Source organism: Triplophysa dalaica, chromosome 10 (genome assembly GCF_015846415.1).
Source record: "Triplophysa dalaica isolate WHDGS20190420 chromosome 10, ASM1584641v1, whole genome shotgun sequence".
Lineage (NCBI taxonomy): Eukaryota > Metazoa > Chordata > Actinopteri > Cypriniformes > Nemacheilidae > Triplophysa > Triplophysa dalaica.
Genome location: NC_079551.1, coordinates 22,301,216 through 22,362,163, shown reverse-complemented (window position 1 = coordinate 22,362,163; position 60,948 = coordinate 22,301,216). Strand labels below are relative to the sequence as shown.

General features: G+C 36.4%; 4 protein-coding genes across 5 annotated transcripts; 2 read left to right on the top strand and 2 right to left on the bottom strand.

The window, feature by feature from the left end:
• The first annotated feature begins 2,836 nt into the window (after positions 1-2,836).
• On the top strand, positions 2,837-5,730 carry LOC130430097 (UDP-GlcNAc:betaGal beta-1,3-N-acetylglucosaminyltransferase 7-like). Its single transcript, XM_056759048.1, has 2 exons — positions 2,837-3,009; positions 3,665-5,730. Coding segments are annotated over exons 1-2 (1,242 nt in total). The 5' UTR covers positions 2,837-3,007; the 3' UTR covers positions 4,905-5,730.
• Positions 5,731-14,390: 8,660 nt separating this feature from the next.
• Positions 14,391-18,611, top strand: LOC130430298 (UDP-GlcNAc:betaGal beta-1,3-N-acetylglucosaminyltransferase 7-like). Of its 2 annotated transcripts, none has more exons than XM_056759345.1 (2): positions 14,391-14,456; positions 15,342-18,611. In XM_056759345.1, coding segments are annotated over exons 1-2 (1,260 nt in total). In that variant the 5' UTR covers positions 14,391-14,454; the 3' UTR covers positions 16,600-18,611. The 2 variants fall into 2 exon arrangements, with proteins under 2 accessions (XP_056615323.1, XP_056615324.1); XM_056759346.1 differs by having other exon boundaries at positions 14,411-14,456; positions 15,438-18,611.
• An 8,183-nt stretch (positions 18,612-26,794) lies between these two features.
• On the bottom strand, positions 26,795-34,960 carry ncl (nucleolin). The gene is given in 18 exon segments (XM_056758796.1): positions 26,795-27,452; positions 27,537-27,832; positions 28,130-28,256; positions 28,335-28,498; positions 29,266-29,392; positions 29,473-29,609; positions 29,701-29,827; positions 29,936-30,072; positions 30,208-30,331; positions 30,510-30,596; positions 31,609-31,734; positions 31,923-32,033; positions 32,945-33,024; positions 33,026-33,068; positions 33,164-33,292; positions 33,370-33,505; positions 33,613-33,708; positions 34,802-34,960. Coding segments are annotated over 18 exon segments (2,124 nt in total). The 5' UTR covers positions 34,820-34,960; the 3' UTR covers positions 26,795-27,393.
• Positions 34,961-45,896: 10,936 nt separating this feature from the next.
• Positions 45,897-55,980, bottom strand: LOC130429942 (nucleolin-like). Its single transcript, XM_056758797.1, has 14 exons — positions 55,852-55,980; positions 52,930-53,016; positions 52,747-52,849; positions 50,884-50,958; positions 50,597-50,680; positions 50,382-50,505; positions 50,116-50,243; positions 49,503-49,629; positions 48,820-48,962; positions 48,572-48,698; positions 47,882-48,024; positions 47,669-47,795; positions 47,310-47,518; positions 45,897-47,042 (listed from the first exon to the last, which is right to left on the bottom strand). Exons 1-14 carry the CDS (start codon positions 55,867-55,869, stop codon positions 47,017-47,019), a joined length of 1,521 nt encoding a protein of 506 aa, XP_056614775.1. The 5' UTR covers positions 55,870-55,980; the 3' UTR covers positions 45,897-47,016.
• Between the last annotated feature and the right edge of the window lie 4,968 nt (positions 55,981-60,948).

The following is a 60,948-nucleotide window of genomic DNA, read 5'->3' as shown; positions in this document are numbered from 1 at the left end:
TTCGTTTGTGGAGCACAGGCAGCTAAAATCACATGGGCTCAGATTTCTTGCAGCGCTACACAACTATCACAGACAACATTTCAGTGTGTGGTGTGTAAAACCAAGCAACAAACTAACACAGGTTTTTCTATGGCAACTATGCAATTTTAAAAAGTAAAATCATAAATACTGAATTGGTTTTATGTTTCATATGCACTACAGTTGAAACATTTTGGGTTCCTTGACTGAAATGTTTTTCATGAAGGTGTACGGCTGAATGTTTAAATTGAAATAATTAGTTTAAATTCACATATTCTAGCTTTTTTAGTTTCAAAGCATTTTGGGGTGACACCTCAAGAAACTGTTTGATAAACGAGAGGAAATCATTTCTGCAAATTTTAATCAAATGGATATTGAAGATGTTAAAATATAGTTTCACGACATATCTCACGTTACATATTAATGGTTTTGGTAAGTTTGCAATTTTTCTTAAATATGTGGAAAAAAATAATAATGAATATGTGAACCTAACCTTTTGAAAATGTTGGCTCTAGTATGACATCGTCTGTTATCAGTACAGCACACCACCTTCTCCTGATAAACACGGCTGATGGAGTGCTCGCGAGCCTGTTGGCATTGAGAGCCTCCCCAGGCCACACAAGGCCCAGTCTCTTAAATCTCTGTGTTCTAATACTTCAAAAAATACACGTACGCATTTCATAAAATGTATTTTTCATGTGCAAATCATTAATTTTGCATTTTATGGTCTTCCCTTGCTGACACTACCTGACATTATTTCTTTTCATGAAATATATATTTTTACTGTCTGATTCTTTGAGTACCACCACCATACCAAGTAACTCTAGGACCACCTGTGTCTCATATCATGTGCAGCCGGTTTCCTTCTATTGTCCTTTGACATTATACTGTATGTCACTGGTGAGCTTACTGGTGAGGTAAATAATCGTTTTTGTTACTAAGAAATGGCCCAACATGCATATTTTAATTAATTTAAACATCTTAACATATACATATATATATATATAATATAGATATGTGTGTGTGTGTAATTTAAACTCAAAGACAATACAATTAATACTTATTGGCGACCAGGTCAATGTTATGTTTGTCTCCGTAGTCAATGCGAGATGGCCTTTCCTGGTAAGATATTCTTCTGACCCTGTTAACTTACATTATATATTATATAGCATATAAGCATTTCAGTTTAGCTGCACACGTATTCAAGTTTTTTATAAAAAATCAATAATTGAGCACTCCCGCTTCCGACTTGTGTGTGTGGAGTTTGCATGTTCTCCCCAAGCCTCGGGGGTTTCCTCCAGGTACTCCGGTTTCCTCCCCTGGTCAAAAGACATGCATGGTAGGTTGATTGGCATCTCTGGAAAAATTGTCCGTAGGGTGTGAGTGTGTGAGTGCGTGAGTGAATGAGTGAGTGTGTGTGCCCTGCGATGGGTTGGCACTCCATCAGGGTGTATCCTGCCTTGATGCCCGATGACTCCTGAGATAGGCGCAGGCTCCCCGTGACCCGAGGTAGTTCGGATAAGCGGTAGAAAATGGATGGATGGAATAATTGAGCACCAACACCCACAAACATGTTCAGTTGTTCAAGTTGTTACAGAGATGATCCAATTATCTCTTGTACATACAATATACCTCTTTGATATTTTCCGTTGGATATTTTAACGTAATGATCTGGATTAAAATGTATGTGCACCTCATGTGGGTTTTATCACGTTTGTGATTGTTAGTGCTCAATTACTCGTGTATCTTGTTTTCTTAATAGTAGTTTTTGGCCGGCTAATTAGGCCTATTATTTTGTGATACTATTGATCTCATTTGTAATAATACTTGGAAATAATTAAAAAATATTAAATGATCATGCAGTTGTTCTGTCCTGGTATTTCCAAACGTTTTAGAAAAATAAATCTCTATGAACTTGTATGAATTATACAGAACTGATTAGTAAATTAGTTGATTAGTAAAACTGCATACTCCCCTTACTGGAAAAATAAGGAACAGCAGCAGCGTAAAACTGATTGGGACGCAAATGGCATTCTCCAGGTCAGCATGACACCCCATGTAGTAAATTAATGCTGCACGCCGTCTTCGATTTATACCGGATATCCGGGGGCGGAGACCGGCATGCAAATTTCATTCGCCAAATTTCATTGGCCTTTTCTGTAGTAGTCAGAGTTGATTAGTTCTCAAGGGCGAACCCCATCTGTCGGCTCGACACAACGTCGAAAGACCGACAGAAAGGGAACTGTCAAAAATTCTCGGGTTAACGCTAACATTTCATTTTAGGGCTATAAAATACATTTTCGACAATTTTTGCTCTCTTACTCTTAAACTTCAAGAGGAATTCGCAAGACATACCAGAGCGCTTCTGAGTGAAAACTGCACGGTTTTTATTATATATGGGACACCTAATCTTTTTGTTGACATAGTTCATAAATCCTGATTTAAGTGTAGTTTTACTACTCTTGGAGACGGCTCAACTCTATAGCTGTGCTCACTATAACGTTTAATAAATAAGATCGTATCACAGTGTGCAGATTAACAGTATTTACACTATAGCAGTTAAACACTAGTATATGATACGAATGACACTTAGTGCATGTAAAATTGTGAAAAGCGCTATAAAACGAAACTCTCCTGGACTAAATGGTTTGAAAAGGCGTAAACCATAAAGCCAAACTTACACAAACATATATGTCCTCTTGCGCGGGATCAGCATCAGCGTTTGATGGGAGAAGTAACCACTCCTCTCATTTGCATACACGTCACACAGGCTTTAAAAGCCTCGCGCAGCAGCCTGATTCATGGGATGTTGGTCTTTCACATCTTCACTTAATTTTCTCTGTCTGCTTTCTGTATTCTTCGCGGCTCTTTTCATGTTTTATTGAGATTATGATCCGGATTTCCTGAGTAAAAACAAAACAATCCATCTGAAGAGAAGCCGACCATTTTAACAGAATTTACATTAAGCAAAACGAAGGAAAGCCTTAAAATGTAAGTAGGCTATTGCTCACGTTTTCTAGTGTTTGTATGCGTTAGGATTTTGGCAAATCTCTTTTTTATTTTCTGAATTAGAATTAACCCTAAAATCATTGTTTCACTATAGCTTTTATTTATATTATATTAAATATACAGTGTTTATATATTTATTGTGTTCTACGTGCATTTGACAAGATGTTCACATAAGTCAAAGTCGTAATAATCGTTTGTGAATACTCGGATTTGACTGGAAACATTATTTGAAACACTTTACAATGAAACGTTATTGTTAACAACACATTAATGCATAGATAATTAATTATTTTAATATTTATTTTAATACATGTTCGTTTCAACATATATTAATACATTTTTAAAAACAAGTTGTACCTGTTAACATTAGTAAATGAATAAACAATTGTGAATGCTAAAAAATACTATACATTTTTAGTCCATGTAATGAACAACAAATACAACAAACAAAAATTTATAAATGCTCAAATATATTGTAAATTTTTACTTCATGTTACAAATCTGATTATTATGCATTTAATATTGTTTACAAATACAACATTATTGTAAAGTGCAACATATTTGATTTCCATTACAGCAATAAATATATAATGTATAAAATCAGCTCATACTTTTTGCTTTCCTCAATAACAACCAGGTTAAGAACTAGCAGAGAACGATGGCGAGTTTACAAGCGCATCAGCTTAATGTTCATCTTGGCAGTAGTGACGCTAGCTGTCGTACAGAAAGGAAACATCAGCTCACTACAGGACTTACAAAAAGACAGAACTGAAAGACAAACGCGTATGGAAATCGTGGCAGAAGTGGATCTGCAGAATAAAAGCTTCCTTCGCATTTCTGCAAACTTCTGGAAGAATCATGCGCAAACAGTGCAGTCTACCACTGAAAATCCTGTCGTCTCGCAGGACCAAAGACCCACGACCTGGGACATCAGCAGCTCCAACTGCAGCACCAACCATAACTTCTCTTCCTCAGAGTGGTTTACGGGGCTTGAATCCAATTTCAAGCAATTTCTGCTCTACAGGCATTGTCGATACTTTCCCATCATAATGAATCATCCAGAGATATGTGGTGAGGACATCGACTTGTTGATGGTCATTAAGTCAGTGATAACACAATATGATCGGAGAGAGGTCATAAGACAAACGTGGGGCAAAGAGCAGGTGATCGAAGGCAAAAGAATCAAGACTCTTTTTCTTCTTGGGACGTCTTCCAATGAAGAAGAGAGAGCGAACCATCAAAAACTTCTAGAATACGAGGATCACATTTATGGGGACATCATTCAATGGGACTTCATGGATAGCTTCTTCAATCTCACCCTAAAGGAGATCCACTTCTTGAAGTGGTTCTCCACCTACTGCGGAAACACCCGCTACATCTTCAAAGGGGATGATGACGTGTTTGTCAATGTTCCCAACATCTTGGAATATCTGGAGACAAACGCAGACTTGAAAGACCTCTTTGTCGGTGATGTTCTCGTCAAAGCCAAGCCCATACGCAAAAAAGAGAACAAGTACTACATCCCTCAAGCCTTGTATAATAAGACCCACTACCCACCGTATGCTGGTGGAGGAGGATTTCTGATGGATGGACCTCTTGCACGTAAACTCTACGGAGCGTGTGAAACTCTAGAGCTCTATCCCATTGATGATGTGTTTCTCGGCATGTGTCTAGAAGTGCTTCAAGTGACCCCTGTTAAACACAATGCTTTCAAAACATTCGGGCTTGTAAAGAATAAATCCAGCAAATTGAATAGGGAGCCATGCTTTTTTAAAGGCATGATAGTGGTACATAAATTGCTCCCACCAGATTTGATAAACATGTGGAAACTGGTCAACAGTGATTTAGTTTGTTCACAGAAAATGGAAATCTTATAGTCCAAGACTTTGAGCCTGGAATATTGTAGGAACCACAATGAAGAATGTGTGAAAGATAAACTTTGAGGTTACTCAAACACAAAGTACTCCTTTTTTGAGGAGATTTCCGGACAGTTATTTAACTTAATTTATGCAGCAAATAGAGTTTGTTTTGCATGATCTATGGATCTTTTTCATGAAATCTTCAGAATTATGTGAAATATTGTTATATGAAAAATTTTTAATGATGCAACAACATAAGTGTTTAATGAATGATTTACACACATCCATTTTGCTTCCATTTCACGAATGGGACTGCGTAAATGCTTGAGAATGCTTAAAATGGAATAGTTTTTTGAACACATTAAGGCTACAAAACCAGAAAAGCATGATGAAGTCATGTTTCAAAAGTATGTGATTGTCCCAAACTGGAGGAAACACACAGACTCTACTCCGACCCTCTATGGATAAATGTGTTTTAAAGTGTATTTATTAAACCATGCTATTGGTAACAGCTCTTCAAGGGCTTATGTAAGTCATTTAGAATTAGATAGTGTGAATTGTGCAAAATAATTTAATTTCCCCATGAGATGTATATGGTTGAGGGTTTATTTTAAAACTGTGAATCGCCTAAACTGCTGGTACATGTAAATGATGAATTAATTTATGAAATTCCTCCTTGAATTGGAGGATGGAGACGGGCTAAGAATATTCAATTGTGTGTTAAAAGGTTATGGAATACACAATTATATGTAATCCAGACAACATGGTGTAATTGTGTAAACTACACAGGAATTGAGGTGAAATAGATGAGTGTTTGTAAATAAATATTTCTATTAAAGGCCAATGTGTTTTTTCCTCAGAATGTATCCAACAATTTTATTATTTATAATAATTTTTACAAACTAAAAAACGACATATTGTGGTACATTGAATATGTTCTCCAAGGAAACTGAAGCCATCTGAAGTCTCAATACAGTCCTAGTAAAGTTCCTTCTTATTAGAGCTGGGTGTTAAAAAGTAATTCTTTAATCATTGATCATAAAAGCATAAAAGCATAGTATCCACGATGACTCATAAAGCATGTGCTCGCTCTAACATGAGAAAAAGGGGGTTTATTTTAAAACTGTGAATCGCCAAACTGCTGGTACACGTAAATGATAAATTCATTTGTGAAATTCCTCCAAACTCAAAAACGACATATTGTTGTACATTGAATATGTTATTCAAGGAAACTGCCATCGGAAGTCTCAATACTGTCCCAGTAAAGTTCCTTTGTTTATAAGGGCTGGGTGTTAAAAAGTAATTCTTTAATCATTGATCATAAAAGCATAAAAGCATAGTATCCACGATGACTCATAAAGCATGTGCTCGCTCTAACATGAGAAAAAGGGGGTTTATTTTAAAACTGTGAATCGCCAAACTGCTGGTACACGTAAATGATGAATTCATTTGTGAAATTCCTCCAAACTCAAAAACGACATATTGTTGTACATTGAATATGTTATTCAAGGAAACTGCCATCGGAAGTCTCAATACTGTACCAGTAAAGTTCCTTTTTTTATTAGAGCTGGGTGTTAAAAAGTAATTCTTTAATGATTGATCGTAAAAGCATAGTAGCCATGATGACTCATAAAGCATGTGCTGCACTAACATGAGAAAATGGTGCGTGTCATGTCTCAAAGTGTTGTCGTTTGACCAACATTTTATATTTGACAAAGCAAATAAACAATTTCAAAGTAATGTACAAGAACAAGATGATTAAAGAGGTCATATGGTGTGAACACGTGTTTTTCTGTGTCTTTGATGTGTTTTAAGTTTCCCGTGCATGTATGAGACATGTAAAATTGCTAAAATTTAAGTGTGGGAACAAAATATGCATTCTATCTAAAAGCGTATCCTTACCCAGACCTACCTAAAAGGCCTTGTGTAACCACATCCCCACAAATTCATGTTAGTTTGTGGTATAAGTTGACTCAGACCGCCCAAATGTATATACAAGTAAGGTGGGCGTACCTGTCAGTACAATTGTTACAAATGCTTTCGAATGGTTCAAGGTTGGTCCTAATATCCCAATTTTTTAAGCCAGTTCTACATGAAATTTTAAGCTGCATTACCTTAATTTCTTTAGTAGGCATTGCTTAAATTTTTGAGTAACCCTATTCCCAGCGAGGGTTTTTGCTTAATTTTTTAGGTTGGTGTGACTCAGAATTTTAAGTTGTTTTTACTTACACATTTGTATTATTTCTGCCAAAAAAGTCTAGTTTACCCTCATGATAAAATGTAAACTCATTAAGATTAATAATTTTATGTTCATAACACCTAACATACAGAAACACTGGACAGCTGTAAAATGTTAAAAAGCTTTATTTTTTCACTGAATGAATTAAAACATGAAACATCAATTCAGAAACTTAAATTTCATTGTACAACAAAAACAAATAAACAATGCTAAACAACAGGGGCCCGTTTCAGAAAGCAGGGTAAGTGCAAACTCAGAGTAAGTCAACCCCAGAAAATTGAATACTCAGGGTTTTTGGTTTCAGAACGCGAGGTATGTCAAACCTGCGACCGCTGGGTAAGTCAAGCCCATTTCAGAAATCAAGGTATCTTATACTCCGAGTGAGTAACCAGAGTAACATACTAACATACTTTTTGTCACGTGCCGTTGCCATGGTGAATCGTGCTATCTTCACTCAATTGATGATGGCTTTTCATCGCCATGCTGCACGCGCATAACCTAGGGTGAACTTACTCACAGTGGATTGAACTAACTCAAATCAACTGGTCTGAAACTGAAAACTCAGAGTAGCGATTCTCTGAGTAAATCAACTCAAGAGTTCAAATTTAAACTCCGTGTTGGTTGAACTTCCTTATTGAAACGGGCCCCAGACATAATGACAACATTATAACAACAGTAACCATCAACATGCATAAGGCTAGTGTTTTTTTAATATTTGTGGTGTTGTATGCATGAGTGTATATGTGCGTTTTATTACAGTGAAGAGTAATGTAATATTATAAAATGTTTGTGTGTGGTCCTGTATGATTGCATGTTAAGTGTGGTGTTGAGCTGAATATGGAGATCTGGAGTATATGGAGATCCCCCCTCTGTTGATAGAGTTCTGTGTGCTCTGCAAGGTTGATTAACTTCACCACTATTGTCCTGAAACAAAACAACATGATGTTAATGTATTATATCAATTAAGAATATTATAAAATATATAAATATACATTCTGATAATTAAAAGAATCAATATGAACTGTATGTACACATAGGTCATGTGTATCATGTGGATTCTGCATAAGTTCTTATCTAGTTCTGGATAAGTTCCTGACTATGAAAATCAGGTCTCCCAAGATTTCTTAAACATTTGTTCCAGAATTGGCTTAACTAAAATATAAAACAAATATATAAAAGTCACAAAATGGAACTTTATCAGAACTTCACAACATTGCCATAGTGTTATGTCACACTAACAAAGTTGATTGTACATACGCTTCTGTGTTTTGTTCACTTACACTGCTCATTTTGCATTATGCGACATGACAAAAGATAATAGAAACCATTAACAGCATGGCGTTTGTACCCTTTCATCTCAACGCTCGCAGGCGGTATAGATAAACAGATAATAGGTCGACAGATGAAAGGTTTGAAACAGATCAAAGACTGCCTCGTGGTCTTTATAACTCACTTAAAAACGTTGACTGTTAATGTGGCGCGTTGTGTCAAATTGAAACTAAAAGCTCAAGGAGCTGGACGGCGAATTCAACTCTCAACGTGTTTTCATGCCTTCATAAAAGTAGGCAATCGTGATTGTTTACCATAAATCTCAATTAAGAAACGTAAATAAGATGTATTCTCACAAAAGTCAAAGAACACTGTGCACGCATGTTTCTGTACATTTGATATCTAGGAGCTTATTTAAAACACAATACGTGCAGCTCCACAATTAAACTTATTTAAAATGAAAACACTAAGAAACATCTATCTTCACACTATTGTTGGGATTTATTTTATACAACAAGTTAAATTTACTCACCTTTATCGTCTGAGGAGATGCTTTTCAGAAAATGGCCGCTATAGTCTTGAAAGCCAGTTAAGTGCTGTGTCACGTGATCTAACCAAGTCTTAAAATGTTTAGTCAAATTGACTAATAACCAGATTCATGCGACTTTACTAAAAATGACTTGCTGTGTTTACTCATTATTTTAAGCAAATCGCAGTCTCAATTAATGTTGTAACATTTACAGCAAGAAATGAAGTAGGGAATGTTCAAAACTAATTTTTTTTAGGAAAATCAGCCTATTTAATTGAGCCATTATTACTATGGCCATGAATATTTTTTTACAGTGCATGTATCCATGTCCTCAGATGAGAATATAACATGATCTTTGTTGATTTTATCAACATGTTCATGTACAAACTTGAGCTAAATTTTGGACTGCTTCTTTTATAGGCTCCTCCCTGAGAGGCTTACAATCATATCTAAAGCCATTCAATTTTGTAAAACAACTTTTCTCATTGCATACACTTCCACAGAGATGTTAGCAATAGAGTGCCTCAAAAGCTTCCTTTGATACCTGTACTTCAGTTTGTAGATCATATACTCCAATTAATGGCACAAACCGCCCTTATCATTTTTCAGTCTTAGAAAGAGACGTACTTTGTGTCATGATTAAATGATGTTTAACATAATCCTCTGACACTACACCGAATTGCTGGTAAAACATACAGTAAGCCAAATAACACCTTCTCATCAGCCATCTCCATCAGAAAGGAATGGATAAGCCGTGTTTCCACAAACAAAGTTTGTGCCATTAGGAGTTATGAGTGTTGCATTTGTTATTATTGCAAAGGTCAAGTTATCTTGTTCAGCAATAGAGATCAATTCAGTCAATGGATATGCTTGCAAATTTCATTGTAATTGCCACGAAGTAGCAGCTTTTGGAAAATATTGACATACTGTACCCAGCATTCAGATGCATTTGCAGTTCTGGCATAGATGTTCGCTAAAGTCATTGACTTCATTCTGAATTTATATCTCTGGCTGATAAACAGAGTTTGGACTAATATTTGGTAGGAAAACCGACATAATGAACAAAATCCCTACCATTTTAATTAGTTTCATATCGTTCAGTGTGATCTTTAAAAATCATCCATTGACCTGGTTTTAATCTAGACTTTGCTTTAAATTGTGTATGACAGTTATGTGATTTATATTTCAAAACCACTGTGTAATATAGTTGCACACAGTTCGTCTATAATCTATATCTAAGGTATTCTTTCAGGATGTTGTACCCATGGGACGTCTTGATTTGAAGTAAAACCTACTGCTAGTATTTTTATTGTCATATGGCAGCAATCTCACGGTGTCTAACTGTGGTCTGTGTAGTTCAAATCGCCTTTGTTCTTGAAATGCAGACACATAACCAAAGTTCACCAATTCTTGATAACGCGTTCTGATCTTGAGGTTGAAGATAAAGCAACGTCCTCTTATCCGGTCTGCTGGTGGATGTTGCCCCGTTGTTTCGTCTGTATGACAAGGCCTGAATCTGTTTGCAAACCGGTTGAAGGCTGCCAACATCTGTAAAAACAAGAAGGAGAGATAGGGAAAAAACTAAAGAGTTCCACATTCTAGGAAACAAATGAGCTTGTCTGTTTGACTATTTTGACTCTCTTGCAAAAATCAAGCAGAGACCATATGGCGACTAAACTGTAGTTTGATATTTAAAAAAGAAATAAGGCAGCTTTTGCACATGATCTTAAGTATAATGTTTTTCAGGTTAATGGTAGCAAAGCTGACAATACAGCAGCTTTATGATATGTGCATGCAGCCAGTGTAACACAGGCAGTTCGATTTCAAATACAAAAATAACAATAATTATTAATGCATCTTCACAATCGACATCATGTAAAGAAATGTAAATCAAATTGCTCATTGGTTTAATCTCACAACAACTTAATCAATAAAGTTGCTAAATATCCACTGTCAAGAATAAAAATAATCATCCCACTCCTCTATAAAGTAGTGGACAAAATGCTGATGTATAAACAGTGCTGTCAGAGTGTAAGCTCACATTCTGCTATAAACTAATGACTTGAAATACAGCAGAAATGCATTTGTTTAGAATTAACTCAATGCGAACCGCAAACTAGGAGACAGTGCAGAGAGATGAGCAGAGGTGTGACATGGGGTCTCTTGGGCTCATTGAAGACCAGTCCTGCAGCTGCATTTTGGATCATTTGCAGAGGTTTTAAGGCTCAAGCTGGGAGTCCGTCCAGAAGAGCATTACACTAATCCAGTCTAGAAATGACATATATGAGACGCTGTGTTGTATGGTCTGTTAGGAACGATGTGATCATCTGCGATTACTCCAAGATTTCTGACTGAAGTTGATTGGGTTATCTTAGAGGAACCAAGTGTTCTGACCGAGTGGCTGGAAGGATAAGGCGTCATGTTTATGGAGATCTCAGATATGTCTCCAATGGAAACAGCCTTGATATTTTTCTGAGGAGAAATAAGTGAGATGCAGGAGACTAAAGCAAACATTTCCATTTGCTCTCCATTTCATCTCACTGATGCCTAAGAGAAACAATGGATATATTAAAGATATCTCATCTGATTTTTTTGTATGAGTAAAGACTGTCTTCCTTTGTGATCTTCCAAAGCTTTTATTAGTATCTTCATGATTACAACATTCTCATATTTGTAACAAAATACCCATAACTAAAAGATTGCATAGAAAATATAATAGAATGGACTAGAATCAAGTTTAGAATTTTTTTATTGTCCTAGTATACCTTTGTTATGGAATTATGTTTGGAAATTAAAGACATAATTCAATGATTCATTGACATTTTTAGTTGACAAAGTGATCCATTTTATCCTGGCATTGGTATTTTTGTTTTCTAGGGGGACTTTTGACCAATAAACTGCTGTGGAGCCAAAACATTATCATTTTAAAACACATTACATATATAGAGTGATTTGACATGACAAACATCAAACAAATGCCCAATTAATTTGATTGAATGATTTCACCATACTCAAATTTGGATACTTCATTGATCTCTAAAAATGTGTGAATGGCATTTTATTAACACATTTACACAAGAGTTCATGTTAAAAAGTATGTTGGCTTAAAATCATTCAATAATAGAATAATAGAATTAAACATACACACTACACCTGGTTGCTTAAAGTTAATGCAAAATGGACAGAGAAAAGTCGAAAGATTTGCTGGAAATATTTGCTACAGGCAGGCAACATCACTTATTAAATCTTTTTCTTTGAAAAATCTGCCATCATCTGGCGTTCTGCTGACAGTACAGGTCCTAAAACTGTACATGAGTGGTTTAGCTTGTGTAAGGCTGGTGCCAAGGTGTCCGCACCAAAAGGGCACCATATCCCGGGAAACACAGAACTTCATCCAATTCAATGAACTCCCCACAGAGTTTGCATCTCCATCTCAGACAGCATACAACAATGAATGATGATTACCAACTCACACCTTTACATCTGTTCTCTTCTCCCCCTCTCATCTCTCTCCAAATGAACTCAGAGCAATTCAAAGCTCACCCATGAACTGGATTTGACAAATACTGTATCTTATATGAACAAAGAATCTTCATATGCATATTTGGTATCATTTGAAATGTCTCAGTGCGATTGGTACAATGGTCTCATTTCCACAGCAGTAGAGCAGATCATATCATAGGTTTGAGGCTTTATGATATTCTGCTCACTGTTGAGGTTGTGTCTTCATGCAAATGCCCATTTGTGGCCTGAACAGATCCAGGACAGAGTCCTTTACAATGTAAATTGTTGTTGTGTGGAGGAAGGGTATTTTGGTCTGGGTATTTAAGGGAAGCTGGCAAAATGTTCTGGGGAATTCTTACTATGATGAACCCCACGGTGCTGTGTGTGTGCCTTCAGACACACAGCACTGTGTTTTTTCTGATCGCATCTTTTTCTACTGTCAGGTATGCGTCTTAGACTCGTAGACTAATCTTTGAGAAATTGATGTTTTGTTTTTGTATTCTCTGAATTGAATTGTAATTGGTAAGAAACATTTACCTGACTAATAAATTGTCATGTTTGAAATTGTTCCGCAGTATTCTGAATTTATAGACACGTTCTTATATTATGTATTCAGTATAAGAATTATATTGTATCCCGTTACATCCTTGTTACCGCAAATCCCCGCTCAGGTTAGTAACGGACTAGAATCCTGTCTAGGTGGCGAAAACACACCAGCTGAGAATTTTAGAGCTTCGGCAAACAACTTGCCATTCGTTTAAGTGTACTTAGATCTTAGAGGCAGTTAATGAGAATTTCCGTTTAGAACAACACAAGGGTTGTCTGACCAATCTAAATAGGGTAAGTCTCAGACTCTGATTACAGTAATAATATTCCAGTTAAGAGTACACGGGAAATATAAAGCTTCCATTAGAGAAGGTAAGATTGGTCTATTTATCACTGTGGAGTGGTGATGACCTCTGGCTGAAAATAATTGTTGCTTGTGATTAGATGTTAATAATCTAAGCAGACCAAAAAGGTAAATTGCAGGGGGCAGCCACCTAAATGTTACTGGTCTCTTACCTCTGGCAATGACCAAGACTGGCGAGTTTGTGACCGTGAGATCCGCGTATAAACGGCCAGCGCGAGACTCTAAGCGACATGAGAATCGGATGAGTGAATATGGTTTAGAGTAAAGCGGGATAATCAAACACTGACCCAAATTGCAGGATTATTATCACACATAATAATCAAATACAAATAATATCATTCAACAAGGTTTCCTTTTTATCTTTTGGAGTCAGATAAATTATGCAATGTTAAAATAAAGTTAACTGTAACAACCCAAAGGGCTGGAAAGACAGAACGCGCGAATGCCTTCGCCATGCCACTTGGACTCAGCCATTGGGCCAGTGGGTGGTTGGTGCTTCTTCTTTTCTCACATTTTCCACCACCTTACACTTGTGCAAGATCAAACCATCTCACCTCTCACTGTCCTGGACCTTTCTGTCGAAATCATTCTCCATAAAATCAAAATTTAGTAGATAATAGAGGCATCCCTTTATTGCTTCTGGAGCCTGCAAAAAATATGAATTGGTTTTATAAATAAGATGTCTTGTTTTACAGTGTGCAGAATTTGCTATACATTGCTTTGTATACTCAAACTATCTGCATGACATATGAATATGTGTAAAGATTTGGCCTTCTGTAATCTCTTGCCTTTTCATAGCCCACAAATAATGTACAGTAGATAATTCACATATAACACTAGTAAATGATAAGAAACAACACTTTATATTTTTCTAACTATAACCCAGGTCATAACAATTACAGTAATGGTGAGAGTTCATTCGGTTGGGGTAAGGGGTGACAGATTGGACAGGCAGTAGCATGAAAATTGTGGTGTAAATAGAGTGTGTTTGTGTGGGTGTGGGTGTGTGGGTGTGTGCGTGTGTGCGTGTGTGTGTGTGTGTAGGTTGCACCTGAATTCAAAGACTCGAGCAGCACACACCTAAAAGACGACCAGACATAACATAAAAAAGGAAATAATGTGAGTAATGTTCCAGTTTTTGTTAATATTTAAGATTAATATTTCTTTTTTTTGTGATTGTGTGAATTATTATTGACACAAAAAAGCATTAATACATTTTATTATAATGATATAATGATTTTATATTATGCGCTTTTTTGCATTAACGAAATGACCAAAACCAATGATGTAGGGATTTGTAATATCTTAATACACTTAATTGAGCTAATACTGCATATTTAAATGACATTTGACATTTTCTGTTGTACTTTTCATAGTCATAGTATAATTTTCTGAACAATCAAATAATTGTCATATTTATTATCAATATTCAATCATTTTAAAATAGATGGAAATGTTATGCTGTCACGACTCTAAATTATACCAGAACTATTATGTAGCCTTGTCTTAAATTAGACTTTTCATAGATCCATTCGATTAAAGTACAGACATAATACAAAAAACATTTTATAAGTATCTTTTGTTTCATTTTAAAAAATAATGTGCGATTACAGATATTGTATATTTATCTAAATTTAAATTAAATATAAAGTTAAACTTTCTTGGGAAAAAGAAAATAACAAACTTAGTCTTAGTTTACAGAAGCCTGGTGTCTATTATATATTATGCAAAGCATTTTGTTTGCATTTCTGCTACACACTGATAGTACATAAGATAAAGTACAAAAGTACTTTGCATAGACAAATGCATCATGCATTTGTTTTTTTGCCTGTAGCCCAATTTGTGGTGTATCACGCCAGCAGTGCAAAGGTCATAAGTTTGCAAATTATACTTTGAATGCAAGCAGCTTTGTATAAAATTATCTCCCAATGGCATAAATGTACATTTGTACCACAAACATGCATTTATTTCTATCAATTGTACACAATTCTCAATTTTAAATAGGATGATCACCAGAGAACAACAGCAAGTTTACAAGCACATGGTTTTCTACAGCCTCATGTTCTTTATCGTAGTAGTGGTGCTTTCTGTCATCTATAGTGCAAACATCAGCTCCATACAGGACTTGGAGAGAATTGAAAGACAAACGCACATGAAGATCTTGGCTGAAGTCGACCTGCAGAATAAGGGCTTCCTTCATAACTTCTGGGGGAATAGCATGCAACCTGTGCTATCTACCACAGAAAATCCGGTCATCAACCAGGACCAAAGACCCACAACCTGGGACATATGCAGCTCCAACTGCAGCCCCAACCATAACTTCTCTTCCTTAGAGTGGTTCAAGCACCTTGAATTCAGTTTCAAGCAATTTTTGCTCTATAGGCATTGTCGATACTTTCCTATCCTGATGAATCATCCAGAGAAATGTGCTGAGGACGTCGACTTGTTGATGGTCATTAAGTCAGTGATAACACAATATGATCGGAGAGAGGTCATAAGACAAACGTGGGGCAAAGAGCAGGTGATTGAAGGCAAAATAATCAAGACTCTTTTTCTTCTTGGGACGTCTTGCAATGAAGAAGAGAGGGCCAACCATCAAAAACTTCTAGAATATGAGGATCACATTTATGGGGACATCATTCAATGGGACTTCATGGATAGCTTCTTCAATCTCACCCTAAAGGAGATCCACTTCTTGAAGTGGTTCTCCACCTACTGCGGAAACACCCGCTACATCTTCAAAGGGGATGATGACGTGTTTGTCAATGTTCCCAACATCTTGGAATATCTGAGGGCGAACGTAGACTTGAAAGGCCTCTTTGTCGGTCATGTTTTCTTCAAAGCCAAGCCCATTCGCAAAAAAGAGAACAAGTACTACATCCCTCAAGCATTGTATAAGAAGACCCACTACCCACCGTATGCTGGTGGAGGAGGATTTCTGATGGATGGACCTCTTGCGCGTAAACTCTATGGAGCGTGTGAAACTCTAGAGCTCTATCCCATTGATGATGTGTTTCTCGGCATGTGTCTAGAAGTGCTTCAAGTGACCCCCATTAAACACAATGCTTTCAAAACGTTCGGGCTTGTTATAAATAAATCCAGCAAATTGAATCGCGAGCCGTGCTTTTTTAAGGCCATGATAGTGGTACATAAATTGCTCCCACCAGATTTGATAAACATGTGGAAACTGGTCAACAGTGATTTAGTTTGTTCACAGAAAATGGACATAGAACAGTTAATTTTGAGGGACAAAAAACGATGAAGAAGAATGCAAAAAAAAATTACTGAATCTAATTTATGTAAAGAAACAAGAAGCTGGGTGCCGAGATCTCTGAACCCACTTCCTATAAAGCAGAGTCCCCCACAGAGTTTGCATTTCATCTTAAGACATCCCCACCTTCACCTCCTGTTCCCTTTCTCCCTCATCTCTCACTTTCAACTCAAAAGCACTCTAAAACTCACACATAAACTGTGCGTAGAAAAAGACGTTTTACCTATGGATGAAACATCAAAAAGTCAAGCTTACTATGGGGAGCTGTATCAAACACTATTGCAATAAACCTCTTAATATAACATTTGCAGGGGACCACGTAAAGTCACAAGGTGGAGGTTACCATACACTATTGTCTCAATTAGTTGGCATCCATTAAATAATTGTAAATTACACTCTATTATTTACCTGGCTGTGTCTTAACAGAATTGAGTTTAATTTTATAGGCTCTGAATGAGCCAAGTGGAATTGATGGATGACAAGCGTGGACTTCAAGGATGTGGCTAAAAAGCGGAATGGAGCTTAATTTATAATTCCCCAAGTGAACAACGTATCTGCTAGAGTCTTAAAAAAGTGGGTACCCATACAATGGTTCAGACACCCATGACCCATTTATATGCAAACAATTGTAAAACGCTATATGTCATGACCGATAGAATATTTTGGTGAAGGAGGGGCACTGGTTTTCAATTCCGTGTTAACAGATCGGGTGGTTTAGTAAATATGAATTTTGAAATAATAATTTTGTTCACCAGCTGTAAGTCTGATGGTAAAATGATTTTATGTATGTAAATGTACTATTTCAATGATTACTACTATACAATGATTTTTATTCATTGAATTGTCCAATGCATAACAATGACAGTAAAATAGGGATTTTAGATATGTGAGTGGCACATTGAGTTGTTCATCTTTTATTTGGCCATTTTATTGGCCATTGGGTGGGTTTTGTTTAAAAATACTCTGTCGACCCTGGTAACCAAGGTTCTTCAAAATAATAAAAGGTTTATATCTGAAGAAAGCTGGTGATGAGAAGGAGAATAAGAGAGACAAGCAGGCATTTACTGATTGACATTAATTCATTTGTATTAGTTGCATCTTACGATTCATTTTACTCTAATACAGTGTCTTTTTCCACAAAGCCATTGTACCAGTAGCTTATAATGGTTGTGGAGACATCGATATATATCACATTTCATCACTGACCCTGGAAGCAATAGCACCTCGACAAACAGATTGTAAAAATGAAACTGTAAAACCCCAGTCCGACCCTAAATGCAGGTTTATAATTTCAGGCTAGAAATTAAGCAACAACAAAACAAAAATCTTTCACCCAGACAATGCTTTGAACAACATTGCATGATGCTCAAGTCAACACCATACATTTAGCAGTCAGGTGTGTGTAATCTTTTGGACTGGGTGGCCAGCTTGATTTGGTAAACTTTTAAATAACTGATTTTATCATTTAGTAATAGTCTCCTAACGCTACGAAATATATGTTTGCTATACACACAAAATAATAGTAATTGACTCCAAAATAGCATTTCAGGAGGTTTACACCCACCTGACTTTAAATGTATTGTGTGGACTTCTTGAGCATTAGAGAATGTTTGTATCTTTTGTAATAGTTGATGAGTGTATGAGTCTGTTAATTGTAAGCGCTCCCAGCACGTGGTCTGAAAGAGTTGTCCCCATTTTCCTAATGAGTATGGGTGTGTTTTGGGCAAACGTGCAGTAAACCAATCAGAGAATCATCCCCCATTCCCTTTAGGAGACAGTTGCACTCGCACCATGGCGGATTCGTTATTTACATGACGGAATTTGCAAGAGCAAAGGCCGGACGCTTCTCGAGAGAGGAAACGCAACTGATCATACACCAGGTTAAAGTGCACAAGCAGACCATCTACAGGACATTTAGTTTTATCTTTATACCCAATAATTATGTGTTCCGTTTCCTCGCTAGAGAAGCATTCGGTATTTGCTTTTGCATTTTTTTACAGTGTACTTTGAAAATGCTTGCATATGTATTTACCCTTTTGGTACTTTTGTCCTTGTTGGCCCGCTCAGTGTCCAGTTGCTGAAGTTCTTCCACACTGTCACAGCTGTAGCAGCCAGTAACTGTCTCTGCATGGCCAGGATTTCTTGCTGATTTTTAACAATCTCTAGCAACTTTTGCAAGACTTCAGTGCAATAGTCTGTAAACCAATGTTGAACATTATTCCTTGAATATGCATTATTTAATCTGGGGGTGGTCAATGATTGCCATAGAATAAAACGTCAACTAGTAAGTTAAAATCAATTAAATTCACGTTAGTGGAGTGAACTTGCACAGGTCTGTAGGTTTTTACCTGTCGGTGTCACCTCAAATGAATTTTAAACCTATAAAATTAATGAAAATAAATTGTAACCGTTTTGTCAATGAATGGATGACTAAATAAATGAATTACTGTTTTAAAGTAAAAAATGATATTCCTGTTCTGATGGACATGTGTAGAAATCTGAAATGTTAAATGTAAATAAAAAGCTAGATTTTTTTGACTTGACAGCAAAACATAAGAAAGTGCTGGCATTAATTGTTTAGGAAACATCGTAGTGAGAATCAGGTGTATGTAAACTTTTGAACTGGCTTCGTTTTGTAAAATTAATTTTATTATGTGATGTTGACAATATGTAAACAGCTGTTATGAAAAATAACTTAAAAAAATAACTGGTTGTCATGTTCCACGGTGCGTAAATGGTGTTCAAAACTTTAAAACGGTATTAAAGAAATCGGCTATGTCATCTTCATTGCAATTTGCAAAAGCAAGCAAATCTCTAAAAAACATTTAGGCCATTATCGCTCTAAGATTCATGTTGATCTAAAGGAAGAAGATTTCCGTTTAAACTGTAAAATTCACGCACATCCACATATGTAATCACTATGCATGCAAACTAAAGCCTGGTTTATGGGGTCAAATGCAGCACTAATGACGAAATACAGCCACAGTCAGATGCAAAAAGCATTTGTAACTGATCAAAGCAGTCCAGATTGGAATACAGACTGGAATTCTTCATTAATGTCATTCCTTTGGAGGAAGGAACATAATTGAGTTGAAAGTACTTTTTCCAGAACTTTAGATATAAAAGGTAAATTCGATATAGGCCTGTAATTCCCCAGTTCTCTAGGGTCGAGTTTGGGTTTTTTGAAAAGGGGCCTTATGACAGCCACCTTAAATGCTTTAGGCACATGTCCTAATGTCAGAGATGAGTTACTAATACTGAGAAGAGGATCTATAATTTCTGGGAGCATTTCTTTCAGTAGTTTTGTAGGTATAGGGCATGTTGTTGCTTTAGTTGATCTAAAGATTTTAGAGAGTTCATCGTGATCTACAGTAGATAATAATTGCAATTTCTCCTTAGGGGCGCTGTAGTTATTTTGTCCAGCGGGTTTCACTTCTGGTTGCATTGTTATAATTTTTTCTCTAATGTCGTGGATTTTACTACTGAAGTAGTTCATACATTCATCACTGTTATGCTGATAATCAGAATCTGAAGTCGCTGACGACTTATTTTTTGTTAATAAAAACCTAGGATTGTGATGGTTTTCTTCTATTAGTGATGAAAAGTTGGCGGAACAAGACGTTTTTATGGCATTCCTGTACTTTCGAGTACTATCAAGGTACTTTAAGGTAAGCATCTAGACTAAAGACTCATCTTTTTAATCTTGCATACACTACACCTCCATAATATTAATCCTCAGAGGATTTAGGCTGCATTATTTAGATCAACCGGAACCAGGAACACATCCAACAACAAATGATGTACTTGTTGCATCAAAGAGTGCAGAACAGTACTCTACTCTCAGCCAGTCTTGTCTCTTTGTTCCAAGATTACCGCAGGATGCAGTTCATGCCCAGAACTGATGGCAGAGCTGAGAATGGGAAGCGGTGACCTGACAAGTGCTAAGAGGATAGAGCTGGATAAAGGACGCGACAACTTTGTTTTTTTCTACAACATTTCAAATGCTATTAGATTGTTAATGATAATCTTTAATTTTTATATTTTTATTAAGCCTTGTTGTGCAAGCACTGATGAGCTTGTGCAGAGGCAGCAGCTTTTGCCAGAGGGGAACTGGAATCCCCTGGTTGGGCCTGGGTTCCCCTGAGGTTTTTTTTCTCGATGGGAGTTTTGGGTTCCTCACCACCGTTTGCATATTGTTTTGCACTATCTGCCTGGCTGCTTTAGAATTCATACTTGTATTAAATGTGTCTCATGTACAGCTGCTTTGTAACAATGAAAATTGTAAAAAGCGCTATATAAATAAAGTTGAGTTGAGTTGAGTTGAGCATTGAACAATAAACTGTATATTGTTGACAAAAAAAGCATTAACAGCTTTTTAAGTTGGTTTTGTGTGTAAGTAATACTATAAGCAAAAAACATATTAGAAAACAAAACCCTGAATAAGATTATCCCAAATGTGTCTGTACTTACAAATTGAGAAACAAAGATGGATCATCAATTTTGATAACAGTATAAAACTTTTTTTGCTCTCATCTGCAAACAATGATAGACGCATAACATTTTGCTTCCGAAACACCTCATCTGTTAATCCTTTAGCCTTATAATCTAGTTTGCCGAATGTGTCCTTGAAGAAAAGACCATTGAATTTTCTGCATCTCAAGATGGTGTGAAAGATGTATGGATACTAATTGCTACTTGCCTCCTGGAGAAAACAGGTAACCACTCTGGTCTCGTATCTAGCGTATAATTATGTATTAACTGTAATGTATTAAAAGTAAATGTTGTGCATTTTACACCCTTATCTACCCTGATGCTATTGTTCATCAGATAACTTAAAAGACTTATGTTACTTCTGTGGGGAACAGAATACTGAAAGTGACTGGGTAAGTATAAACGTTCTTCCGTTTCAAACATTATTTAAAATTTTCTTCTGTATCAAACCAATTTTTTTATTGCAAAAATTGCTCTTAGAGTAATTAATCATTTGTAATGTATGCTTGTTTACATTTTAAAATGGATTTAATTTCCAATATGTTTAGATTTGCTGTGATGTGTGCCCACGGTGGTTCCACACTGTCTGTGTAAAACATCAGTGAAGGTGTCAAGCTTCATCTGCCCAGCTTGTTAGAAGTAACTTTTTAAAAGCAATGTGATATTTTTTTCTACATCTACATAAGTCTAAAATATTTTCAAGACCCTGAGTAATATACAGTAAGTGGTGTTTATTGTCTCAAATATTTAGTTTTTGGAAATGTATTTGTTATTAAATGATTATTGTTACTCTACAAAAGAGACAACAATTGTTCAGATATCAATAAATAGTTAAGATATGATGAGATATATATTGAATCGATCTACCATGTTGTTGTGTGTTTATTTACTTGACCCATGTTTAATCCTTAGTATTGCTTAACACCTTTTGGTGATCGTGGATTTTAGGACAATCTAAGTGCCCACAGTCATGAACAGAGCAAGGGAAAGTGCTTTATTTTAAGATCAAAAACAGGTTTTACTACCATTGACAATACAACCATTTACAATATAGCTATCAAATATATGATTTAAATGCTATAAATCGACAAAATGCCAAATAAATATCAACAATATGTACTGAAAGTAGTTATCACCTGGAGTTGTGTCACCGGTGTTACTGTTTAACAAAAATCTCTTATTTTTAAATAAAAATCACACTGATGACATCACTTGACTTATTTATACAGTGTACTTTAGTCAAGTCATGTTGTCCCCTAACAAACTTGCATTGCTGACACAGTTCCTTGTCACTTGCAAATATAAAACTGGTATATGCAAAATACTGCTTACATCCCCCAGAAATATTCACTGAAACCAGAAACCTGCCATCTACTGGTGTTCTGCTTGTGTTGGAACTTTGGGCAAGGCCGTACATGCATGGGTCATTCTCTGGAAATGTCAATTTTTCTGTTCATATATAGCCTTTTTACAGTAATATTACCTTTGAAATACATTTTAGGGTCCTATATCTTTTTAAATGAAACAATATGTTATTTGAACAATTACATCTTCTTGAGCCATCAATGTGACAATAGTTGTCATTTGTCAACATTTTGTCAAATGTTTGTAAATTATATGGAAATCAGGTTTTTCTACCATTTAATATACAATCATGCATATATAACTATCCAATATATGATTTGAATGACATAAAACAACAAAATGCTGAATAAATATTAAACAATATATGCTGAAAGTAGTTAAAGTTAACACATGGAATAGTGTCACTGGTGTTACTGTTTAACAAAAATCTCTTATTTTGAAATAAAAAATACTCAGATGAAATCACCTTCTCCCTATTTCCTGAATATCTATGAAGAAAGGCTCATGTTAGTCCACTGTCTCATTTTTAGTTATCAGAAATGATCATTTATCACATGATTTAATATGAAGCTTTTAGTTGAACTCACTGTTATGACCCCCTTTATTGTTAGGGAACTGTAAAAACTAGAATACAAATGGATTACACATAATTTAGTGAGTATACAATGATTGACAATAATGTGGTTTGATTGATGCCTTGCAGCAGTTATTTTTGAATAACACTACTGACTACCATTTCCAATGTACGAACAGTCGCAAACAACATCGCTAAGTTGCGTGGTTGGAACTGGAAGGAACTGACGTTACAGGTCAGGAGTTGTGATAATAGCGTAGTTCCTTATAACCTTGATACATGCAAGGTTATATGTTGCATATATGTAGACTTCCATGTATCATGCTTAACACCTTCTTCTTGACGTCTCTGTGAAGGGCAGTTAACAAAGTGCGTAGTGATCGGTCGAATACTGCAAGAGAGTGGGGGAAGTGTAACGCCTCTTACCAAATTCAAACATCATATACTGACAGGGAGTGTTGGGTGTAACTAGTTACTAAGTAATTAGTTACTGTAATTTAATTACTTTTCCCTTGAAAAAGTAAAGTAAGGGATTACTCATATGTTTTCTGTAATTTAATTACAGTTACTTTTGATGTAATTAAACTAAATACTTTGTGAAATATATGCGTGCAATAGTGTAATTGACATCAAAATTCAAAGTCTTACTTTAAAATCTGTGCTTTAATGTATAATTCTCACATTTGTAATACTTTGGTCAGTTAATAATATTATTTATTTAAATGAATTAAATAAGCCGTTTCATGTCTGTCCTTGAATCACTTAACTAATCAAGGTTGATGTAGGATATAGAAAGTAATTAGTAATGAGTAGCTAATTACTTTTTGGACAGAGTAATTTGGACAGTAATATAATTACACTATTGAATATGTAATGAGACATAGTAATTAATTACTTTTTTAGAGTAATTTACCCAACACTGCTGACAGGTGATAAAATGTAATCGGTACTTCCTTATTTCAATTCGAGCCCGAATCTGATACGGAAAATGAAGATGATCAAGCCGATACATCAACTTAAATATTATATTAAATAGTTATACTTATAGTTAAACTATAGCTAAATGGTTTACCTTCTTTACACGACGTTATAAAGACTATAAACAAACAACTATATACATCATACAGAGTTTGTGCGAGATAGAAACAAGCTCGCATTACAGCAGGGAATGGTAACATAATTTTTAGTCTCATCTTTTGGCAGGGCAAACAAAGAGGCTTTCTTTTCGCAACGAAACACTCAGCGTCTCCGCGACATGCCTGCGGTGGTGGACACAATGAGATTTACAAGTACGCCCACTTTACGTGTGTTTAGATTTTGGCGGTATTAGTCAAATCATGTTACGAAGTGACGTACATTCGCCGGAGTGTGGTTACAAGACGCGATTCAGGCAGGTCTGGGTTCGCATTCGCTTTTAGATAGAATGCATATTTTGTTCCGACACTTTAATTTGAGAAATTGTACGTGTCTAATACATGTATGGGCTACTTATAACACACCAAAAGACACATGACATACCAGAACCAGTCACGCTGAAGCATCCAGACGTCTCCAATACTGCGTTATTTTATAAAAGAACCTCCGCTTTAGAAATGTGAACTGCTGCTGGTAATTGCAAAGAATTCGTACAATGTTAACGCTGCGTAAAGTGTTTTAATATATCAAATATCCGTGCTGGCTGGAGTTTAACGTCCTCATACCAGTAGATCTCGCTGTCCAACTTATGTGAAACGAATTTGTTTTTACGGTCTAGGTTAAAAACGTATACCCGTGTAGCCTATGTTAAGTAATTTAAAACTTCTCTTTGACATTATGCCCTTTTAAATGACACAAAAGTATTATAACGACCGTTTAGAAGCTTTCAAGCTAATTTGGTAATCCTAATGAGATTCCTTATTCCGTCTTTTAGTTTGAAAAGTGCGCATGTGAGACCTTTGGGCTCTGTCGCTACCCGATCCGTCCCGGAAACACGATTTGTTCCGCGCATGCGCGAAAGTGCGTCTACTTCCGGCCGAAATAATTTACGGCAAACACGATTTGTTCCGCGCATGCGTGAAACTCCGTCTACTTCTGTTCGAAACAATTTACGGCAGTTTTAATAAAAAAGTTGTTTGTCCATACCGGAAATATTTTTTTAAATAAACTCTGTATAAAAAAGAGCAATTAACACCAAAAGACATCAAACATATTACAAATGATAATGGTTTGGTGAAACGTACGGAGGGATACACAAGGAATCCTGTAAAGAGTGAAAAGTAGTTTTTCTCTAATAATCTTTATGTTTCTTTTTATTATATTTTTTGATTCCAAGAAAATACAATATGACAAAATATTATATGTCAGGAGTGAGAAACTGATTTTTATATATAAAAATACTTCTTTATTTATAGAAAAACTATAAAACTTAAAATGAATATGTTTATTAGTGATTCTCTTAAAACCTTTTTTTGGCAAAATATGTCAAGGTTAATATGTGGCACAAATTGATAACCTAATTAGATTATTGAAATCCTTGGTTGCCCTTGACAAGCAGGATTTTCAGAATTCATCCAATTTATTTTTACATTTGTTCCTTATTTTCTTTAGTCATTCACTAAATCTCAACCTCCCACCCAGCCTCTCTCAGTCACACAATCAAACATCTATTCATTTACTTAACTTGCAGATTAAGGAACAGGGCATTGACCTTACTTTTCTAATATTTTAACAAATGTCTGCATTTAAGAAACACACAGAAAAAGTTATTTATGTATTTATTACATTTATTTACACATTTGGTTATTCCAAACAACAACCCAAACCCCACGCACCCACTCACTCAACCTAACGACGCTCTGAAGGACAGTCAGGAATCTCTCCTTTTAAGAGAAATTTCTGAAGTCGTTCATAAAACACAAACGAATCCATAGCGCTGTAAACCATTTTTGTACTCTCCAACATCGCCACTAACAGACTGTCGTAAAACATCTAAGATAACAGGAAGTGGCGCCAATTAGAACGCATCGAGTCGACTGTCGTGAAAATGGTAATTACCGGAAGTAGACGCACTTTCGCGCATGCGCGGAACAAATCGTGTTTCCGGGACGGATCGGGTAGCGACAGGCTCTACCACCCTGGGCGTAGTAACGTAGGATGAAACCTGAATGTGAATAAACCAGCTTTTATTTTACCATGAAACGGAAGTTGCGATTTACCTTTTCCGTATCATGACGTATATCGGAATGAAATTAGAAAAACGTAGGGCGGAGCTTTATTTTGCTCTTGCCGTTGTGATTGGTTTGTTATAAGTTGGGCTAGAAACGCCCGGCCGTTGGACAGTCAGTATAACTCTTTATTAGTCGCTGACCTCATGTGGTGAAGAGTTGGAGCTTAATTTTTTTTGATTGCCAATTACAAGTGTAAATTTTGAAAAAGATTGGCGTGCACTGACAATTTCTAATTAATGCAACTCTAAAACAGTTACAATTTTCCCATTTGATTTCATGGGGAAAGAGCAAACATATGACATCAATAGTCTAAGTAAACTACAATATTTACAGCAGTAATTTGATCTGAATTTATTTATCAGTAAACATTACTCCACCACCTGTGACATCAACTGGGTTTCTTAACCATCTTAGTTCAATTGGTTGAGCTCAGACAAGAGTACCATGGTAGTAAAGCAACAAGTTTATCAGTTGTTGCATACACACTTTAAAGTATTAATCATGCCAAACAATCATTGAATCTCACAATCATGACAAGCCACATACCAAAGAGTTTAAAAACAGAGTTTAATCAAAATGCTAAGTTCTTTACATTTTGACAAGTTTGACTTGGATAAAAAATAAAACGGCCAACACGCCAAACAAATTTCATAGTATAAATCTGACAATTATTTTTATTGACCGCAATCCTTGTCCACTCAAATCTGTCACTGAGCTCTAGACGTCTAATTTCATAGTCTAAATATTTGGAGTCAACTTAATCCATCGTTACAATATGCTTTGCACATTAAAAAGGTACTGCACATTAATTTCATAAATCAACTAAAAAACAAATTAAATATGTTGAGAAAGACAACCGTAAAGCCATAACAAAAAAAGAAACACAGGTCGCATGTACAACATGTACCTAAACCGGCAGAGCATAATTACAACATTCACCTACTAAATGTCTGAAAGATCCTCTCATAAACAAAGCAGATGAGGATGTACATGAATGCTTGGGACATTTCAGAACTCACAGTTAAAACGGGAAGCAAAGGGGTCAGGGGTCACTGTACAGTTATCCATTACTGATGCTTTCTGGAATGTCCTAGAAACGCTCTGACAAAATAGATTTAAGCAATGAAACAAGTACATTCAATAACAGATTTAATCGTCAAACTTAATCTTCTTTCCCTGTGGCTTGTCACCAAATCCACCTCGTCCACCTGAAAAACATTTTACGATATTAACAAGGTTTTTTAAGAACAATATTATCACATTTGCAGAAACTCATGCTATTCTGAACCTACCTCCTCTTCCTCCTCCTCCTCCTCTTCCCCCCCTGAAGCCACCGCCTCTTCCTCCTCCGCCTCCACGGCCACCAAAACCACCCCTCCCACCGCCTCGGCCACCGAAACCGCCTCTTCCACCGCCTCGGCCACCAAAACCGCCCCTTCCTCCTCCTCCTCTGCCTCCGCCACGGCCTCCCTCGCCCTTAGGCTTGGCATAGTCCAGAGACACTCTATTTCCGTCTATCTCGCCGTCATCCATTGCTTCTTTTGCAGCTTTGCAGTCATCTTCGTTGTCAAAGTCTACAAAACCAAATCTGGAGGAACAACATTTAGTCAGTAAGGTGCAGAGAGACACCAATAAAAGTTTACACCTCTTTTGCCTTTATTGCAACATGAAAGCTGTACCTTAAATACTTCATTGGTTCTGTACTATAGAGTTAAATGAAACATCTCATTTTAAGTAATCTTCTGTCTCACATCAGATAAATTAACACCTTATATAATGTGAGTTTGAATCTACTTCTCGAGCGAATCCGTACACCATCACTAGATAGACAGCGCGGAGCTCATGAGAAGCAAAACAGTTGAAAAAAGTAACTTAAGGCAGATACCCTTTTGATGATCCTGTATCTCGATCTGTGACGATTCTGGCACCGACTGAACCGTCAAATGCACCTTTCAGTGTGTGATCTGTAGTATCTTCTGACAGGCCTCTGACAAAAAGGGTTTTTGTGGGTCCTACAAGCAGACAAGACAGTTAACAAACACGAGCATTCAAACAGCTAATAGACCATTGAGAAAGTTGAATATACGAACCAGAGCTCCCCCGTCCTCCTCCACCACCAGCACCACCACCACCTCTTTCTTCCCTGCTTTGACTGAACTCAAGTCTGACAGTTCTGCCTTCAATCTCTGTGTTGTTGCAATTCTTCATTGCTTCCTTGGCATCCTCCACATCATCAAACTCAACGAATGCAAATCTGAAATAAAAGATGACTTTAGTTTTATCATTGCTTTTATGTATTAGTCACATTTTCCAGTCTCTTTTCCTTGAATTCATACATTTCCCAATATTTGTTTATGTAGGGATTGGAGGCAAAAATTACAACATCCATAAACAAAAAAGGGAGAATGAAAGCCAATGCTAGCAGCTGCTAGTTAAGTTTAAATAAAATTTTGGCCTCAGGTAGGACATTCAACTCCTCACTGTTATGGTAACCATGATCAACAGGTTTAGGAAGCAGATAATACAGTGGCTTTAAGGAGTCAGAAAAATCGTAATCACAAATTCCTTCCACGATAAGGACCAAGCGAAATCATATTGACGAATGGGGCAAATCTGTGACCCGGTAGAAGTCTTGAGTTCACAACGCATGGGCCCTGACTACAAACTTGAGGGACTACAAGTCTTAAAAACTACAGAAATACTAAACTTTGCCAAGTTGTGAACTACTATTGATATAAGGTGGAATGCATGGAGCATTTGAGCAATTTTTTTTAAACTAGTGTATTACTGCCACCTACTGTCCCACAAGAATCAGGCTTATATACACAAATATGTTAAATAGACAAACATTTTCTTGCATAATATTAGTATAAAAAAAAGTTTAATCTAATTTGGACTGAATATTTGATGTAGGTCTAGCAATGAACAGGGTTCAACTTTAAGTCCATTTGGATGAAAGCATTGCCAAATGAATAAATCTAATGTAACAGTAAGAGAGAATTTTACAGTCACCGTACTTACCCCTTCGGCCTGCCATTATTTTGTGGTATTCTGATGCTCACTGCCTTTTCAAAAACACTCTGGAGGGAGTCTTCAGTTGCATTAAATGACAGGTTGTTTACAACAATAACTTTGTTTGAACCCGCAGCTAAAAGAAAGAACAAAAGCAAGCAGTTAGCGTGAATTCTTAAGACATTTGGTCGATGGCAAGACCACCATTTAACCAACCTGGTGCTCTGCCGCCCTGCCCTCTCTTATCTCCTGTGTAATCTAAAATGATGGAGCGTCCTTGAACATCAGACCCTTGTGCCTCCTCAATCATCTTCTCAGCAACAGCTTCCGTTGCAAACTCAATGTAAGCAATTCTGTTCCATCCCAATAAAAAAAAACAAGAGCCATGTTTACACTGCTTGTTTTTTTAAATTCTGATAACACAAAGTTGTGGTCATCTCTTACCCTCGGCTAGAACCGTTGTTATCCATTGGTATTCTGACTTCGATCGCCTGGTCAAAGACCTCCTTCAGTTCATCTTGTGTTATGGAGTATGGAAGATTTTTTACGAACAAGGTACGTGCATCTCTCTCTGATGAAAAAAAAAAAGTTAAAACGCTGATACATCCAAGCTTGAAGTAAAGATGTCATCTCTGGAGATGGTCAGATTCAGGTTCACAGGAATATTTTCATTAAATACCTTTCTTGTGTTCATGTGAGTTTTCTTTACTTCTGGCTCGGTCAAGTTTCAGTGGCAGGCCCATCAACTTCTTGCCATTAAGCTCCAATGCTTTTTGTAGCTCTTCCTCTGATGCAAAGTCAACATATCCAAATTTCCTAGAAATCAAGACTTTCTTTAGTCAAACACATGAACCAGGTTAACAAAAACTTTGATCACTAACGTGACAAATTCCTGCACGGGAGACAGAAAATCGAATTCAACAGCATTTGGGCTATAATAACCAGACTTACTTGGACTGGCCAAGACGCACATCCTGAATTTCAAGGCCTTCCTTTGAAAAGAATTTTGAGATTGCAGACTTAATTTCATCGAAATCTTTCTCCGGGTTCAAGTTGCCAAGATAGAGACTGAAACCTGCAAATTCAACACAAAATTATATTTTGCAAGACCAAGACAGCCAAAATGTTGTTTTGTGTTAAGACAGATTCAGAATTTTGAAAAGGTGACATCACATACATCAGTATTAAGTCCCTTGTTGATCATCATAGTTCAGCGTTTCTATGAATTAACAACAGATGGGTGGAAGTCTTACCTTCTCCATCGCTTTTAGCTTTCTTGGCTGATGGCATATCCTTGTCTTTGTTGTCTGCTTTCCTCTTTGCTGGAGTAACAGGAGCTTCTGGAAAACCAAATTAACAAAATCATTTTTGGGGAAATGGAAGATGTCATCTGAAGTGCAATTATTGGGTCATCAAAATATGAAAATCCTGCCATCTTTTAAACCCTATTCACTCTAAATCTTTCAATTTTCTTAAAAACATTGAAAATGAAAAACCCTTTAAATAAAAAGCCCCTTATGATTTCACTTAATAGAAAAGTGACCAGGATTTGTGATACTTCAGGCATGAATCAATAATGTTCCCATGTTTTACTCACCCTTAAGGCATCCTCAGTGAATGTGCACCTGAAGAATAATGCAGTTGGAGTTATAATATCACCTATCCTTTTACTTCCTAGCGGTAGAATGGGGGCCAATCTTTTGAAGCTCCAAAAAGTCCATCAATCGATCAAAAAACAGCTCAGCGCGGCTCCGTGGTCTTAGCAAAGGTCTTCTGAAGCGAATCAACACTTTTTTTTGAGAAAAATGTCCATATTAGCAACACTATTCACGATAATGTTTAACATCCACTGCAGGCGAACGAGAGGCTTGTCTTTCTGCTAATTGGCAACGGAAGCGCATGCTCCGAGAAGGCGTTTCTATTGGCTGAAACGTCAAAAAGCTGTGTTCGTCACAGGAACTTAGAACACACCCACATCATTTGCCGGAAAAACATGCCTCTCGTTTGGGGATGTTGGACATTATCGTTACAGCATCGCTTCGCTTCAGGAGGCCTTCATTAACGTAGCCATGTCAAGCCATTCTTTGATCAAAGGATGCAGTTTTTGGAGCTTTAAAAAATTGCCCCCCCCCATTCAACCACTTGGAAGTAAAAGGATGTGGCATTAGAACTCCGACTCCATCATTCTTCAAAAAGAAAGTCAAATTCCCTTAGGAATGCGTGTAAAACATGGGGAAGGTTTCAGCCTGAAGTATCACTTTAAATGCAGATGTGATTTTCAGATACATGATGTGCCTATAAATGACTATTGTACTACATTGACATCAATAGCAAGTCATTCTGCAATCGAACCTTCTTCATCATCATCATCGTCGTCATCCTCCTCCTCCTCAGATTCTTCCTTGGCCTTCACCATACCTGCCTTTTTGGCCAGGGCTTTGGGTGCTGGTGTTGTATCCATTTCCTCTTCCTCAGAATCTAAGAAAAACAAACAAGTCAGAAATATGAATGCAAGAATAGACATCAGAACCACTTTAAGCAGTAAGGGTGTCAATATGATTATTTTAAATATATAATTACACTTTTTATAGGGATGCTCTGTGGATTGAAATTGGAAATTATTTGAACTGTGCTACTGGCCAATCTAGTTTTAATCTCACACAAACCTTCATCCTCGTCGTCATCATCATCCGATTCCTCTGCAGCTACAGGAGCTTTGGCAGCAACTTTACCCGGCGTCTTCTTAGGAGGTGGAGCCTCTTCCTCTTCAGACTCGTCTACAAATGCAACACACGGGTCATTCTCACAAAACCATTGAAGCAAAAGTATAAATTTAACATACAAAACAATATTACTTTTTCTGTTGAAATCATAATTAACATCACAAATCCCTATTTGTGGAAAACAATCTGATATTCTACTGAAGGATCTCAAATTAAATCATTGACAGAACATTCTTGAAATTAAATAGGAGGGAAAAAGGTGTCCATGACTGATATTTTCATCCTCTGTGCAGAAAAAGTCCTTTAATGTTAATAAGCTACTTACATAAAATTTGAATTTGTTTGAAGAAACATCTACTAGTACCTTTCAAATGGTTTACAGAACAACAGAATATGTAAAAAAAGTTCTCAAGTTAAAACCTGAATATCATGTCACGATGTGTACAAATGCACATTACTTTTTTTGATCCATAAGGGTTGTTTTCCCCAGTGAATTTTTGTGAATGTACAATTTCCTAATTAAAAAGTAATTAATGTCTACAGCTGTATGAATAAAAACTTTGAGCATCATAGTTTCACTTATCAAAACATGTTATGAGATTGACCATCTTTTAAAAGTTATGGTAGTGAGATTTAAGACCTTTTTCATAAAAAAAAGTTACAACAGTTCATAAGTTTTCCTAATTAATGCATTTAAACATGTCACACCTTGTTAAAATGAATAAAAGGGAAATTTAGGGACATTTTGAAACCAAGAATTTGGGGGAATGACTAAAAAGAGAAATACACACTTATCAGAAATTTTTGGGAATGGTTCAATCGATCCCTGTATTGTGGTTTATTCAATGGCTGAAGCAACAAAACTGTTGAATTTTAATTTCACAAAGCTTTAGAACAATATAAGAGTTAAGTAAAAGGTACACTACAAATGTTTTCACTATTGGAAACACTGAACGATTCCATACCGTCATCATCATCAGACTCTTCAGCAGGTGCAGCCTTCTTTGCAGGAGTCGCTGCCTTTGCTGGTGTCGCTGCTTTTGCGTTTTTTTTTGGGTGGTGGTGCCTCTTCCTCCTCAGATTCATCATCTGAACATACATTGACTACTTAGATATGTACTAGTTTGAATGTCTGCAAAAAATTCCTCAGAACTACAACAAAGATCAATAAACAAGTCGCATACCATCATCATCGTCAGACTCTTCAGCAAGTGCTGCTTTCTTTGCAGGAGTTCCCTTGGCGGGGGTTGCTGCAGCTTTTTTTGCTGCAGCGGGTTTAGCAGGTGTAGCTTTCTTTGGTGGTGGAGTCTCCTCTTCTATCATGAGAAATGTATTCAAGTCACACTGAACAAAGACAGAATTTAAGAAATATGAAAGTAACCCAGCTTACCGGATGATTCATCATCGTCGTCATCATCATCATCATCTTCGTCACTCTCTTGCTTAGCTGGGGCTTTTCCGTTTTTCACTGTGGCTTTTTTTACAGGTGCTGCATTTTTCTTCACTGCAACTTTGGCTGGTGGTGCCTGCAGAGTATATTTGAAATGATTGTTGTGGTTAAATCTTTAGTCATGTTGCATATGAGATTAAACCTTTTTTAAACAGCTCCATAAAAATATTAACAATTCTTCACCTCTTCCTCATCGCTCTCTTCCTCACTGGATTCTTCCTCCACTTCTTTCGGAGGTGGTGGGGCCTTTTTCTTCTGAGGTGCCTCTTTTTTGCCCGCCTGCAAGAATTACACATTCTTTTAGGATAAATCAATCACTTTAGTCAAAATTGTGTATTTAAACAATGGTTTATTGGCATTGTTCAAGGGACTGTAATATATCAATCAGCACTTAACAAAAATTTAGTTGATATACAACCATAGTTTTTTTGCTTAAGGGGTAATCAAAACGTTAAGAAACTACAGTTTTATCATGTAATAACAGTGTATACGTTTTGTATTTTGTGTTAAAAGTACCCTTACTCCAAGTGATTTTAAACCTATAGTGTGTTAAACCCCCTTGATCATTTCCAGTTGATCCTGGATTTTTGGAAAATTGATAATCTCGGAATCGTAAGTATCTGTGTGTTGCTTTTAAACGTTAGGTGGGGTTCCAAATTTTAAATTAAGCAATTCGTTATTCTTTCGTTGTCCCTCAATGCCATTTAAAACGCGAGCCCTAAGTGAAACTCCCCACGTGGACAAACCCACGTGGGCTACACGTGCAAGACGCTCTAGATACGGAAGGGAGCTACAAACTGTTTTGATAGATTTGTATATAACCAAAAAGTTAGTCGGCAAAATCGCATATTTATATTTGATGTCGACATTGTCTTTTGAAATGAATTCGATAAATGTCCGCTCGCGCTCTTCCAGGAATCAAAATGGAGGCGCTTAGCATCGAGCTAATCGGCTAAGCGACACGCGATCCGAAAAAATATTTATAATGCGAAACAAAGACGTCCTGTGCGTCGCGTTAATCTTAATTACTTACGTGAACCGCTTGTACTTTGTAAAGAAGCATGTTAAGAACAATCAGCGTTAAAAATCTTTTGTTATTTTTCACGCGTGTCAGATGAGGCCTGATAACGGAACAGCATGGTTCAGACCAGATTCTCTGCATAACCGATAAAATCGACAACACCCTGAAATCAGTTCATATCGGACCCCTCTAACCGTAGCATTCTCATTAAAACTTCGTTTACGTTATGCGCTCAAATCTGCAGGGATAAACTAATCGTAGGCCTCACTATCGAAGGAAGAAAAACAAACTACCTTTTTACATTTAAATCAACGTCTCAAATTACGTCAGGAATATTCGCAGATAACTTACCTTGGCTAGCTTCACCATGATTAAACGCTATTCTTCCTTTACTAAAGCAGATAAATGAGAGCGTGGCGCAGATAACACTCTTCAGTCACACGTGCTGCTCTGTCCGGACGATAAAGACGAGAGCTCGATTTGCGCTTTTAGTGCAACCAACTAAACCACGCCCACAGAATATTTTGTCCAATCGGGTTGTCTATGCGCACATGTTCGAATCCTTCTTTTGCTGCGTTCAAGACACCTCGTAAGTAAGTTATTTCCCACCACAAACGCGGAAGTAATGTCTGGATGTAGTAACATTAAAAATATTAAGTAACATTAAAAATATTAAGTAACATTAAAATACTATTGTTACTAATAATTAAGTAGAATTAAACATTACAATAAACTGTTAACATTAAAGAGCAACGTTCCACAAATATTTCCGGGTTGAAGTGGGACTTCTGAGACCACGTGAAGGCAGCACATCTGGTTACCACGTGTAGCTGTAACGTTAAGTGTTAAAACCCCGATTCCCCAGTTATGTAAGGAACGTATAGCCCTGTAATACACAGTTTTGCAAAAACAAATTTTCACAATAAATCTATTTATCTTGATGAATACTTCATCTAGCTATTTTGGCAGAAAAGGTTTTTTCAAAACTTCTTCAGAAAACTTTCTCCTGGCCCAGCACACCAAACTGCAATTATTCAAAGCACAAGCTACTAAAATTTACAATGTGCTTAAAGGAATTGGTTCAAAACAGTTTTATAAATGTTTTCAAAGCTCATCACTAGGCTTAGATGCATGGAGACTGGTGACTCAATATTGTTTTGGAATCGAGAGTAATCACAGAAACAGTCTAATGATGATGGTTTTAACAGGTTTGGGGTTCCATCTGCAACTGATGCATCAATTTTGTGAACAATTTTTGTTTTAACTGAAAACTTATTTGAGAATGTGAGAATTTGAGAATACATATGGGTTATTTACAGATAACTTAAGTTATGTACATCACAAGCTAAAAAAATAAAAGCTTTAGCAGAATTGATAGAATCTTGAAGAGACATAAAAGACTAAAAACACAAAATATGACACATGACATAAACATAAAATTTTCAATAATGAGTTTCTGGCATAATCGCTAATAATCTCTTAGGCCCGGATTCACAGACACGGTTTACATTAAACTAGGACTATGCAGTTGAATAAAGATATTTATGTCGCTTTTATAAAAAATGCCTTACAAGAATACATTACTGGTCTGCATCTTGATACAGAACAAATTAACTCATATTTTAAGATATTTCAGGGCAAGTTATATCAGTTAAGACCGGTTAAACATTCATTTTAGTCTGGGACTATGCTTAAGACTTGTGTCTGATAGAAGTGACAAATGATCTATATTGTAATTGTTTGAGGATATGTTTGAATTGTTTACTGAATAATAATTCAGGCTTTAATAATTGAAATTACATTTTACATAAAGCTTACATTTACCCTTAATTCATGGGATCCGGAAAGTTTAACACTGTGATATGTTATTGGTGTCATTTTTTGTGTGTAGTGCAGGTAAATCAGGAGGCCAAATATTGAATTAAGCATTCAAATATTAAAGTCATATAATTTTTTTTTAAGTTTTTCATTTAGGAACTGCATAGACAGGTACAATCTATCTTAAAATTGCCATGAAATAGAAGTTGCGATAGCAAAGAAAAAAAAAAAAAATTCACACTCATTTTCGCCCTTCCCTATTTGAGTCGATTGTTGTAAATTGGGCATTGCTAAGAAAGTGGAGGCAGATTGGAATGCCAGTTTTAAGTCTTTCTGCAATCCAACCGAATATATCTCCCTGTGAATGTCACCAGAGTGAAAACAATCATAGCCACCACATTGAAGGGTTGTTCCAAACCAAAGGGCAAGTAACTAGCCTCCTCTAAGGACCCTTCAGAACCGTTCCTTCAGTATGGGTTTCTGAAGGGCATTTTTTAAGAAAAAAAAAGTTGTTTGGCCTCCAACTATGCTCCTGGAGAGCTGCTGTCCTGAAGATTTAAGCTCCAAACCCAATCGAACAAACCTGAACCATCTTATTAAGCTGTTCATGGTTACTTGATAATTACAGACATACAAGAGGAGGATTGGAGATCTCTGCTCTTTCAACCCTGCTGCTGTGTACCCACCGTCCCGCCAATTTTGTTTCCAAACTTCCTCAGCACACATAACATGGGATTTCAGGCGATCCTGAAGAGCTTGTTCAGCTGGTTTAGGTGTGTTTGATTCGGATTGGAACTAAATTTTGCTGGACAGTGGGTCCCCAGGAGCAGGGTTGAAGACATATGCTCTTTACAGTCCAACACCTTTTCAGGGATGCGGTGTAACGAAATGCATGTAACTTGGTTACGTATTTAAAATACAAAATTTGAGTACTGTATTTCTTTGCGGTTACTTTTGAATTGGTGGTAATCAAATTACAGTTATATCCAAAACGTATTTTAAAAATTAACTTGGATTTTTAATGGTATTTATTTCATTTAAACATTAATATTAACTGTAAAAGGCAATTAATGTAAACAGCAATCTGTGATTCTCTGACAATCTGCAAAAGCATCCTAAACTACAGGTCTGTTCATAAGTTTTATACCCCTTACCAGATATGCAAAATTTGAATCATTTTAACAAAATAAGATGGATAGAACAGATAGAAATTAAGATAGATATAAGATAGAAATTGCATGTTGATTTTATTTTGTACCATCCTGAATAGGCTATTTCAAACAATAGAAGTTTAAATACAATGTACCTGTACTCCACCAGACAAACTGCCTGAGTTTATACTGATTGCCACTTTAAAATATTTACAAACCCTTGAATCTTTGTCGTCTATTAACTGAATGACCATCGACTGTTTCATGTTTTGTGATAGTCGTTTGTGAGTGCCTTGTTTAAGTCATTTTTTAGGTAACTATGACTTATGTCACAATTGTGAGTTTTTGACTCACAATTTTGACTTCTTTTCTTAGAATCGTGACAAATTCACTCACAATTGTGGACTATGATGTCAAATGAGGGAAAACAGTAATACTGCTGGTGTTTATAATAATATGCAGAGGAAAGCCAAGTCCTCTGTTTGGTGATCCCTTTGTTTTATGTAGTATGTCAAAGTATATAGTTTAAGTTATAAAACTTGTGAAATCTAATGAAATACGTTACATATTACTTTTTAAAGTATGTATTTTGTAATATGTAGCGAAATACATTTTAAGAGTGACCTTCCCCTTTTCTGAGTCTTACATCATGAGAATATATGTGGTTGAGAGGGGAAGATGACCTTAATCTTTTTGATCAAAGATAACACGTGCAAAATTATAAAAAAAAAAATGATGTGCATGGATAAATCCCCTATAATGGATACTACAGGACTTTGTCATTTTTTATTTTATTGTGACCCACAAAAAGTCTTGAGATATATTGTACCAGTCTATGTGAGTCCTGAATGAAAAAGTTTGAGAACATTCGTTTTAGACTAATTGAATATTTCCAAATAGACATCTGGAAAAAACATTCATTATTATTCAGAATATATATTTTATTGTCATAAATAAAATACAACTTTGATGCCAAACTAAAAGCAAATACAAAAAATACCAGTTAAATGCAAAATCTGTAAGGAAAAGTATGTTACATGAGTCATATGACTGTAATACAGACAATATTGTGAACAGAGCATCTCCAGACACCTGTAAGCAAATGCAGTTGACAATCCTAAACACTGACTGAGACAATGTTGCCTGTTTGAAATACATTTTACACTAAAGACATGGTTACGGGTGTTCCTCAGTGTGAAGTCTCATGTGGGCTACAAGACTTCTGTTTTGTGGATGACGCTTTTCACAATGAAGACAGGCATATTGGCGCTCCCCTATGAGCTCTCTTGTGTCTCTCAAGATGAAGTGTGAATTCTCATGTGATCCTTGAGTTTTTCTTTACTTGTGAAGCTTTTTGCACACTGAGGGCAAGTGAAAGGCTTTTTTTCAGTGTGGATTCTTCTGTGTTATAAGCTGCCCTTTACTTCTAAACGTCTTTTCACAGTGAGGAATAGAAAAAGATTTGCTGGCTTCTGTTCTAGTCATTTCTGATACCGATGTCTTTTCCAGTTCCATAAAATAAAACAAAATAAGTATCTACCTATGGTGATGGTTGACTTTCTATTGTAACTTTCTATTCTCTATCATTTATAAGATCATAAAATCTTAACTAAACTCTAAAATCATAGAAATTACTAGAGAATCAAGCCATATTACTTATTTACTTTATTTTACTATATTTCTCATCAGGCATTAATGATGAATCAAGAATGGACACCAACCTTTAAGTTCTGCAGTGTTTTCATTTGTATTCTATTTTTAACATAATTATTCCTGTATTTAGGTGTGATGGTTTAACTGAAGATGTGAATTGATGTCTGTGTGGTTTGGAGAAACAAACCTGTCAAGATAAATAAAGTAAAAACAAATGCACAAAAAAAATAATAATTGTGAAACAGTGTTTTTAAATGTCTTTTCATTCTGGCAAAGCAGATAACACTGTATCATAGTTTAAAGAACTATAGGACAGCAATATAAATGATTGAAATGTTTATATGATGATGGAAAATGATCTGTAAAAAAAAACATTTAACGGACTAATTGCAATCGCAAATTTAGTTACATAGACACCAAGTTTTCTTCCCAACAAAAGTATTCCTTATCGTTGTGAAATCACCACAGATATGATAACTGGTGGCCGATTGGTGAACCTTTTCTATGGCATGAGTGTAAGTGGCGGCATCATTCACGAAATGAAAAACAGCAATGTGCCAAAACAATATGTCCATGCCCCAAAATTGACACACCCACAAATATTGAAACCATATCGATAATGTTTTGTTAATAAAATTAAGCTAAACGAATGGCCTCGAACATATTCATAATAACAGTGTCAGTGAAATATAGGTGATGGGTGCTCGAGAACTATAAACTTGTAAGAGATAAAATAAACGCATCTGCTTAGAAAGTCTTAGTTTTGTCTACGTGGTTTTACCACAGAAACACGTGCGTGTCCAAAGTTTGTTAAAATAACTATGCCAGATGATTTTAATACATAATTTAGTTTCTTAAACTCGAATTGCACTTTCCCCCATTCATAATAACACTATCTAATATTAGAACTCTATTTACAGCGCAAAAGACAGAGTTTTTATGTCAATCGGACAACAAAATATTCAAGCACGGTATACCATCAAATTAACATACATGCACCAACCTGAATTAAAGGCGGTTTTGATTATGCGCAGTTTTTCTGACCCCTCTATGACTTGATATCTGCGCAGGTGCTGCTTCTACTCTTATGTACACACGCGCCTTTGGTTGGACTTACAAAAGGGGCGGATATGGGCGGGGGGCAAATTACTTTCCACCACCCTGAACACCGCGCTTTCATTTGCATTTCCAAAAAGACAAATAAATAGCAATGCTGTTATATATATAGAGCACAAAGGTTAGTCGAAAACATAAAAAAGAAAGCTGGCATTTGATTAAATGTTCAAAAATGCCCACAATGGTCTACATTTAATGGTATATTATAAGAATAGCAATTTAACAAAATAAATATAGGCAAATAACAAACAAAAACATTTCCCGTTAATTTAATAATGTGTCATAATGCGGTCTTAGATATGTTTTACAGCTTTTTATATTAGTTGTCGAATACAAAGTAGAAAAACAATACATTGAAATAAATACAGAAACGCCTAAAGTGGCAACTTTCAATAAAAAAAGAATAGAAATAATCTTTGAATATTAACCCTTAAGAAAATATCAACCCATCAACACTTTGAGCACCAACTGATCAGGAGAAAGGTATAGAGAATAAAGTCTTTCATATAAGTTTCTATGTTTTCCAGCACCCACAGTTTTGTGTAGTTTTCAAGAAAATATATACTTGAAACTAATTATATCAAATAAACAATTAATTGAATGCATGTTAAATAAAAAAACAGCAGAGAAAATGTTATGATCATACTTTGTAATGTGTTGATTTAGGATAAATAAATATCAAGTCAAAGGAACTGCGTGGTGAGGCAACACATTGTCCATGGGCATACAATTCATTTTACAATGGTGGGGACAATCAACATATAATTTCTCAAGAGCAATTTTTTAAGGGGACACAAATAAAACAGTGAAAATTTTACTTATCAAGATATGTGAACACAGAAGAAAGAATCAGAATCAGAAAGAGATTTATTGCCAAGTGTGCTTAGACACACAAGGAATTTGTCTTAGTGACAGAAGCTTTCAGTGCACAGATAGGTTAATAAAAAAGTGACAAGGCACTGGTAACAAAATGTGAGAAATAAATATGTGAGAGACAATACACATTGACAAAAAGGACAATATTAGACAAAAGGACAATACAAATTATACTGTGATATAGAAGTTATGCAGGGGAATGTGGATAGCTGAATATTACATCAAAAACATATGTTTAATAAATATGAGTCTAGAGTTGTGTATTGCACGTGTTTTTGTTGCAGAGTAGAACAATTAACTTTTCATGAGGTTGATGGCCCGAGGGAAGAAACTTTTCGTATGTCTGGCTGTTTTGGTGCTCTGTAGCAATGACCAGATGGCAGCAGTTCAAAGAGAAAGTGTGCGGGGTGCAGAGGTGGACGAAGTACACAACTTCCTTACTTGAGTGAAAGTACAGATACTACTGGTCAAACATTACTCCAGTACAAGTAAAAGTTGTAAAGACAGATTCTTACTTGAGTAAAAGCACAGAGGTCTGGCTTCTAAAAGTACTCAAGTATTAAACGTAAATTTCCTTTATATCAGTTGTGCATTGTTTTATTGTTGTATACCTTATGCCTCTGAAGCAACCAATTTAATACACTGTAGCTCACAGTATCATTTGTATTAATGGAGTAGATCACTTCAAACATTTTTTAATACAAACATTTTTTATTCCTACTATGGAAAGTCAATTGGGGCAAATTTTGAAGTGAGCAACTCCTTTAAGAGCTTTATATGTTTAGAACATATATATTTAGTTTAGATATAATCCTGTATGATCATTAAGCCTAACTATGCTCATAAGTCCCATAGGCCTATGTATTCATGAGCAGTGTTTTTATTTTATTTTGTATATTCCCTTTACCAGTTTTAGCGGCAATTTACCAGAAAGTTGTATGGGTCTTGAAAATAGTAAAGTGTAGAAGCCATGTGTTTGTTAGATTTATTACCATTTGTATAACCATAATTTAACTACAAACATAAACTATATCTAGTATAATGAAACTATGGTATTTTTAGTTGCTGTGGTTTTAATAAAGATTATTAATTGGAGAATGGTTCCATAAGGACAATGGTAAATTTTTGGATATTGTGGTTTTACAGCAAATACCATCCCTACTGAAAAAAACACTGGATTTTTTAATTAGAAAGATATTTTTAAATGAACTGCCTCTTTGTAGTGTGTTTTGGGTTTTATTCCAATAGGATTTACCATCCCACCAATATAATCCTTCACATACAAGTGGACAACAATTATCCATAGTATAACCATTACATTTTCTGTTGTATTTTGGGCAGGGTTCTATTGTTTTATTTCAACAGGAATACTTCAACTATAGTTACTTCAGTAAAAACATCATTCATTTCCCAAATTGCTTTAAATTATATAGCATCAGAAGTTAACACACACGCGTGGCTCAATGTGTATGTATTGCTTATTAGCAGTTATGCCTATCATTTTCGATTTCATGACAATGTATCTACAATCTTTGACTGAACGTAACCCACATATGATTAGACCACACTTTAACATGTGCCTTTTTCGTACTTTATAGTTCTATTTGCCTTTTTAGAGCGCTATCAACAGTGTAGCAGCACCTACGTTTACATGAGTTTAGCGGGTAAGACTCCAGATTTGCCAGATTTGCGTTAAAAAAATCTGCCCAATGGCCATTCAAAGCTTGCCGGAAAACTGTGAAATAGTTAACAACATTAAAAGGTCCAGGTAGATCGCAGAACACACAGGTTTCTCCTAAAGTCCACTATCATCTCCACTGTTTTTAAGGTGTTTAGCTTCAGGTTGTTATGACTGCACCAGACAGCCATCTGCTCAAACTCATGTCTGTTAACAGATTCGTCACTGTCCTGGATGAGGCCAATAACTGTAGTGTCATCTGCAAACTTCAGGAGCATGACAGAGGGGTCAGTAGAGGTGCAGTCGTTGGTGTACATTTAATAATTTACCAGACACTTTCAAAGAGACTTACAGAGAGTTCTGGGAGGGAAAAGAGAAGTGGGTAGAGCACACATCCCTGTCCCTATATTACTTATAGCACCAAAGACACGTGACTGGCAAAGACAAAGACACAGCACTGGCGAGGGTGAAACTGGATATCTGTTCTTTTACACGAACAGTAAGGACAGGCCAAAGTGTATTGAGTCCAGGCACTGTGACTATCACCCTGGAAAGGAGGTGCTTGGTCGATTTATCCATCATCCAGTCCAGGCGTATAGGGGAGAGGCCTTAGACCTCCACTGGCTGTAAGCTGACTGACCCAGACTTCTTCTCCTGCATCAAACTACATGTAAACTTAAATGCTATTTTCATGTTTCTGTACATTAAGATGTTATATTTTCATGTACCAAATGCATGTGTTTCGGTCATGTCTTATTTTGTGGTTATTCATCTATTAATCTATCAAACTGTTACTTGTGTAACTGTCACATGTTTGACCGTCTCTTTCTGTTCATGTGGTTTATTTAGGTTGCGTTTATTGTTTTGTTAGATGATTCATTACTCTCTCATGTTTCCACAGTATCTTGTCCACATTTCTTGGTGTTAAATAAGTGTTCATGTGTAGTTCTAACCCTTACGCAAAGAAACTATATTTTCCTATTAATATACGAATGATTAATATTCTAAATGACATAAAGGTATTTAAGAAATTATACAGAATGATATTTTGCATAAATATATTGAGTATAAGGAATTATCGCTTTTCTTATATTGATAAGTGACAATATATTTGCCTTATATTTTTAATATGTAATTTTATATTCAGAAGTACACTTTGTATTATATCGATGTACATGTAAGATGTGGTACTACATTTGAAAAAGATATAATGAACGTATATTTACTCATGCAGTTTATACACCCATATATGGACATATAGGTAATATCTCTTATGTTAAACAGTCTATAAGGAGCCAAAGAGATTACGTGTTTTTGTATGTTAACCTCGATCGAAAGCCTATGCATTTTCCCCCACAGACTTTTGGAAAATCGCTAAAAATAAGGCACTTATGACACTTACACGTTTTGTCAATCAAGATTATCTTCACAAGTTGACACCACATTTGTTACTTTTGAAGCAAAAATACAATCGTCAGAAGAAGTAAAAAGCTAACACAAAATCACTAAACACTAAACCAACATCACAACCACCAAGCCTCCGACAACTCAACAATAGGTGTTCAAATACTCGGAATTTGTGATTTGCATTTAACCAATCCAAGTTCACACACAGCAGTGAGTAACACACCCAGACCAGAGTAGTGAGCATCCATTGCTGCGGGGCATGGGGAATTAAATATAATATTAACATATAATTTTGACAGTAATTGGCCAACCGGTATCCTAACCACAGACTCTACTCTTCAGCACCAAGGTAACCCCACAAATTTACTACGCATAACAGGAACCTTTCTAAATTCCAAAATAATATAACATAAACCAGTAACGGATATCCCCCTTTATTAATATTGAGGAAAAAAAACTAATTAACCCCTCATTAACCCTCTCCTTTAACAGTAGGAAGCAAAGCTTGCTGGGAACTAGAAATCTGCTTTAACTCATTCTGTGGATGTGAAATAGCCTTTGTGGGAACATCTATGTGCAATATATACTCAATAAAGGATTACATTTTAGATTTAAGAGGTATGCGCAGACACACACACAATATCAGTGTATTACACAGAACAGCTTTCACAGCCGATGTTAAAGTCACGGAAGCTTTTATTTGACCGTTGGTTAGAAGCCTGTAGCTGAACTCTTATTACCAGCTGTAGTACTGTAATGAAAGTGAAAGTGATGAAGAGCGCAGCTCAGTCAAATGTTTACAATCTCTGATAACCAAACACTACTCCAGGGGCTCTTCCTCTTCTCTAAGGAAGGCCTCGTCCCTTTTTTGGCATTTTCCGTTGGGCAGGGGTTAATCAAAAACATGACATATAACGTCCACATATGGGCCACATCATTCTTTATTATATGTCTCGGTTTGGTGGAATTATGGCACAGATCTGGTTGAGTTGTGGTTAAGAAGATGTGGACCAGAGAACACTTTGTTAAGTGGGCAACAGGTCAGCTGTTTATTTGGGCCAGATCTGCATCAGAGGGATTTGCTGATTGGGATAGTAAATCGCCACATAACCTTCTTTGACGTTGGTCATATTAGGATTTTAATTCCAAATGGAAAAATAGCACGAAAACGCTTGAAATGAACTAGTTTTCTCTGAAGTAAAAACCTAGTTTTTAAAAAAAATTATATGATGTGCAACACAACTAACTCAGTTTAGATTGAAATAAAAATTGTTTAGTGTTTTGACATTAAAAATTAATGTCAATCGCATATTCCGTGCAAGTTGAAAATATTTGTCAGCTAGCGTCACTCAAGCAAAAATAAAGAACATTTTACTCGTGTAAAAAACAGCGAGTAACGCAATTTTTCGCCTTTGGTGTGAACACAGCATTACACGGTCTCCGTATGACGTGGCACGATGCGACAAAAACGCATAAGAACACATTATAATAAAAAAAATGTCCGCACTGGACGCGGGCGACAACCGCATATTAGAAGAAGCTAGTTACATCCGGAGTAGACACTCTTGTTAGCGGTTAAAATTGAATGTTTGGTTTTTGCATGTAATGTCCAACAATTTATGTAAAATGTATGCATAGATTATTCAACAGAAATGCTAGATAAGCATTTTTTGCTAGTAACTTTTTAATATGATAAGAGCTATCAAAAATGCAGTCTGAGCATCTGAGTCATATAAAGAAGCTGATATTATTTCAAATTATTTTTTATTTGTGTAATAATTAAAACAGTACTTTTAGATCACCTTTTCTTCCCATGTTTCTCTCCGCAAGGACACACAACACAGAATATCAAAAACAGACAACAAAGCTCAGTTACACAGCCATATCTAAAAAAAAATGTATTAAGATCAATGTGTGAAGGAGATTACCGCATTATGCAGTATCATTCCTAGAAACATTGCTTTCGTATGGCTCAGTGGTTAGAGCATGGCGCTAGCAAAGTCAGAGTCGTGGGTTCCTTTTAATACAATGCAATATAAATCGCTTTAGATAAAAGCGTCTGTCAAATGCATAAATATGGATGTATCCAGATCAAATGATGGATCCCAAAGGGGGAGACAACTGCATTCATGTGATCACATTTAAAGAGTATGTTTACAAGATGAATTTTTTTTCTTATCCCGGCATTATTGTTTGGGAGTCCTCATGTATGCCTTCAGACTGAACGCCACCTTTAGAGTTCACACGGAAACGTTAATGCCGTTGTTTCCAAAACTTGCACTTTGAGACGAGTTTTCAAAAGTTTGTTGTGTAAATGAACAGCCAAAACGCACAAGTTTTCAATCTTTTGTTGAAAACGGTCTTGTGTAAACGCCCTACAAGACTGTGTATTCATGATATGATTACAACAGTCTATTAACAATGCCAAACAACAGCAAACTCATCGGCACAGCTCCATAGCCTACTCCTTGCTGAGAAATACATCAGATTTCTTTGATGAACTGTCTAGACCTAACATACCTTAAGGTTATCGATTGTTTTGCATTTTGGAGTGAATGCATTGTTCATCTTTAAGTACATTCAGTTTGAATATAGCTTAGTATGACCAAGGGCAGGAAAAAAACATGAATATAGATGCTTATAAAAGCCTAATTTAAAATGATTGTAAACCTTTTTTTCTTTTTTTTCGAAAGAAGTGAATTGATAGTTTTCAGGAGATGACTTCCTCCGGCGGTTGGATATATGGATGACAGTCACAGATGTTCCAAATATATAAGAACTTGGCACATGAGTTTAACACTTTTTATGATACATTTTCAATCCTAAATATTCAAACAAGGGTTACTAGCAGACGAAGGTAGAATGCATTAGTTCCAAGGTGCACTTCGTCCACCTGAAAAACATTTGATAAAGTTTACAAGTTAGAAACGGGGTTATTAAGAACTAGTACCACACTTCTGCACCATATAGTGTGCATATAAATTATCTGCTGGATTCATAGCACACCGAGGTGACATACAAATTCTGCACAGTTTTGTAAATTTAATCCCACATTACAATATGATCCATTTCACCTTAGATTTTTCATGTGACCAATAGGCTATATCAGATATTGCTGCAATGACTCTATATGATACCGCAGATATCAGTGAACATCTACCTCTTCTTCCTAGTCCTCTCGCTCCCCTGGAGCCACCACCTCTTCCACCTGCACTGCCAACCGAACCACCTTTTCCTTCGCCCCGACTCGCCACTTGCTTGGCATTGGCGTAGTACAGTGTCACTGTTTTTCCATGTATCTCGCAGTCCTCCATTGCTTCTCTGGCAGCCTTGCAGTCTTCTTCACTGTTAAACTCTACAAAACCAAATCTGGAGAAACAGCATGAAGTCAGTAGGGTCCTTCTCTGCTCCGATGTCTTGTGACCAAACATCACGTTTTAAAATGCACCAATTAAAGTGGAGGTCATTAGTGAACACTTGGTTAGCAGTTAGCAAACAGAAAGCACATAATGCAGATACCCTTTTGAGGATCCTGTATCTCGGTCTGTGATGATTCGGGCACTAACAGAACCTTCAAACACATCTTTTAGCGTCTGACCTGTGGTATTTTCTGACAGGCCTTTGACACCCAGGGTTTTTGTGGGTTCTACAAGCAGACACAAGACAGTTAGCAATGGCTAAGACAGAAATAGTAGCATTGAATATATTTAGTCTAATGTTGACCATACAAACCAGAGCTTCCTCGCTCTTTTCCGCTGCTCCTGGTCTCATTCCCACTTTCTAGTTTGATACTTTGGCTCTCAATCCTCATCTTGTGGCAGGTCGTCCGTGTTTGTGTGGCTTCCTTCACACTATTAAACTCCAAAAGTGCATATCTGAAACACAAGACAAAAACTTCAAGTAGTTAAACACAAAATGTGGTTTAACTGTATATATTGTTTCTTTATTGGCCCTTGCGGAAAAACTCCTTGTATCTGCAGCACCCTCTAGTCATCAACAACAACAGCAAATTCTTGTCACCATGTTTTTTTCTTTAAAGCAACAGCTCACCCATATTATAAAATCCATGCCCTAATTTGACCCTCATGCCACTCTAGATATGATTTAGAACTTTGATTCTTCATTCAAACACAATCTGAGCCATTTTAAAGACCCCCTCTAGTTGAGAATGTCATCACTTAAAATCATAATATAATAGAGGACTTCTCACAAAACAGCTGCACAAAGGCTCCACGAATCTCAATTTTGTATCTTATTGATTGTCACGTATTACGTCCAAATGTGACTAAATAACCTAAAAAAGTAAAATTCTTGATTGTTAACAATTTTCGCCACTTTCAAATTGGGTGTTTACTATTCAATGTCTACACAATCTTGTGAATAGCTCTGAAGATCAAATCAAGATTTTTGGACTGGACTCACTTCTGCGCCTGGCCTTTATCCAGTGGTATTCTGATGGCCACAGCCTTCTCAAACACTTGCCGGACAGAGTCTTCAGTCACAATAAATGACATATTGTTAATAAAAACTCTGTTTGATGAACAACCAACTAAAAAGGAGGAAAGGGAAAGCAGGCAGCTAGTGTTAATACTGAGGATGCTGTCAAAACACAATAAACAAGTCTAATAAAAGGTTGAACAAGTGCTACTGTATATGTAAACCCCCACTACCTCCGCCTTTGCCTCTGCCCTCTCGCTCTTGCCCGGTGTAACTGTACTCTACTCTGACATTTCTGCCGTCGATCTCTATATTTTTACAGGTCTTCATTGCGTTCGAGGCATCCTTCACACTCTCAAACTCCACATATCCATACCTGCAACACAAGACAACTTCAATACATGTAAGCAGTATATGGAGACTTTTCTCTTACCATGTGACAAGATGTCTAACTCGAACGAATCATGCAACATGGTGTCAATTTCTAAAATGCCTGTCAAAGATTTATGTTAATTCACTCACTGAGGGCTAAAATGTACACCATTCAAATACCATAAATTGTCTATTTTTCCATCTTGGAGCCATTTTGATGGGAACCCAGGTAAGCTTGAGTATATATAAGCTCTTGTAACACATTATTTACTGGTAAACTTCCAGGAAGAGCAAATCATGATTACAACCTTTTCATTATCCTGTAACCAGTAAACTACAAGAACAAGATGAAGGAAAAGTCTGCTTTGGGTCAGTGATAACATTGAGCCACAGATAAAACATTTAAAACAAGTCTTTCGAACACTTAAGTTTGCTCAAATAACAGTTAAAAAAAAAAAGTTAAAAAAAGATGATCGGAGCATAAATAGATCTAGTAGGAGAGATACTGTAATAGAGTATGGCAGACGCCTCCCCCCGTACTTACCCCAGGGACTTGCCATTTTTCTGTGGCATTCTGAAGCTCACCGCTTTAGTAAACATATGCCGGAGAGTGTCTTCCGTCGCACTAAATGGCAGATTGTTTACAAGAAGTTTGTTTGTCAGATCAGAAGCTAAACGGGAGAAAAAGTCAAGAAAACAGTTAACATTAATGCTGAAGACATGATCCAAAATAAGGTCGATTGCATGAAGAATCTATGCAAGGTTAATTTTTGACAAAGTATGAACATCTCTTTTGGATAGGGCTGGGGGATAGAGCTGAAAAAAAGATCAGCAATAAAATGTTTCATATCATACAATATTGATAATTATTGATGCGTTTTAACAGACCAGTGTTTAATCAAACACTTTTTCTATTGTAACTGATAAAAGTGTACTGTCAATAAATATATTGATCATATTATCTCCTACTCTGCCGAATAAAAAGTGAATAACAATGACACCTGCAATCTTTCATCACAACGTACAAATAACTCTAGATCAGTACTTGACTATCTTTCAACCCACATGGGAGTTCAAGGATGAAACAAGCTTTCATAATTTCTGGAGAGGGTCAGATTCATGTTCGTAGGACAAGTTTGATCAGTTATCGGTCTTGCCTGGCTTGGAGTTTTCTTTCATTCTGGCTCTGTCAAGTTTCACTGGTTGGCCCATTAACTTCTTGCCATTAAGCTCCAATGCTTTCTGTAGGTCTTCCTCGGATGCAAAGTCAACATAGCCAAATTTCCTAGAAAAAACACGACTTGTTTTAGCCATAGACTTAAAACGATGAACCAGGTTAACAAGAAACATTTAAAATCCACATTACTAACCCAAATAAGATGAAAACACCCACAAATTAAACTTACTTAAAAACTGGATTTACCTGGAGGCGGCAAGACGCACATCCTTAATTTCAAGGCCTTCATTTGAGAAGAAATGTGCAATTGCTGATTCAATCTCACCAGAATCTTCGCCTGAATTCACGTTGCCCATGAAGAGAATAAAGCCTAAAAATTCAACCCCAAAAGTTATATTTGCTCGAAAAGGATAGATTCATGTTTTGTGCAAAGACAGATTCAGAATCCACTTCAGTCTCACCCTCATCACTTTTTTCTTTCTTGGCTGGTGGCGTTTCCTTGTCCTTTTTTGTGTCTGCTTTTCTTTTTGCTGGAGTTACAGGAGCTTATGGAAACGAAATGTACACCATGAGAATGTGTTTAGAAATGGAGAAGATCTTTTGAAGTTTCCTCTTAGCCGAAAGTCACTTATACATTTTCTTAAGAACGCATTTCTTGTAATTATGCATATGACTAAAATCCCTGTTCTTCATGGAAGAAAAAAGCCTTTAAGGTAGCAGCAAATCAAAAGCCCTTATACAATCATACCTTTTTCATCTTCCAAACCATCGTCGCCACAGTCATCATCATTCTCAGATGAAGCCCCTTCCTTTTCAGAATCTTCTATAAAAGCGACACACACAGTAATCAAAATATGAATCATTTTCTCTAACAAATGGGTTTTTTCGCTCCATTAACCCACTAATGAAAATATTTTACTAAGAAATTGTTTGTTCAGCTGAAGAATGGAAGAAAGTTATACATCTGGGATGGCATGAGACTGATTCAGTTCAGAGAACTCTCATTTTTGGGTGTACTTTTCATTGAGACTGCAGTGTTTCCTACAGTATTTGTTGAAACAGGATGATGTCATGCGCTAATTAGCATATTATGCACCTTAAGTGTGCTATCGCAGTACAAGGACACATAGCGAGAATTATGGCGGAGTACAAACGAATGCGAACAAGTAAAGTGTGTGAAAGCTTTACCAAATTGAACAAAAAATGCAAGGCGGAACTTGCCTTACACGGCAGCACAACCTGCATGCTGGAGCATTTAAAAAGGAAACATCCCGGAGCAGGAGAAAGGTGACTGTTCTCCATCTAGAGCTAACTAACTAATTTAGCGGTAAATCTTTTTATGAGAGAATGCAATAATAATAACAATGATAACAACAATAATCATATAATTACAGTAATATTATTTGTTTTGCAAAGTTTAAAGCTTTGATCGAGCTTAGGACTCAAGCCTGTTTTGATTATTATAACACTATTAGGTATTACATGAGAGGAAGTGATAGGAGTCTTATTTCTTGCCTTTATTTTTAAATATTTTCTTCTGTTAATTGCTCTTTTTCATTAACTCTTTCACCGACATCGATGATTTATCTCTTCATTTAAAAAAAAAATGGTTCCCCGCCAAAGACGGCAATCAGTGTTTATACTGTTGTACAGCAGGTGGCGCTGTTACACACCTTTGGGAAAAAGTAGAGGAATCCCAGAACCTAGAACGTATATTTCTAATTGGTTTTAAGTGATTGTTCTGAATGTAATCTAGGCGGAATATTTGACAAAGAACGTTAATTATCTCAGTTGTTTAATCAAAGTGATGCATTTTTGAAGAAACCTACCCACATCTACGGAGTGATAAAAAAAGAACAAATGAAGATTGAAGAATACGGTTTCCTTTGTTTAAAAGCAGAGACTCTGTTCTATCATTGGACATATTTTTAGTCCATATCATCTTTACATAAAATGTACTGTGAGCCATTAAAATCTGGTTAAAATGTTAAAAAACGCTAGCGTAGGCTGGCAACTTTAAAAAAAAAAGGCTGCCGCGGAAAGTTTTAAACTGAACTGTTGCATAGAAATGCTGCTTAATGCTTCTGTTGAGAGATTTGTTTACATTTAAAAAAAAAAAAATTGGTCTGTAATGTACCCGATTTACTCATTTTTATTTGTATTTAAAAGTTTGTAGAGCGTATTTGTGTGATTCGCGTTGGATAGAATCAGCAAACTTAAACAGATTAACCAGTTGATTCAAGTTCATTAAAACAAATTTCCTGGCTGAATTGATTTTATTCATTACATAAATTATGTATAACTCAATGTTTTAACAAGTTTCAAAAGCTGAATAATCATTAAAACGTACCAATTATTCATTGAAACAATAGATGATAAGTCGATTAATCGGTCTAATAATCATCAGAGTAATCGATTATCAAAATAATTGTTTGTCGTAGCCCTACAAACCATCATCATAATCATGAAACTTCTTTGCAGGTGCAGGACCCTCAGAGCTAACATACAAAGGTTAGCTGCGATGAAAAATAGAGAATTCCCAAATCACACTGTACACCTCCTAAATTTTAGATTGAGAAAAAGGCAAACAGTTTAGATCATTAAAACTTACCATATGATTCTACAGAATCATCTGCCACACTCGGCTGTTTGCCTTCAGAGGTTTTATTGTTTACTGCTTCGCTGTTCTTTGCTATAGCTTTGGCCAGTGGTGCCTGCATAATAAATGTGGTTCAATTGTCAGAAATTATTTGTATGAAATAAAATGCATATCTGGTTAATTCTTCACGATTACCTTGTTGATGTCCTCCTCCATGGATCCTTCCTTTACTCTTGGAGGTGGTGGGGTCTTTTCTTTCTGGGGTGCCTTTTTTGTGGCCACCTATAATAATTAGATATCATTCAGATGAGTTCAAGTCTTTGCCCATGTTTAATTGATAAACTGTAATGTACCTTTCAGAAAATCCACCAGGGTTTTGCTATAGTAACTATAGTTTTTGTAATTTTACTTGTGGTTAATCAAATTTAAGACTTAATCATGGGCATCAGAAGCACGAAAATGTGGGAGACTCCCCCCCCAGAGGAACCTTGAGTAAAAACGAGGCCAGTTTACCTGCAGCTTCAGTGGTGTAATGAGAAAAACGTCTGACTACTAGTTTTGACGCCATTATGTAGGCAAGATCCAAACCACTTTTTACCGATTTTCACATCACATATAAGACCAAACAGGAATTGATTTTCATCAAAATGAAGAAAATATTTGGAAAATAGGTAACAAATAGGGATGCACCGAATATTCGGCCACCGAATATTTTCGGCCGAAAATGGCCCAAAAGTGCATTTTCGGTTTTCGGCCGAAAGACTTTTATCACCGAAACAATACGGCCGAAATGTTGTGATGACACAAACAGATACCGCTCCTTTGATGCATCTCTAGCGGACGTTATTCCTTTAATCGCAGCACTAAAGCGTCTCCTAAACTGCATGCACCCTCAGGGCTCTAGAGTGCGACCAATATTCCTTTACGTGTGTGAACCAGAGGTCGCGTAATCCCAAAGATTCTTTGTCATTGACAGATTTTTTTTACCAGTGACGCCGTCATTCTGGCAGATTACAATGAGGGCAAATGTAAACACTCGTTTCCCTTCAGCGTGATATGCTCGTGAAGCGATCTGCGTGTCGTTGTCATTTGTACTGACTAGACATGTGATGCGATTTGGGAAAACCCGTCGGATGTCACGCTGGGACGCGGTAAAGACAGTTCACTATCAAGGTAAAGCACATAACATGAAGAATGAAGAAGTATTAATGCACAATTCCCACCAGTCCTGTGTAAACTATGGCATGCAAAGTTTTTTATACAATGTTTTCGTGAGATGACAGAGCCCCCCATATACAGCACCAGGAGTTATGCCCTCTCCACTGCTCACGCGAGCCGGACCGCGATCGCAAAATATACAAGAGATGATCAAAAGTCCAGACACTATGCATATGATAAACAACTTAAAACTTGCTTCACTGCTTATAAGTTGATGTCCGTAATGTTTCCTCGTGTTGTGATAATGGCAGAGCTCTCGTTCTTTAAATGTGCGCTGCACCATTTTCATTACTTTCGTTTTATTGCAACGGTTTTTTACAGTAATTTTATAGACTTCAACACTAGGAAATGTATTTTTTACTAAATTGTTATTAGAGTAAGTCTCTTACCACTGTAAAGTGTTTTTTACTTGTGATACTGGACTGTTGGGCTTTTTATTTTCATAACTTAACTTAAAACACGTTTTTCTCCAAATTCCGTTCCTGAACATCATAGCGCTTCAGACGACAGAATAAGTTGGTTATTCTATTCTTACGTTACTTATTATGAACTTTAGACATCTGCAATTCTTGGTGCATTTGTTGTTGTTAAAGTTCCACAGTTAACATACGGGCTGTGGGAGTCTTTGTTTGGATACACTATTATGTTGAAGGCCTACAGAGAAAATATTGTTGTATCTTAAGCAGTTGCACTTGTTCTGAATAGACTTTCTTGTAGTAGTCCTACAGTGAAAAATGTAAAATGCACTTGACCTAAATGGACTTTGTTTTCATGAGAGAACATTTAATTGTACAACTTTTCAGCAGGCCCAGTAGACCTGTTTTTATTTTATACTGTGCAATGTGCTAAATAAATATTTGCATAATTTGTAATTGATTTATTCTTTGAAACTTTAATATTTATGCAATTGCAATGCCTTGATTTTAGTAAAGTTAGTACACAGTAAGAGCCATAAATGCAAGGGTACTAATAATTGGCCAAATTTCTTTCGGTGTTTCGGTTTTCGGCCTTGGTTTCCTCTTTTTCGGTTTTCGGTTTCGGCCAAGAATTTTCCTTTCGGTGCAACCCTAGTAACAAATGTCAAGTAATCAAGTGTAAGGTAAGTTTTCGGACTAGGCGGGTCTTTATCATCCCAGTTAGTTGGCATCCATTAAATAATTTGTTAATTTGATCATTTAACATTATAACTATTACACCGTTTTTGAGAGCCACCATAGCGCGGTGTCGCAGTGTTGTTTGGGCTCTTCTTTGCTGCTTGAAGCTAAATTTTTCCTTAAAATGTGATCGTGTCAACGCTGGTATGGAGTAAATCTATCCTGCAGATCCTCCTATTGTAAACGTTTTGAGACGTGTCGAAATTGTAAATATAGATGTTAAAAACAAAACTTCACAGACTTAATACTGTCAACAATCAATTAACAACAAACAATATGACGGCTGAAAACCATGTGTTGAGTAGAACTTCCTGGATTGACAAACCCACGTGGTCTTCACATTGCACATTCAAGGACACAAATATTGAGGGAATGCGGTGGTATAATAACGTTCATTTCCAAATATATGCAGTAGTTTAAATTGAACAACATAAGTCCCGGCTCGCACTTCTGCACGAGTCTAACATTATAACGTTATCTAGAGAGGCGTTTCGCATGAAGCTAACGGGGCAGCTAACACACCAGATTCTCTGAATAACCGAAAAAGAGAGAACACATCTAAATCAGTTCATATAAAACAACTCTAAACTTTTGTTAAAAACCATTTTTACGGTATAAGCTTTAATCTGAATGGCTAAAATGATCGTATACCTTATAAACGGAAGGAAAGGCAACATTACCAACATCTCTTTTAATATTAAATAAATGTCGGATATTACGTTAGAAATGTTAGCAGATATCTTACCTTTGCTAGATTCACCATGATTAAACGCTATTCTTCGCTAAAGCAGATAAATGAAAATGTGACGCAAGTTAAACTCACACGTGCTGCTCTGAATGAGATTTGCTCTCGACCTGCGATTTTAGCGCCGCCAAAAGGCTACGGCGGGTACTCCCCGCCAAAATCAAGCGTTTGATCTATGGCGGATAATCCGTGCCAAAAATCCAGCATTGGCTGCGAGTTCAATATTGACCACTCATGTAGACAGCTTCTCCTCGGCGTTCAAATCCCATTCTTTGTTTTGTCTTCGTTATAGCATTATCTTTACGTTTTTCTAATGCTTTATAATGCATCTGACATACATATTTTTGTAATTTAAAGTTTGTTTGAAGCTTTAATTTAATGTATATTTTGGTTATTGTGTTTAGCCAGTAGACCAGCCTCTTTTATATGGCACAATATAACTGTGTCCCAATTCAAAGCCAAGGGACGTAGAAGTACACAGTTCTTCATGCAGATACTGTAGTTATAATGTACGTGTTGCGTCACCTGCTGCTCCTGTCACACATTATGTCTTAACATTACATTTATATTTATCCAAAGTGACTTACATCGATACATTTGTTTTACGTATGTGGAGTCCATGGGATCAAACCCATGACCTTGGTCAAATATTTACAGTATATGTCACCTTCTAGAACCCTCTTGAAAACGTGATGTTACATCTTAAGGGGCCATGTTTTAATTAAATTCAAACAGTTTATCAAATCTTCATATCATCTTTAGAAAAATACAAAAGTACATTGCAACATACACAGTACTAAATCATAGTACTAAATCATAATATTGATGAAAACATATTAAAACACTAATAGGGAGTGTTTTCTGCAGATTATATGATCCTTTTCTGGGGTCTGAGCACGGTTTGCTGGGTTTTTGGCCTATATGTGAACATCGCACACAATCTCAGACCGTTTTAAAGCCAAGCGAACAGAGACCATCCAAGGAGTTACAGTTGCCTAATAACATGCATTCTGAACACAAACCGCTCCAGGCTCACTTGCTCACTTTATGAATGAAAAAGGAAAACAGAACAATTGTCATTTACAGAGACACCAGTACATTGATTTAACAAACTGTATTTTTTTATTTTCATCAACTAAATTGAATTAACTGTATAAGGGCTGGGCGATATGTATCGCAATTCACACTAATTATACATGTAAATGTGTAAATCGATTCTGAAACCGATTCTGTGTTTTATGCACAACTCTTCCGTGAACTACGGCTCTTTGATCAGTAGGAAGTACTGTTACTACACAACTACACAATTTTTACACTTCTCTTCGTTTTTCATTTGGATAAATAAGTAATTTAATTTAAGTTATTAATTGGTTTAGGACTTATTTCTCTTTAGTAATTATTTGTTTATTGAAGCTGATTAGAAAGTTGAACTGCGCCAAAGCCATACATTCTATGCATTAAACATGCATGACATGCAGTGGTATGCAAAAGTTTACACAACCCTTGCAGAATCTGGAAAAAGCATAAACTTTTGGAAAAATAGAGGATTTTTGAAAATGAAGCTTTTTTTAATTTAGTCATGCCCTGAGCAATTTATTTCACTGATGAAATGTTAACATAAAGTTCACACTAAAGAATAATAACAGAATTTCTAAAAATAGCCCAGGGCAAAAGTTTAGACCCTGCTGATTCTTAATACAGTGTGACGTTACCTAAACAATCAATGACAGTTTTTATGTTTAGTCCTAGTTGTTTAAGGGTTTCTTGTTTGTCATGAATCATTAGACTGTCCACTGATCTTAAGAAAAATTATCCAGGTCCTGCACAATCTTTGCTTTTTCAGCATTTCTGCATATTTTACTCATTTCGAGCAGTAACTGTGTGATCTTGAGAATGCTCTTTTTACATTGAGGACCATCAAGAGACTCATACACAACTATTTCAATAGATAGAAACATTCAGCCCACAAAGTCAACACAATTCATTTAAAGTCAGATGGGTTTAAAAACCTCTGAAAATGGTTTTGGTTTAATTTGATATTTTTTCATTTATACATCTTATTTTTTCATTTACTAATGTCCTTCAGAAGATTTAAAAATACATGTTTTTCAGGAAATTAAATATAAACTTTATACATCAAAACCATTTTCAGAGGTTTACACCCACCTGACTTTAAATTAATTGTGTTAACTCTGTGTTACATTAGCTTTACAAAAATTAACAACATGCTTAATTGTATATGAAAGTCGGCTGTGACTGTTTTACGGGCTGTGCAATGTATTCTGTCCCGTGGGCTTATGGGATAGAGAAGTATCCCAAGTATGAGTCGCTGAGTACTTCTAAATCTGGGCATAACCGGTAGGCCGTCTGGGAATTTCTCGGCTACTCTTTTATGAATGCTGACATGTCGTACTGTTTTCTCCTACTACATATTAGGTGAGTAGGTGTTTTCGGACGCAACATTTGTATAGGCACGTCCAAATCTCGCGAGAAATTTTCCACCACAGGACATTTCTTGCCTACTGTTTATAAATTACGAATACTGATGATTCGGACATACTATTTGTTCGCCTACAATTGTTGCCTACTATAAAGCCAGGAACTATGTGATTTCGAACTCAGCCTGTGCGTGTAAATCGTTCTTCTCCTGTCTGCCCGAGAGCGCCATCTGGCTTTCGGATGTTGTGGCACTTAACTGTAAGGTAAGGAAACCAAGCATAAGAATTCCACAATATGTCGTACCAGCCATATACTGTAGTCAGTACAACTCGAGGAAAAACATGCAAAAATTTAAAGAGACAAGTTTAGATTTTTACAGCGTACATGTGTATCAATCATGTGTTTCGTGCCCTTAGTTTTTTTTTTTTGTCTTCATGCATCCTTCATGTTCTCAAATCACCCACAATCCTTTGCACTAGTTATTGTAATGATCAGTGTATGACTGCTGTTTGTATAAGTTACCACTAGATGGCAGTATTGTGTAATGCGTTGAGACAGGGTCGATATGGCTGTAGAAGATAAGACATGTAACAGAAGATGTGCAAAGAGTTCAGTAAAAGAATACAAACACTCTTAAGTGTATGAGACTCTTTATTTTGGTCTTAGAACCATAAAACTTAACATGGCACCAGGAGTGATCCTATCTGAGTTGTTTTGAAACGGACACTGAAAATGGACAACAGTTTGAAGCCACCGGTAGTCTGAAATTGACTGGGAATGTTAGGCCTAACAGGAGAACTTTCAAGCAACAATTCATGCTGCTTGAATTCATTATCTGAGATTACCTTTTGGAATTATTTCCGCTGCTGAGATCTTTCATCGTGCTCTGAAAAATGTCATCGAAGGACCGTTAAACTAAACAAGAGTAAATGTCAATTAGGGGTCAAACAACTTGTTTTTCTGGGTGACATACTATCTGAGCAAGGCATTGAACCTGAGAGATCAAAAGTCCAAGCTATCCTTAACATACTGACACCCACTAACAAGGAGTACTGCAGGACATGGGAATGATTCATTTCATAGGAAAATACATTCCAAACCTTTCCTCGAACACAACATTCATGAGAGCGCTACTGTTGCACTCAAGTGAATTAAACTGGACTGCAAGGCACGAAAAAGAATGGAGAGACGTGAAAGTAACTTTGACGACGGAACCTGTTTTGGCTTTCTTCGATTTTTCTAAACCGATGAAGATTTCTACAGATGCTTCAAAAGACGGTCTAGGTGCAGTTCTGCTTCAAAGTGAAGGTGATTAATGGAGACCAGTGGCATATGCATCCAGAACCATGACAGATCCAGAAAAAAGATACGCACAAATAGAGAAGGAATGTTTAGGTTTGCATGTTAACCTGGTAGCTGAGACTTTACCTGTGTCAGATTGCAAATTGAAACAGCTGGCTCATGAAACTGCAAACGATGTCGAACTGCAGGCAGTAATCAACAACTTGGAGAATGGTTGGCCCAAGGGTTTTATAGTCTTAAATACTTTCACATTCGGTCTGAGGTATCTTTTGTGAATGGATTATTGCTTCGAAAGAACAGGATTGGTATCCCAGAGGGTCCATGCGTTCTGACATGTTGAAGGGAATACATGAAGGACATTTAGGGATAGAAAAGTGTAAAAGAAGAGCCAGGGAAGCTATATCATAAATGTGTGCTTTCACTGTGACTGTGTACGTGTCTGTCTCTCTGTGTGTGCGCACGCGTGCTTGTCTGTGGTTCCGTCCGTCCGTCCGTGTGTGTCTATGTCGATGTGTGTAAGTATGTGTGCATATTGTGTGTGTGGAGCATTTGTGGGTATGTCTGTCTTCAGTGTTTTCACCTTTTTCTTGATTTTACAGGTATACGACTTTAGTTGTTTTGCTTATAGTCAATATATCTCATGTACAGCTGCTTTGTAACAATGTAAATGATAAAAAGCGCTATATAAATAAAGTTGAGTTTAGTTGAGTTGATATCGAACAGATGGTGAGCAAATGTCCAACATGCCTGAAGTACATAAACAAACAAGCTAAGAACCCATGATCATAGCTGTTCAGACTGCTGAAGGGTGGGAGAAAGTTGGCACTGACCTCTTTCATTTTAATGGCAAAGATTATCTGTTGGTGATAGATTATTATTCCAACTATCCAGAAATCGCTCTGTAGTACTGTAGTAGTGGTCAGTGACAATGGGCCATGTTATAATTGCAAGGAACTTGAGCAATTTGTATTGCAGTTCTAATTCCAGCTCACAACCTCCAGCCCATTGCATCCACAAGCAAACGGGAAAGCGGGACGGGGAGTGCAAAGCATAAAGAGGCTTCCCAAGAAAGCTTTAGAAGATAGTTCATATCAGTATCTAGCTTTACTGAGCTACAGAGTTTCCCCTTTGGAGCGTGGTGTTTCACTGGCTGGAGTGTTAATGGATTGTAAGATATGTACCACTCTACCGCATGTCTCAAGGATCACACTAAACAAAGATCTCAGAAGAAGAAAGGAACTGTTGAAAAACAAGCAAACGAGATATTTTGACAGACTACCAAAATATTTCCACCTATTTGCAAACGATGTTGTGAGAGTTCAAAATGCAGACACTATGAGTAGAAAAGGTGTGGTA

Bases quoted from the DNA above. Each gene is read 5' to 3' on its own strand.
- LOC130429942 (XM_056758797.1), bottom strand. The intron at 48,963-49,502 runs GTAAGTACGGGG...CTTGTGTTGCAG, and splicing joins AAAAATGGCAAGTCCCTGGG to GTATGGATATGTGGAGTTTG. The intron at 47,043-47,309 runs GTAGATGTTCAC...AATGTTTTTCAG, and splicing joins GAGAGGACTAGGAAGAAGAG to GTGGACGAAGTGCACCTTGG.